Source organism: Triticum dicoccoides, chromosome 5B (assembly GCF_002162155.2).
Source record: "Triticum dicoccoides isolate Atlit2015 ecotype Zavitan chromosome 5B, WEW_v2.0, whole genome shotgun sequence".
Taxonomy (NCBI): domain Eukaryota; kingdom Viridiplantae; phylum Streptophyta; class Magnoliopsida; order Poales; family Poaceae; genus Triticum; species Triticum dicoccoides.
Window position 1 is genome coordinate 450,614,894 of NC_041389.1, and position 72,089 is coordinate 450,686,982.

The 72,089-nt window shown below is 45.6% G+C and overlaps 2 protein-coding genes across 2 annotated transcripts; both read left to right on the forward strand.

Annotated features, from left to right (window-relative positions):
* Nucleotides 1–39,090: 39,090 nt before the first annotated feature.
* On the forward strand, nt 39,091–41,623 carry LOC119310500 (putative F-box protein At3g17480). The gene is made up of 2 exons (XM_037586236.1): nt 39,091–39,267; nt 40,077–41,623. Exon 2 carries the CDS (start codon nt 40,122–40,124, stop codon nt 41,394–41,396), a length of 1,275 nt encoding a protein of 424 aa, XP_037442133.1. The 5' UTR covers nt 39,091–39,267; nt 40,077–40,121; the 3' UTR covers nt 41,397–41,623.
* Nucleotides 41,624–41,689: 66 nt separating this feature from the next.
* Nucleotides 41,690–45,749, forward strand: LOC119309702 (F-box protein CPR1-like). The gene is made up of 7 exons (XM_037585652.1): nt 41,690–41,745; nt 41,846–42,008; nt 42,527–43,870; nt 43,975–44,094; nt 44,243–44,338; nt 44,424–44,483; nt 45,410–45,749. Exons 1-7 carry the CDS (start codon nt 41,690–41,692, stop codon nt 45,479–45,481), a joined length of 1,911 nt encoding a protein of 636 aa, XP_037441549.1. The 3' UTR covers nt 45,482–45,749.
* Nucleotides 45,750–72,089: the final 26,340 nt, after the last annotated feature.

A 72,089-nucleotide genomic window follows, 5' to 3' on the forward strand; every position in this document is an offset into this window, starting at 1 on the left:
TACCTTCATAGTCCAGGAGTCTGGCCAAAGGTTATAGTCCGGTCATCCGGACACCCCCTAATCCAGGACTCCCTCGGTTAGCATGAACCTCACTCTGATGTCTTGGTCATGATCTGGTCCATACCAAGAATAGGTTGTACGGGGTGATTGTTACATGAAGATCTAGGAAAAATAGTAAACAAAAAAAGAACATTGAAGAAATAACACTCGAACAGAGGCCAACAAGGATTAGCCTACTATATCCTGCATTGAGGTTGCAGGCACGTTGCTCCGGCGAGCAACCAGTGTTCATTTACACACGGATTGATGCAATGATGCCACGCATTGGCGCCAAATTCCTCATAAAGACACGATTGTCCCGCTTAGTCCAAATCTCCCAGGCAATGAGGATAACCATGGACCATACCCGAGGCGGCAGCCATGGTGATAGAGGCAATGTTGCAGACAACGATCACACATGACTCCATGGAAAACCTCCAAGACCGTGATTTGGTCGTTCCCTTGGAGTTATGTATGCTTGAAATTTGCTTTCTGGTAGGTGTCTACATGGGACTGTCCGTGTTATCTAAAGTTTTGTTTTTGCAAATGTGCCTGATCACTTATTCATGTGGATCTGTGCATAAATGATACACATGTTGTGTTTGCTTTGATCTTTTAATGTGATATATGCATGATTTTGAATTTCTCTTAACTTCTAGTAGAATTAGTATAACTTAATGGAATCTATGATTTTTAGACTTTGTTAGTTATATTCTTGTGGTTTGCATTGTTATCATCGACATCAATTATAGAATTGTGTCTTCCAACAAACTTGGGCACCATTGGCATTTATTGCATACTTGCCATGATGGCAATGGCCATGGATGGAAATTACTCAGAACCAATAGAGGAAGAGATGAGATTCTGATGAGTAAGTCACTAGGTGGCAATGGTGAAGCATCGGGGGAGAGGAATACTTGTATTACTCACGTAGCAAAGCTACCAGAATTCTAACATAGTCTGACGGCCTCGTCAGGGCCATATCTGAGCCACACGGCAGTGCGTCCAGAGGTTCTACCATAAAATGGCTTACATCTTTCTAAGGCTGGTTGTAATGGGGAGTATCATATACTAGTATCATGCATATGATACTATTGTATGATACTATCTCCCTAATGCATGATATCATATATTAGTATCATGTAGTACTTTATTTATTGTCATGCATAAAACATAGTAGCATAGCATTTATTACGATACAGTATCATGGTATGATACTCAACCCCCTCTTTCTTCATTTAATTGTATGACACCTCTTCAAAATTGCCTAGTTGGCATGCATGACTACCTATGATACTCCCATTACGACCAGCTTGAGTGCGACCAATATGAGTTATACAAGGTTTTCATTGTTCCATGAGATATATCCAAATTCCTTTTCTTCAGCATATTCACAGCTTGTAGGCAATATGTTTCAACGGCAATTGGGGATGACTCCATTGAAGAGCAAGCATCAAACCTTCATTAATCGCTAGAAGTTCAGCCTCGAGGGGGTCACTGCAATTCAGCAAGTACCTGCATGCAGAGAAAACTATGAAGCTCGGCTGCCTCGGAGGACCATGCCGCTCCCCGCAGCGCCAATATCTTCAGAAAATGACCCATTTAGTGTTGAAACTTGATCGTATAGTTGTGTGAAAATATCCGCGAGTTTACCCCAAATGAAAATTAGTCACTGATGTAACTTGCATTGCTTAACCTCATCACTTAGTACTTCCCCTGTTTCAAAATATATATTTTTTTTCAAAAAGGGGGAGATCCCTGACCTCTACATCAGAACGGTGCATACGGTCACATTTATTAACAAACAAATAAATAAGTTTGACAGAGGTCTTGGAGTCTCAAACAAAATAACAAAAAATGCTCACAAAGAGTAGAAGAGTAATAGTAAAGCCACAACAGGCTAGCAAAAGAAAGATAGGAAAACTAATTGCCTATTCTATCACATAACCGCCATCCAAACCGGTTGAGAATAGCCCGCGCTACGATCTCCCATCAGATAGATCCAGTAACCAAACGCTCCCTGGCCTCCGTCAGAGTGAGTAGCGACCACATATGGATCAACACAGTGGCTCAGAAGATAACCTGCAAAAAATGAGTATTTGTTGTTCTGTTAAAAACAAATCATTTCTGCAGTTCCAGACTGCCCATATTAAAGCACATACTCCTACGCGAATGTGTCTCGCTGTTTCGGAAGCTATCCCATCAAGCCACGTCCCAAATAATGTGTTGATATTAGTCGGAGGAGTAATATTAAAGGCTATGTGAACTATCTGCCATAAAACTTTTGCCAACGGGCAGTCAAGAAAGAGGTGTTTGATGAATTCATCCCGATCACAAAAACTACATCTTGTAGATCCAGTCCAGTTGCATTTTGCCAAGTTGTCCTTAGTTAAAATGACTTGTTTGTGTACAAACCACATAAACACTTTAACTCTCAAAGGTACTTTGACATTCCAAACATGTTTCAAACTAGGAATGGAGCTAGAGTTGATAACATCCAGATACATGGATTTAACCATAAACACTCCATTCCTAGTTAGCTTCCAGCACAACTGATCGGGTCGTTGAGAAAGTTGAACGTCCATCAGTCATCTCACAAGATGGAGCCAAGCTTCCGAACGGTTTCCGGCTAGAGTTCTCCTGAAGTGAATATTGAGAGGCGTGGACTGAAGTCCTGTCCCAACGAATGCATCTCTCCGTTGAACAATGCAATAGAGAGAAGTATATTGAAGCACGAGGTGTTTCCCCTAGCCAAGTATCCTCCTAGAATCTCGTAGAGGTACCGTTACCAACAATAAACTTTGTCCTATTGAAAAAACTAATTTAATTCTCATCAGTCCTTTCCAAAAAGGCGAGTCCATCGGCCTCACTATCACCTGGGACAAAGTTTTGGATTGAAGGTACTTATTACGCAAAATCTGTGCCCATGTGGCCTTCGTCTCTACAAATAGCTTATAAAGCCACCTACTGAGATGACATATGTTCTTCACCTCAAGATTCTCGATACCTAGACCCCCTTGGTCTTTCGGTCGACAAATAATATCCCATTTAGCGATTCATATTTTCTCTTCAGATCATCGCTCTGCCAGAAGAAGCGGGAACGATAGAAATCTAGTCTTTTCCAAACTCCAACTGGTACCTCGAAAAATATATTTAAACATGGGTATACTCGTGAGAACCGAATTAATGAGAATTAATTGGCCCTCGTATGACATCAGCTTGCCCTTCCAGCAGCTCAGTTTCTTCTCAAATCGATCCTCAATGCACTTCCATTCTCTGTTTGTTAGCTTGCGATGGTGAATTGGTATACCCAAATACGTGAAAGGTAAGGCCCCCAATTCACACCCGAACAATTTTTTATACGCCTCTTGTTCCTCATTGGCTCTACCAAAACAAAACAATTCGCTTTTGTGGAAGTTAATCTTTAACCTGGTCAATTGTTCGAATAAGCATAACACCAGCTTCATGTTTCTCGCTTTTGCCAAGTCATGCTCCATGAAGATGATAGTATCATCAGCGTATTGTAGGATAGACACACCTCCATAAACTAGATGAGGTACCAGGCCACCTACTAGACCAGCATCCTTAGCCTTTCCTATTAGAATCGTCAACATGTCGACTACTATGTTGAACAGAATAGGTGACATCGGATCTCCTTGTCTCATGCCCTTATGTGTTTGGAAGTAGTGACCTATGTCGTCATTCACTTTAATTCCAACACCCCCTTTTGGCGTGAAAGATTCTACCTGGTGTCTCCAGGTCTGATCAAAACCTTTCATACGCAAGGCCTATTGAAGAAATGGCCATTTGACTTTATCATACGCTTTTTCGAAATCCACTTTGAAAACAACCTCGTCTAGTTTTTTCGTGTGAATTTCATGGATCGTTTCATGAAGGACCACAACCCCTTCTAGGATGTTTCTGTCCGGCGTGAAAGCAGTTTGGGACGGCTGCACCACAGAGTGCGCAATCTGCATGAGTCTATTAGTCCCAACCTTGGTGAAAATTTTGAAACTAACGTTAAGAAGACAGATCGGCCTGAACTGTTCAATTCTCACAGCCTCTGTTTTCTTAGGAAGCAAAATTATTGTTCCAAAATTCAGATGAAACAACTGAAGCTGTCCAGAGAATAAATCATGGAAAATCGGTATCAAATCCCCTTTAATAATATGCCAGCATTTTTTATAAAACTCCATCAGAAATCCATCCGGCCCCGGAGCTTTATTATTCTTCATCTGTGAAATAGATTCAAACACCTCTTTCTCGAAAAATGGGGCAGTCAATAAATCATTCTCATCCATAGCAAGTTGACGAACATCCTCAATCCTCGACTCATCCAAGGACACAAAATTATCCTCCGGAGGCCCAAATTGCTGCTTGTAGTAATTGGTTATGTATAATTTTAGGTTCTCCTGTCCTAAAATCGTCCACTCGTCTTGCTCAAGCTGAAAGATTCTTTTCTTTCTATGCTTTCCATTGGCGATCATATGAAAGAATTGAGTGTTGGCGTCTCCTTAGACAACTTTGCAAACCTTAGCTCGCAATGCCCACTTCAATTCCTCCTCTCGCAGGAGTTCTTTCAATCTCATCTCCGCGTCTACTTTAGCATGAAGTTCTGTGGTTTCTAGAATTGTGGACTCAGCCTTTAAATCTAGGGACTGAATAAGTGTAAGGAGCCTTTCCTTTTCAACCTTATAAATCCCACTGAGATGCTTAGCCCACCCACGTAAGAAACTTCTCAAGTGCCTTATCTGATTCTACCATCTCTCAACAGAAGTCCCCCCTCCCACATCTTTAGCCCATTCCCCTGGATATCATATCCAAGAAACCTTCTCTTTTGAACCATGCTAATTCAAAAGAAAAGGTATTTTTATTCCCCACATGCGTTGCCTCACAAGAGTCAACCAGCAAAGGGGTGTGGTATGAGATTCCGCGCGATTACACTTGGACTGTCACCATAGGAAATTTCTGCTCCCAGTCGACGCTTGATACGTCTCCGTCGTATCTACTTTTCCAAACACTTTTGCCCTTGTTTTGAACTCAAACTTTGTAACGCCCCAAGACCGACGCTTCAAAAGACTTCCATATTTTCATGATCACCGTGTGTTTCTTTTGTGTTTGCTCTTTTATTTTTGCATTGCATCATGTCATCATGCCATCGTGTCATTTAATTTTTAAAAACTCATCTAAATAAAATCGTATGGATCTTCGGTTCATTTAAATCGAGGGAATCCACATGGTGATTTCTCTTTACAACATATAAAAGTCTCTCAATATTGTTAGGGAGCTATATTACATATTCCACTATTTCGGAATCACCCATAAACACACTTGCAAAACAATTTCGTTCCTTTTTTGCTTCAAGTTTGGTCTCCAAACTTTGTCCATAAATTCTTTCATCACTTTCCCGAGCTCCACCAAAATTCTCAACATTTTTTACGACACCAAACCTAGTCCCAATTCAAACCCATTTGAATGATATTCAAATGAGTTTGAATTTAAACTTCCATCCATGCCCACTTCTATTTTACCTGGATCAATCTCATTTTTAGGAGTTCGGAAAAATTAACCTATATGCGCATATTCTTTCCCTAACCCCCTCTTCATTTTCCTTCTCTCTAATGTTTTTCTGTTATAGAAATTAAAGAGAGAGAGGAGAGAGCCCAGCCCAGCTGCACCTTCTAGTAGCAGCGCAGCTGACCACTTGGACCTCCATCCAGACCGGCCCAAACCTTCCATAAGCCCAGCAGCAGCATGCCACTAGGCCAGGCCGGCCCAGCAAACCCCTTGAGGCCCAGCCCTTTCTAACCCTAGCAAGCATCTGCCTGATCCTCATCTCCCCTTGTTCCCCCTCCGCTGCCACTCACACACGCTCACACGCATCTAGCCAGGGAGAGGAGCTCCCAGCGCCTGATCGATCCCCTCTCCCCCCTTTGTCCTCCTCCTGCACCGCCACACACCCAGAGAGAGAGGAGCGGACCCCGCGCCCGACCTCCTCCTCGACACCGGCGAACCCAGGCTGCCGCCGTGCCTTCTTGCCTCCTCCGCGCCCCTCCATCGTTCGCCTCTGGCAGCCACGACCTCGCCTTCAACCTCCGACACCAAGAACAGCTGCCTCCCATCGCCGACCCGCCTCATCCTTCCTTCTTCGTCCTGATCGGCAACAGGAGCACCGCCAAGTCTCGTCGTCCGCTCCTTCCCGCTGCTCGCCGGAGAAACCCCTCCTCACTGCGCTGTTGTGCTCCGAAGGTCAGGGCCACCATGGACGAGCCCCCGCGACCACGCCCCTGCCTTCCCCATGCCCTGCTGCCTCCTAGAGTGCCGCACCATCACCGTTCATCTTCAACCGTGGGAGCGCAGTCCTCCTCCAACCTCGTCCAGATCCGGATGGCCTCCGCCGCCCTTGCCCGTTCCTGGTCGGATCTAACTCCGGTGGCTCATCCCCATCGGAGTTGACCTCCTCTGCAAGCCACCTTCCAAGCTTCAGGAGTAGTGCCACTGCTGCCTTGCTTCTGCATCGTTCGTCAAGTCCCGCTGGAGGCCACACGCGAGCCCGCGTTGACTTCCCCTACTCCACCACCATCAGCGCCCGGCAGCACCTCCTCTGTTCGTGACTCATGCTGCTGCCGCTCGCCTTGCCGCTGCCATGGCCCCTCACTTGTAGCCCCTCGCCAAGCATGCTACTTGATGCTGCCCCTTTTGTCGTTGCCAAGGCCACTGAATCCAGGGACACAAGACCGCCTCGGTGGATTCCTTTCGACAAGTACCACGACGACCATGGAGACCGCCAAGTTCCACTACCGATGAACGTTTTGGAATCGCCAAGTCAGATTACAACGCGAAGACCATGTACAACTACTGACACCCGTGGATTTCACCAAGTACCTCTACCGACGACCTGAACATCTATGTAACGTGTACAACTACCGTCGCCGTGTACCACTACTTCCACTACCGCCGACATGTACGACTACGAAACGAGAACGACTACTTCCACGAACCGCGAGTACCACTACTTCCTTCGACGCTTTGAAGGTATAACCCCGAGACAACGCCCGTGAATGAATGCATGTGTGTTGTACGAGATGCTCATGTTTGCACCGTGTCTGAGAGAGGTCTTTGCACGTTCCTCGATTGCCATGCCACCGTCCCGTGGGAACCCGGTAACCGAGATCACCCCACCATCTTTTGCATGTTCCGCACATCCGCACACTTGCTCTTTTACACCGGTATCTCAATGAGTTATCGGATCATCGGAATGTTGCCGTGGCACCATTTTCGTTGTCGTTGCCGTGGCACCCCATTCGTTCCACCACGGTGACAAATGCTTCATAACATGCTCATATCAACATTTTCATAAAAATTGCATATAACTTGTATATGTCATCTGCATCATGATAACAACATTTAAATGTTTAAATTTGTGTTTGCATTAAATTGCTAAATGACATGTGGGGATTTACCGGAATTGTTGTTTCTTGTTTCCGGCCTCACTTAAACTTTCCTAGATAGGTAGTTTAATTATGTTTCACCTCTTTCCATGTTTATAACAACATTTAATATTGTTGTGTACCTAAACAAGAGCGAACTAAATAACTCTAATGTGGTGTTTCGTCAATATGCAACTCGTTGCATATTGAGCTCCACTTAATTTGTAGTGTTGTTTGTTGCACTTTGCCATGCCATGCCTCATTAAACCGGACATGCATCATACTTGATTGTGCATCATGCCATGTTTATGTGATGTTTGTTTACCATGTTGTTTGCTTCTTCCCGGTTTGCTTCTCTCGGTAGCTTTGTTTTTGTTCTAGAGTTGTGAGGATTCTTTCGACTACGTCCGTTTGTCTTCTTCACGGACTCGTTCTTCTTCCTTGCGGGATTTCAGGCAAGATGACCATTACCCTCGATATCACTTCTATCTTTGCTTGCAAGTTGCTTCGTTCTATCACTGTGCTGCATTACCTATCACTTGTTTACCATGCCTCCCAAGTTGCCATGTCAGCCTCTAACCTTCTCACCCTTCCTAGCAAACCGTTGTTTGGCTATGTTACCGCTTTGCTCAGCCTCTCTTATAGTGTTGTTAGTTGCAGGTGAAGTTGAAGATTGCTCCATGTTGGACAGGATTATGTTGGGATATCACAATATCTCTTATTTAATTAATGCATCTATATACTTGGTAAAGGGTGGAAGGCTCGGCCTTATGCCTGGTGTTTAGTTCCACTCTTGCCGCCCTAGTTTCTGTCATACCGGTGTTATGTTCCTTGATTTTGTGTTCCTTACGCGGTTGGGTGATTTATGGGACCCCCTTGACAGTTCGCCTTGAATAAAACTCCTCCAGCAAGTCCCAACCTTGGTTTTAACATTTGCCACCTGAGCCTTTTTCCCTTGGGTTCTGCAGACTCAAGGGTCATCTTTATTTTACCCCCCGGGCCAGTGCTCGTCGTGAGTGTTGGTCCAACCTGTCAGCCGCCAGTGGTCACCAGGGGCAACTCTGGACTGGCCTACTGGAAGTTTGCACAATCCGGTGTGTCCTGAGAACGAGATATGTGCAGCTCCTATCGGTATTTGTCGGCACATCCGGGCGGCTTTACTGGTCTTGTTTTACCATTGTCGAAATGTCTTGTAACCGGGATTCTGAGTCTGATCGGGTCTTCTTGGGAGAAGGAATATCCTTCATTGACCGTGAGAGCTTGTGATGGGCTAAGTTGGGACACCCCTACAGGGTATAAACTTTCGAAAGCCGTGCCCGCGGTTATGTGGCAGATGGGAATTTGTTAATGTCCGGTTCTAGATAACTTGACACTTGACTTGATTAAAACGCATCAACCACGTGTGTAGCCGTGATGGTTTCTTTTCGGTGGAGTCCAGGAAGTGAACACGGTCTTGGTGTTATGATTGTGCGTAAGTAGTTTCAGGATCACTTCTTGATCACTTATAGCTTCTTGACCGTTCCGTTTGCTTCTCTTCTTGCTCTTTGTTGCGTATGTTAGCCACCATATTTGCTTAGTGCTTGCTGCAACTCCACCTCATTACCACTTCCTACCCATAAGCTTAAACAGTCTTGATCTCGTGGGTTTTGAGATTGTTGAGTCCTCGTGACTCACCAGATACTATCACAACAGTTGCAGGTGCCGATGATACCAGTGCAGGTGATACAACCGAGCTCAGATGGGAGCTCTATGAAGATCTTGCTTGTTGCTATGTTTCGTTTCATGGTGATCAGTAGTGGAGCCCAGTTGGGACGATCAGGGATTTAGCAGTTGGGTTATCTTCTTTTCTTTTGGCTTTGTCCGTAGTCGAACTATGTGTGTACTTTGATTGATGTATGATTTATTTAAGTACTTGTGTGAAGTGGCGATTGTAAGCCAACTCTTTATCCCATTCTTGTTCATTACATGGGATTGTGTGAAGATGACCCTTCTTGCGACAAAACCACCATGCGGTTATGCCTCTAAGTCGTGCTTCGACATGTGGGAGATATAGCCGCATCATGGGTGTTACAAGTTGGTAATCAGAGCCATCCCCGACTTAGGAGCCCCCTTCTTGATCGAATCGTTGGCGTTATTGAGTCTAGAACAAAAATGTTTTGAGTCTTAGGATTATATATATCGAAGAGTAGGATTCTTTTTACTCCTCAGCCCCTTCGTCACTCTAGTGAGGTCTCCTGACGTAGATGTTTTGACTTTCCTCTCCTCAAATTTCACTAATAAAATTTTTTAGGATCACGCGGGTATCTTGGGATCGTTCCGATATTCTTATGACGAGAACATTGTTCTTGGTGCCTCCTGACATTTAGGGGTTGTGGCAGTGTCCCGGGGAGTTGAGCTGCGAGGTGTTGTCGTCATAATTTTATCGTTGCAGTTCTGGAATACCTGAGTTTTGCCGACATCGAAAATCTCTTTTATGCCATTGTTGGTGAGATAACCTCGACGCTACCCAGTACTGGGGCGGGAGTTCGGGAGTATTGCCATAGCTCGTATAATGGATGCTTTTTGAAGGTTGAGGTACACGATTTCTGGAGTTTTCTTGGTTATGTGTTGACGGATGGATACAGCTTGGATGTAGGTATTGTTAGTTTTGGGTGAGATATATATTGCTTCCCCTGTATCCCCAACACCAGATTGCATAACCAGAAAGTTTCGGGAGTTTTATAGGTGGGAATTCAAGTAGCTCTAGTTTTTTTCTTTCCGACAGATGCATGATATGAGATTGGGGTTCAACATCTAGTGGTCCGCCTATCCATGGTCGTTTTTACAGTGGTCTCGTTGTGTCTTAAAGAATCCTTGGCTATGCCGATTCGTGGACGCTTCGTATGTCATGTGCACTGCCTTGTACATGATGGTGCTGTACGTTCGAGCTCGTGTGGGCCCCACCATGAAAACTTCGGACAGAATCTCTATCATATGTTTGTTCCGGCTTATTCTGCAAGCCAAATCCTTTGTTTTGTTTTATTTGTGGTATTCAAGTTGCTTCGAAGTCAAATGTTGAATCCATACCTTTCCTAAACGATGTTCTCATATTGCTATGTGAATACTAATCCTTCTTGATCATCGAGGTCGTCATGTTAATTCTTTTCCTAACCGGTGTGCTTCTCTTCAAGTAGATCCGATCATTTTCAACATCCGCAAGATCATTTCTAAGTTTTCTCAATGGTGTTTGTTTCATCCGCCCCAAGTTGCCTTTGTTTTCCCGCCCTCCCACCCTTTTTCTTCAAGGACCTAGATTTCTTAATCATGTATCCTTTTATTTGTGAGAAGTCTCTTCATTCGTTTCTTTCAATGTTTTTATCCGGTGATTCTCGAGAAGATACTAACAGAGCTACAAGTTCATCATTCTTCATTCTCGTATTCTTTTCTGGTGGATTAATTTCAAGTTTCGATGTTGATCATATCTCTTACTTTTGGTTCACATATCTTCCCATGTGAATTTCTTATCCAAGGCTCTCTTATTTATTCACCTTGCCCAGTTCATATGAGTGTTGAAGATATCTTGAAAGATTCGTGTTTCCATTCTCAATCCGTTCAAGTTATTTTGAGGTTGTTATCTCATTCAAGCCATTTAATTCGACCAGTACAATCTCTCTTTCAAGTAATCTTTTCCAACAGTGTTTCCTTTTTAGTGGGCCCTTAACCCACATGTCTTTTCCCACAATCTTACCTAACTCTTCTAATTTTCCCGGAGCCATTCCCAAATTCTTTTCGAAGTTTGACGTAAGAATGAATCTCATCAGTCAGATGTTTTCCAAGATCGATTTCAAATTATTTTCAGTCTTTGCTCAACCTCTTTGTTTTTCATTCTCCCGAAGTATCTCAACAATTCATGGTGGTTCTCATCATCATTCTCAACATTTGAAGACCGAAGAAGGATTTCTCCTAAATCTTGGTCCGTTCTCTTGAAGATTCATAGTTCAAGCTTGCTGCCATCCTCTCATAATTGTTTTTTTTATTATGAGAGTTCTTTTCACCCATCAAGAGCAATTCAGGAGTCTCTTCAGTTTGATTCTCTGGAGCCCATCTTCTCAGAATTATTCATTCCAGCTTTCAGTTCTCGTTCTCCAAATCTTACCGGTGCATCGTTCAAATATCCTCTAATCAGTTCATGATCTCTTCCTTCTTGTGTATCTAAATCCCCTCAAGTATCGTCATTCGTTTTCTAATTCTTCCCGGTGATTTGTGCCTTTGTTACTTTCATTTTCAATTCTTACAGTGGTTCATTCAAGATTTCTCTTCCTTTGTTATCATATCAATTCATTTGTTGTTTCCAAATCCCACCGGTGGTTCCATCAATACCTTCTCAAGTTTGCTCTATCTCTATACTTAATCCCTCAAGAAGAATAAGTAGTATGCCAAATTCGTTGCTTGTCATCAATTTAAATTGGTGAAGGATACACATAACGTAATTCTTATTATTGTTTCATCCAAGTGATCTAGTTTCTTCTTTCCAGAGTTGTTCATCATGTCACATTTCTCGGTTCGAGATGCTTCATCTTTTCTTTTCCGGAGTTCCAAGTTTTCTCGGTTATATCGTCGCGAAGCTCCATCTAAATCATTGCAAGGATTCACCTTGTGTTTTCAACTTCTCTTTCTTTCTATCATCCTTTTATTACCGGAGTTCTTCATGGAGGCTCAACATGGTGGTTCATCAAGGATTCTTTTCATTCTTCAATTATACTTCAAGATTTCTCTCGAAGTTAAGATCCGCCAAGCTTTACTCTAAAATAAACATGGTGTTCAGCACATATCTTATTTTGAGGAGTTCAAGTATTCTTCTTCTTAGATTTCAAAGTGCTATTCTTTCTACCTTATCTTTTGAGATGGTGTTATGTCACTCTTGACAATTTCCTTCATGTTTCATGATTCATATGTTTTCAAGAATGAGGTATTTTAAATCCATTAATCTCTTCATTGGAGTTATCTTGTGTCATATTTCACCTAAAACCTTCCCTAAGGAATGTTGCTATTTGTGGTGCTTATCAATGATCCAAGTTTTCTCCTATCCTCTCGGCGAAAGCAGTTTTCATCTCTTCGTTGATCTCAAGCAAGCAATTGTTTCAGTTAGTGGCCGGTTGTCACCTCATAATTTTGAGATGTTTTCCATAAGCCCACTACAAGCTTATTTGTTTCGTTGTTGGTTTTTCCCAACAACCCCGTTGTAACCTTCTTGGAAGGGTGCTTTCCAAGCTCATTTGTGGCAAAAGTTGCCTTTTACTTCTCCATTCTATTATTCCAATGATGTATCTTCTATTCTTTCTTCCAGAGGCATTGAGATGTTGCTCTTTTCACTCCTCTTCTCGTATTGAGGATCGTGTTCTTTTCGTGCTTATCCATTTAACTGGAGTGTTGTGTTCTCATTCAAGTTCTTTTCGTCTTATCAAGTCTTGCATCTCTTTTCAACCGGAGTGCTGCCCGAATTCTTCCTCTCTCATCTTGTTTTAACCGGAGTGGTTTCGAATTCCTTCTTGTCCATTGTACTCGTAATTCATAGCTTTGCAACTGTGATGCCCCCGATTCAATCGTACACTAATCATACACGCAAACATGTACGATCAAGATCAGGGACTCACGGGAAGATATCACAACACAACTCTACAAATAAAATAAGTCATACAAGCATCATAATACAAGCCAGGGGCCTCGAGGGCTCGAATACAAGTGCTCGATCATAGACAAGTCAGCGGAAGCAACAATATCTGAGTACAAACCTCAGTTAAACAAGTTTCCATAAGATGGCTAGCACAAACTGGGATACAGATCGAAAGAGGCGCATGCCTCCTGCCTGGGATCCTCCTAAACTACTCCTGGTCGTCGCCATCGGCCTGCACGTAGTAGTAGGCACCTCCAGTGTAGTAGGAGTCATCGTCGACGGTGGCGTCTAGCTCTTGGGCTCCAGCATCTGGTTGTGATAACCAGGTAGAAAGGAAAGGGGGGAAAAGGGGGAGAAAAGCAACCATGAGTACTCATCCAAAGTACTCGCAAGCAAGGATCTACACTACATATGCATGGGTATATGTGTAAATAGGCAATATCGGTGGACTGAACTGGAGAATGCCAAAATAAGAGGGGGATAGCTAATCCTGTCGAAGGCTACGCTTTTGGTAGCCTTCGTCTTGCAGCATGTAGAAGAGAGTAGATTGAAGTCCTCCAAGTAGCATCGCATAGCATAATCCTAGCCGGTAATCCTCCCCTCGTCGCCCTGTGGAAAAGCGATCACCGGGTTGTCTGTGGAACTTGTCTGGGTGTGTTTTATTAAGTATCTGGTTCTATTTGTCATAAGGTCAAGGTACAACTCCGGGTCGTCCTTTTACCGTGGTACACGGCTATTCGAATAGATAAACTTCCCTGCAGGGGTGCACCATATAACCCAACACGCTCGATCCCATTTGGCCGGACACACCTTCCTGGGTCATGCCCGGCCTCGGAAGATCAACACATTGCAGCCCCACCTAGGCACAACAGAGAGGTCAGCACACCGGTCTAAATCCTATGCCCACACGGGTCTGGGCCCATCGCCCATTGCACACCTGCATGTTGCGTACGCGGCCGGAAGCAGAACTAGCCCCCTTAATACAAGAGTAGGCTTACGTTCCAATCCGGCGCGCCCGCTCAGTCGCTGACGTCACGGAGGCTTCGGCTGATATCACGACGTTGAGTGCCCATATCTTTCCCGCGTAGTTGGTTAGTGCATATAGGCCAGTGGCCAGACTCAAATCAAATACCAAGATCTCGTTAAGCGTGTTATTATGAAGCAACCGCGAACGCCGACCAGGGCCAGGACCACCTCTCTCCTAGGTGGTCTCAACCTGCCCTGTCGCTCTGCCACATAGTAACAGTCGGGGGCCGTCGGGAACCCAGGCCCACCTCTACCGGGATGGAGCCACCTGTCCTTCCAGCCCCCACATCGGAATCACTTGCGGGTACTCAATGAGCTGACCCGACTTTAGTCACCATATGTATAGTATATATGTGTATAGTATATACCCGTGATCACCTCCCGAGTGATCACGGCCCAATAGTATAGCAAGGCAGACTAACAAGAATGTAGGGCAATGATGATAACTAGCATCCTATACTAAGCATTTAGGATTGCAGGTAAGGTATCAATGACCGTAGCAACAATGACAGGCTATGCAACAGAATAGGAGTAACCGAACAGTAACATGCTACACTACTCTAATGCAAGCAGTATAGAGAAGAATAGGCGATATCTGGTGATCAGGGGGGGCTTGCCTGGTTGCTCTGGCAAGTAGGAAGGGTCGTAAACTCCATAGTCAAACTGGGCAGCAGCAGCGTCGGTCTCGGTGTCTACCGAGAGAAGAGGGGGAAGAAACAATGAATACAATGCAAAAAGATGCATATTGATGCATGACATGACAAGTAACGATGCTAGGTGTGCCCAATCGCGGTAGTGGTGATACCGACGAAGGGGAAAAACATCAGAAAGTATTCCCGGTGTTTCGCGTTTTCTGACAGATGAACCGGAGGGGGGGGGAAGTTGGGTGTTCGCTATGCTTGGGAGGTGTGGCGGACGAATGGGCTACGTATCCGGATTCGTCTCGTCATTCTAAGCAACTTTCATGTAGAAAGTATTTTCATCCGAGTTACGGATTAAAAGATATGATTTTCTAAAGACTTAAATCTTTTTCTAATTTTTAATTATTTATCTAAAGCCAACATTATCCAGAACATTGTTTGATGACGCAAGCATGACATCAGAGTGATGTCAGCAGGTCAACTGGTCGGTTGACCAGTCAACCCAGACAGGTGGTTCCAGTGGGACCCACATGTCATTGTCAGGGGCATTAACAGAGTTTTAAAACTAACTAAATGGTTTAATTAGCAGGTGGGGCCCAGTAGTCAGTGAGAGATTAGGTTTTAATTAATTAATTTAATTAATTAGCAGTTTATCTATTTGTTTTTATTCGTTTTATGGGATGGGGCCCGCATGTCAGTGGCAGTAGCTGCCACGTCAGCGTAGTTGACTTCGGTCAATGTGGCCAGTTGGGCCCCCCAGGCCCACAAGTAGTGACCCAGGGGTGGGCCCCGGTGTGCCAACTCAGCGGAGGCATTCTGCGTCGTTTCGCGGTGGCACAGGACCAAATGGTTGCCGGAAACACGGCCGGCGTCGAGCTTTGGCGGCAGCGCGCTCGGGACGTCGATGGAAAGTAGGCTAGGAGGCACAGGGAGGCTCGGGCGCGGGCTCATTGGGCTCCTACGAGCACCAGGAGTTTGATGTCGCGCTCAGGCGAGCACGGCAGAGGCCATGGCCACGGCGGCGAAGCGACCTACGGCGGTGAGCTCTCGGGCGCGACACCGAGTTAGCTACAGCGCGTGCGGGAGATAACAGGGAGGAGCAGGAGGCGGGAGGGCTCACCGTGCGGCTCACACGTAGGCCTGTGACGGATTAGTAGTAGCAGAGGCTGGCGCCGGAGATGAAGAAGAAAGCGGCAGCCGTAGATGTGGGCGAAGGAGATCCGGTGATTCGGGGCTCCCCAGCTCTATCTGAGGCCTCCAGTGGACGAGGAGGACGAAGGAGGATTGCTACTGCATCACGGTGAGTCGAGGCGATGGCGGTGGCCATGGTGATGACAGGGAACGGCGGCGAGCGCGTCAGTCTCCTCTCCAAAACGAAGCAGAGGGAGAGGGGAGGGGTTGATCTGGGGGAGGAGAGGCGCAAGAACCGAGGCGAGAGTGGGGGAGAGTGGGAGGCGGGATCGAGGAGGCGGGGGGCGTGGCAGCCTTATCCTCTCCAGTCGCCGGCGAGGGGGTGCGGTGGGAACGCGCCCTGTTTCGACCCTGGTTGGGGAAACAGGGAAGGGGAGGGAGCGACCGAGCGAGGTGGGCCAGGCCGGCTCGATGGGCCGGCCGGTTGTGAGCTGGGCCGTCTGGTCCAAGAGAGGGGGGTTCTTTTCCTTTTGTCTTATTTTCACTTTTTCTTTTTTATTTATTTTCATTTCTATTTTATTTCATTTTAAAATATTTAGGCATTTTCTAAAAATGTGTTCACTTCACCATAATTACCTATGCATTATTTGGCACCCACCGAACATTTTTGTTTTGATATTTGAACATTTTTATTGTTTGCTTGATTTGGATTTGAATTCAAATCGGTTTCGAACTAACGCGAGATTAGCAACAGTAATCGAGGTGACGTGGCATCATTAGCAGAGTGTTACTGTAGCTTAATTATCCGGGCGTCACAATTCTACGCCACTACAAGAAATCTCGTCCCGAGATTTAAGAGGTGGAAAACGGGGGAAAGGTCTGGTTACAAAATTCTATCGAATCTTCTCGGTCTTGGTTGCTCTTCTCGAAGTGGTCGATCCATTATATTGATGTCTTCATTTTTCTACTTCAAGTCATCAAGATGAAGTCGGCATGCTTTCTTTGGGGGTTCCATCATACTTACAAAAGAATAAGGGGGGTATTCCGGGAGAACGAACCTCTACAAGGTTGACTATCTATTCGATAACATCGGGGAAGGTGGCAGAACGTAACTCTCGAATTGAAACTTAAGAAAATATCGAGAGCAAAGTAATCAGGTTTCATGGGAAGTTTCGAGCGAGCAGGCAACCGTTCGATGCCTGAAACAGGGCGTGAAAGGGGCTCAAAGCAATCGGGAATAAGTATTGTGTCCGGTAACAGATTTGATGATCCCTCGGAAGATGGCTCATGAATTACATACGAGGCCACACGCAAGGAACAACCTTGGGAACAAGGTGGTGCAGGAGGGTCAGGTTTCGATCCTGTGGAACTGTGGGTATGGGCCCACCATGTGGTTCAAAAGTAGGAAGGACGCCGACATATTGCACGGTCATGGTAGCAAGGCATGGCAGAGGATAGCCTGTCAGTTATGTTGGCAACAACGTTGGTACCAAGGGCGAGGGATGAAGAGATACATTTTCCTGCTCGTTGAACGAGGCGGAACAATAGGCAAAGTTCTCATCCATCTGGGGTTACCAGGATGTCGTCAGCAATAGTAACAGGGTCACGCTGACAGAGTTGTAAACCGAGGTGTTTACCTAAGCAGGAGAATATTACTGCTTAGATCATATAGATCACAAGAAACGTTAACCCAACAAATGGAAAGAAAAATATGATTACTTGATTAAACATAACAATGGAAAGGAAAATGTGTTTAAACACATATTTCAAACGTATAACCTTCGGAAGGACGAGCAGAGCATGATATCCATGACAGGATATAATGTAGTAAACTCTTTAGGTAGGGGAGAGAATTTTCATGACATTACCCATACAGCGGTGTTTGGATAATCGAGCAGGAAACATTTAGCATTGGACTTCAAATGTTTTTGTTGAAAATCGGAGTACCATGGACATGCTTCGAGATAGCACTGACATGGTTTGCAAGCAAAGGTCAGACTTTGTATTCACAAAGGATCCATCAGGAACATCTTATAGAATAAGCCTTACAATTTCCTTATGGAAGAATGGCTAACCTTACTGAAAAGAGGGGGTATTATAACAATGGGTTCCCTAGCCAGGTGTGCTAGGCATGACATGACCTTACTGGGTCATATAAAGACCAATGTTAAAACTCCTGGAAATATGTTCAAACCATCATATCTGACCCGGGAATTGGATCTGATTGGTGTCAGGATACCTCAAACTCATGATGCCTGAGAAGGAAGGGTGCAACTCAATTTGACGTGATGGAGTTGCAAGATTCTCGGGAAATAAACTATGGAAGCAAGTTCTGAATCATGAGTTCATCATTAAACCAAGGAGAGGGTGAGGTGGCTGATGAACTCAACGACAATTCATTGGGATTTCCAAAAGATGGATTTCCACAATTAGGTGAACAAGGAGATAACATTTTTTAGATCAAATGATATAATGAGGTATGCTCGAGGAAAACATACACAATTAAACATTGGTTGAAAGGTGCGCCCGAAATATGGGTTGGGTTGCACGACCAATGTCAGAATGGTGATTCAATAATCAATAGTCCAAGAATGAACAGCCGACCATTAACTTCAAAGCAATGGGGTTGCTAGAAGGGCAGAATTCAAACAACACCATTCACTTGTTGGTACACCGGTTGGAATCAACACGAGGACCAAGAAATAATGGTGATGGTGGGAAGCATCACTGTATCACAAATTCTTAAGAGGTGGTGTAATTCTCACAACATTGATGACATAAGAGATGGTAATGTTCTGAGTAAACAAGAACAATTGTTGGATGGCAGGGAACTCAAGGTACAACACCAAACACGAACAAGTTGTGTTTGTGGGAAGGCAATAAAGTGGTTGATGATAATAAAATTCATCAAGGGAAAGGATGGTATTTCTCATCATGAATTCAATTAATATCCTAGAAGAGCTCAAAATGTTGATGATGATCACGACACAATTGTCGAGAGATTTCATGAAGGTGTAATTGATCGGCGATCACATCAAGTCAAAGGAATGATGAAGCGAAAGGTTATTGGAGCCACGGGTACGTCACAAACTCCAAACCAAGTTTGCGGTTCAAGGCAAAATGACATGATGAGGAAAATCGACGTAAGCTCAGCTCATCGTCAAAAATTGTGCTCCGAGAAGAAGGACCGGGTAGCACAGTTAAAATTAACACGAATAGATATAGCAGAGCAGGCTAGGAATGACATGATCGGGTACAAACTCGTGCTTAAAGAAGATTACTGAAGAGTTGTTGAACCTTAGTGCGGACTAGGTTCAGTTATCGGTGTCTTTTGAGTGTTTAATAACCCAGAGCCCGTGAAAAATTGGAATCCGTGAGAATTTAGTACTTGATGAAGGACTCATAAGAGGTTATGCAGTTCCATGATAATCTCGAGATACCAGGGGGTAATACTCGATGACAGATCAAAGTAGAGGTTGGACTGGGGTATTGCTCTGTAGAAGACAAGTGCTTAAACTTGCACGAGAAATGGTATTTAAAAGAGAACATGGTCGGAACCATGATTGAAAAATGCCAGATCCCAGATATAAGATGAACTTATACCAAGGGAATAATTAATTTTAAAAGAAGCTTCGATGAGAAGATCTACATCGTGTCTATGGGCATGAACACAAAGTTCAAAGTCGACTCCCACTTCTCCAATGCATAACCTTTCATTTACTTCTCGCGTTCGATGAAGTTGTAGTGTTGAAATTTTATCTTGGTAAAATACCAGAAGAGTATGACTCGTGAAAACTTTCGAGTTTGCACATATTAAGGAAGGCATAGGTTCAAGCCGTCAGGGCTTCTTAGAACATGTACCACGAACTTCAGGAGTAAATAACACAAGCTCAAAATTAGAGCATGGTTGACAAAGCAAAGGATACAATTTACCAAAGGCATTATATATCCTAGGAAAGGCTCAAGGGTATTGAATATGAAGGACATTGTCGGATAAAATCCAATAAAGGATCTAGGGTGAGTATCGGCACACAACCCGAGGAAGAAGCAAGGCAAAGACATTGGATTATAGAAACAATTGAATAACTTAGAGCTCAATTGCTAAGGAATTATGATTTATAAAGCGAAGGATCAGAAGCAGATGCTCTGATCAAGGATGGATAAGTTCAATAGACTTAGGGGCACAATCGACGACAATTTAATTAGCGAGAACCAGTTCATGATTAAAACAACGTCTGAGCCGGAAGGATGGATTCTAGGATCTGTTTGAGGATTGTGAGCATTCGCAACAAATTGAATCAACAGACTCAAAATGATAATGACAATGGATGTCAACAAGATTACTAGACTTATGGGATTAACCATAATGCAAGCAATCAAGAATTTCAAGAGCAATAGGATGCTCAAGATTTTCGGAAGATCGAATGGTATTTCGAGGATTGGTGACATACATGAATCAACTGGGGATGAGTGGATACTCGGTAAGTGCGAGAAATTATCCGTAGGGGTATTCATGTAGCAAAGAACTGCAAGGCAATAGGCACAAAGTATTCTTGGAACATTAGAGAGAATTTCAGGGTATCTTGTAATAACAATATCAACTGGGAATAAAAGTAAGAACGACAGGTGTAAGTATTTATCCATAGGGATGTTTCGGTGGTAGGGAATTGCAAAAGCGACAAGCACAAGGTCTCGAGAGAATATCGAAGAGTATCTTCAAATTCTTCTGGTTCACGGAGCAATCACCTGTAGTGAGGGGTTCTCCGGGAGGAAGTAGTAACGAGATCATAAAGTTAGATTTTAGTAAATTCATTAAACCTGAATAAGAGAGAGATCAGAGTCCCAGAGTATAGATGAGGAATAAAAGATCCTAATACCACCCAATGGCAACATGGGCCCATAAGCCACACATCCATGTTAGTAAAAGTTTAGCCATGACTAGACTCAACTTCGGCCAAGGAGTAGGAAAGAGGGATTCCTATAGGCAGTCGGCTCTGATACCAACTTGTGACGCCCCCGATTCAATCGTACACTAATCATACATGCAAACGTGTATGATCAAGATCAGGGACTCACGGGAAGATATCACAACACAACTCTACAAATAAAATAAGTCATACAAGCATCATAATACAAGCCAGGGGCCTCGAGGGCTCGAATACAAGTGCTCGATCATAGATGAGTTAGCGGAAGCAACAATATCTGAGTACAGACATAAGTTAAACAAGTTGCCATAAGATGGCTAGCACAAACTGGGATACAGATCGAAAGAGGCGCAGGCCTCCTGCCTGGGATCCTCCTAAACTACTCCTGGTCGTCGCCTTCGGCCTGCACGTAGTAGTAGGCACCTCCAGTGTAGTAGGAGTCATCGTCGACGGTGGCGTGTGCCTCTTGGGCTCCAGCATCTGGTTGCGACAACCAGGTATAAAGGAAAGGGGGGAAAAGGGGGAGAAAAGCAACCGTGAGTACTCATCCAAAGTACTCGCAAGCGAGGATCTACACTACATATGCATGGGTATATGTGTAAAGAGGCAATATCGATGGACTGAACTGCAGAATGCTAGAATAAGAGGGGGATAGCTAATCCTGTCGAAGACTACGCTTCTGGCAGCCTCCTTCTTGCAGCATGTAGAAGAGAGTAGATTGAAGTCCTCCAAGTAGCATCGCATAGCATAATCCTACCCGGCGATCCTCCCCTCGTCGCCCTGTGGAAAAGTGATCACCGGGTTGTCTGTGGAACTTGTCTGGATGTGTTTTATTAAGTATCCGGTTCTAGTTGTCATAAGGTCAAGGTACAACTCCGGGTCGTCCTTTTACCGAGGGACATGGCTATTCGAATAGATAAACTTCCCTGCAGGGGTGCACCACATAACCCAACACGCTCGATCCCATTTGGTCGGACACACTTTCCTGGGTCATGCTCGGCCTCGGAAGATCAACACGTCGCACCCCCGCCTAGGCACAACAGAGAGGTCAGCACGCCGGTCTAAATCCTATGCGCGCAGGGGTTTGGGCCCATCGCCCATTGCACACCTACACGTTGCGTACGCGACCGGAAGCATAACTAGCCCCCTTAGTACAAGAGTAGGCTTACGTTCCAATTCGGTGCACGCCGCTCAGTCGCTGATGTCACGAAGGCTTCGGCTGATACCACGACGTCGAGTGCCCATATCTTTCTCGCGTAGTTGGTTAGTGCGTATAGGCCAGTGGCCAGACTCAGATTAAATACCAAGATCTCGTTAAGCGTGTTATTATGAAGCAACCGCGAACGCCGACCAGGGCCAGGACCACCTCTCGCCTAGGTGGTCTCAGCCTGCCCTGTCGCTCCGCCACATAGTAACAGTCGGGGGCCGTCGGGAACCTAGACCCACCTCTACCGGGATGGAGCCACCTGTCCTTCCAGCCCCCACATCGGAATCACTTGCAGGTACTCAACGAGCTGACCCGACTTTAGTCACCATCTGTATAGTATATATGTGTATAGTATATACCCGTGATCACCTCCCGAGTGATCACGGCCCAATAGTATAGCAAGGCAGACTGACAAGAATGTAGGGCCAATGATGATAACTAGCATCCTATACCAAGCATTTAGGATTGCAGGTAAGGTATCAATGATTGTAGCAACAATGACAGGCTATGCAACAGAATAGGAGTAACCGAACAGTAATATGCTACACTACTCTAATGCAAGCAGTATAGAGAAGAATAGGCGATATCTGGTGATCAAGGAGGGGGCTTGCCTGGTTGCTCTAGCAAGTAGGAGGGGTCGTCAACTCCGTAGTCGAACTGGGCAGCAGCAACATCGGTCTCGGTGTCTACCGAAGAGAAGAGGGGGAAGAAACAAAGAATACAATGCAAACAGATGCATATCGATGCATGACATGACAAGTAACGATGCTAGGTGTGCCCAATCGCGGTAGTGGTGATACCGACGAAGGGGGAAATCATCCAGGAAAGTATTCGCGGTGTTTCGCATTTTTGGACAGATGAACCGGAGGGGGGAAGTTGCATGTTCGCTATGCTAGGTAGGTGTGGCGGACGAACGGGCTGCGTATCCAGATTCGTCTCGTCGTTCTGAGCAACTTTCATGTAGAAAGTATTTTCATCCGAGTTACAGATTAAAAGATATGATTTTCTAAAGACTTAAATCTTTTTCTGATTTTTAATTATTTATCTAAAGCCAACATTATCCAGAACAGTGTTTTATGATGCAAGCATGACATCAGAGTGATGTCAGTAGGTCAACTGGTCAAGTGGGTCCAGTGGGACCCACATGTCATTGTCACAGGCATTAACAGAGTTTTAAAACTAACTAAATGGTTTAATTAGCAGGTGGGGCCCAGTAGTCAGTGAGAGATTAGGTTTTAATTAATTAATTTAATTAATTAGCAGTTTATCTATTTGTTTTTATTCGTTTTATGGGATGGGGCCCGCATGTCAGTGGCAGTAGCTGCCACGTCAGCGTAGTTGACTTCGGTCAACGTGGCCAGTTGGGCCCCCAGGCCCACAAGCAGTGACCCAGGGGTGGGCCCCGGTGTGCCAACTCAGCGGAGCCGCTGGAGTAGCTCCGGCGAGCTCGCGCGCAGCGGCTGAATGCCGGCGAGCATCGGGATTCGCCTATGGCACATCATTTGAGCTGCGGTCGGGCGCGTTCGAACGGTGAGGCTGGGCCATGTCCATCTGTGGTGGTGGCGCGGGCCGTAACGGCCGGAATCTTCGCCGGCGGCTAGTGGAGGCGGTGGTGGCGTTCGGGACATCATCGGGATCGTGCTAGGAAGCACCAAACCGCACGCAACAACTTGCGTTCGAACCGAAGAGGCATTCCGCGTCGTTTCGAGGTGGCACTGGACCAAATGGTCACCGGAAACACGGCCGGCAATGAGCTTTGGCGGCAGCGCGCTCGGGACGTCAATGGAAAGTAAGCTAGGAGGCACGGGGAGGCTCGAGCGCGGGCTCATTGGGCTCCTACGAGCACTAGGAGTTCGATGTTGCGCTCAGGCGAGCACAACAGAGGCCATGGCCACGGCGGCGAAGCGACCTGTGGCGGTGAGCTCTCGGGCGCAACACCGAGCTAGCTATAGCGCGTGCGGGAGATAACGGAGAGGAGCAGGAGGCGGGAGGGCTGACCGTGCGGATCACACGTAGGCCTGTGATGGATTAGTAGCAGCACAGGTTGGCGCCGGAGATGAAGAAGAACGCGGCAGCCATAGATGTGGGTGAAGGGGATCTGGTGATTCAGGGCTCCCCAGCTCCAGCTGAGGCCTCCAGTGGATGAGGAGGACGAAGGAGGATTGCTACGGCATCACGGTGAGTCGAGGCGATGGCGGTGGCCGTGGTGATGACAGGGAAAGACGGCGAGCGCGTCGGTCTCCTCTCCAAAACAAAGCAGAGGGAGAGGGGAGGGGTTGATCTAGGGGAGGAGAGGCGCAAGAACCGAGGCGAGAGTGGGGACGAGTGGGAGGCGGGATCGAGGAGGCGGGGGGCGTGGCGGCCTTATCCTCTCCCGTCGCCGGCGAGGGGGTGCGGCGGGAACGCGCCCTGTTTCGACCCTGGTCGGGGGAACAGGGAAGGGGAGGGAGCGATCGAGCAAGGTGGGCCAGGCCGGCTGGATGGGCCAGCCGGTTGTGAGCTGGGACGTCTAGTCCAAGAGAGGGGGGTTCTTTTCCTTTTGTCTTATTTTCACTTTTTCTTTTTTATTTATTTTCTTTTCTGTTTTATTTCATTTTAAAATATTTAGGCATTTTCTAAAAATGTGTTCACTTCACCATAATTACCTATGCATTATTTGGCACCCACCAAACATTTTTGTTTTGATATTTGAACATTTTTATTGTTTGCTTGATTTTGGATTTGAATTCAAATCGGTTTCGAACTAATGCGAGATTAGCAACAGTAATCGAGGTGACATGGCATCATTAGCGGAGAGTTACTGTAGCGTAATTATCAGTGCGTCAGAGCAACCTCCAAGGTTCACATGGTGTTCCTTGTTTCTATTTTCTACCGCAGTGCTCTCAATTGTGTTCAACTCCGTTATGTTCTTTCATTCAACTTTTCAACCTCTCAAGGTTCTTTGGTTTCACTCATTTGTCGAAGAAGCAACTTAGTTTTACCTCTTCTCTTCCTCTTCTGTTTCTCTCCGGTGCCATCCTAGATCTCGGGACGAGATCCTCTTGTAGTGATGGAGTGTTGTAACGCCCCAAGACCGACGCTTCAGAAGACTTCCATATTTTCGTGATCACCGTGTATTTCTTTTGTGTTTGCTCTTTTATTTTTGCATTGCATCATGTCATCATGCCATCGTGTCATTTAATTTTTAAAAACTCATCTAAATAAAATCGTATGGATCTTCGGTCCATTTAAATCAAGGGAATGCACATGGTGATTTCTCTTTACAACATATAAAAGTCTCTCAATATTGTTAGGGAGCTATATTAAATATTCCACTATTTCGGAATCACCCATAAACACACTTGCAAAATAATTTTGTTCCTTTTCTGCTTCAAGTTTGGTCTCCAAACTTTGTCCATAAATTCTTTCATCACTTTCCCGAGCTCCACCAAAATTCTGAACATTTTTGACGACACCAAACCTAGTCTCAATTCAAACCCATTTGAATGATATTCAAATGAGTTTGAATTTAAACTTCCATTCATGCCCACTTCTATTTTACCTGGATCAAGCTCATTTTTAGGAGTCCGGAAAAATTAACCTATGCGCATATTCTTTCCCTAACCCCCTCTTCATTTTCCTTCTCTCTAATGTTTTTCTGTTATAGAAATTAAAGAGAGAGAGGAGAGAGCCCAGCCCAGCTGCACCTTCTAGCAGCAGCGCAGCTGACCACTTGGACCTCCATCCAGACCGGCCCAACCTTCCATAAGCCTAGCAGCAGCATGCCACTAGGCCAGGCCGGCCGACCAAACCCCTTGAGGCCCAACCCTTTCTAGCCCTAGCGAGCATCTGCCCGATCCTCATATCCCCTCGTTCCCCCTCCGCCGCCACTCACACACGCTCGCACGCATCTAGCCAGGGAGAGGAGCTCCTAGCGCCTGATCGATCACCTCTCCCCCCTTTGTCCTCCTCCTGCGCTGCCACACACCTAGAGAGAGAGGAGCGGACCCTGTGCCCGACCTCCTCCTCGACGCCGGCGCCGGCGAGTCTAGGCCGCCGTCGTGCCTTCTTGCCTCCTCCGCGCCCCTCCATCGTTCGCCGCTGGCAGCCACGACCTCGCCTTCAACCTCCGACGCCAAGCACGGATGCCTCCCATCGCCGACCCGCCTCATCCTCCCTTCTTCGTGCTGATCGGCAACAGGAGTACCGCCAAGTCTCGCCGTCCGCTCCTTCCCGCTGCTCGCCGGAGAAACCCCTCCTCGCCGCCCTATTGTGCTCCGGAGGTCAGGACCGCCATGGACAAGCCCCCGCGACCACGCCCCTGCCGTCCCCGCGCCCTGCTGCCTCCTAGAGTGCCACACCGTCGCCGTTCATCTTCAACCGCGGGAGTGCAATCCTCCTCCAACCTCGTCCAGATCCGGATGGCCTCCGCTGCCCTTGCCCGTTCCCGGTCGGATCTGACTCCGGTGGCTCATCGCCATCGGAGTTGACCTCCTCTCCAAGCCACCTGCCAAGTCTCAGGAGCAGTGTCGCTGCTGCCTTTCTTCTGCATCGTTCATCAAGTCCCGCTGGAGGCCACACGCGAGCCCGCATTGACTTCCCCTGCTCCACCACCATCAGCGCCCGGCAGCACCTCCTCTGTCTGTGACTAGTGCTACTGATGCTCGCCTTGCCGCTGCCATGGCCCCTCACTTGTAGCCCCTCGCCAAGCATGCTACGTGATGCTGCCCCTTTTGTCGTTGCCAAGGCCACTGAGTCCAGGGACACAAGACCGCCTCGGTGGATTCCTTTCGACAAGTACCACGACGACCATGGAGACCGCCAAGTTCCACTACCGATGAACATTTTGGAATCGCCAAGTCAGACTACAACGCGAAGACCATGTACAACTACTGACACCCGTGGATTTCACCAAGTACCTCTACCGACGACCTGAACATCTACGTAACATGTACAACTACCGTCGCCGTGTACCACTACTTCCACTACCGCCAACATGTACGACTATGAAACGTGACGACTACTCCACGAACCGCGAGTACCACTAATTCCTTCGACGCTTTGAAGGTATAACCCCGAGACAACGCCCGTGAATGAATGCATATGTGTTGTACGAGATGCTCATGTTTGCACCGTGTCTGAGAGAGGTCTTTGCATGTTCCTCGTTTGCCATGCCTCCGTCCCGTGGGAACCCGGTAATCGAGATCACCCCACCATCTTTTGCATGTTCCGCACATCCGCACACTTGCTCTTTTGCACCGGTATCTCAATGAGTTATCGGATCATAGGAATGTTGCCGTGGCACCATTTTCGTTGTCGTTGCCGTGGCACCCCTTTCGTTCCACCACGGTGACAAATGCTTCATAACATGCTCATGTCAACATTTTCATAAAAATTGCATATAACTTGTATATGTCATCTGCATCATGATAACAACATTTAAATGTTTAAATTTGTGTTTGCATTAAATTGCTAAATGACATGTGGGGATTTACCGGAATTGTTGTTTCTTGTTTCCGTCCTCACTTAAACTTGCCTAGATAGGTAGTTTAATTATGTTTCACCTCTTGCCATGTTTATAACAACATTTAATATTGTTGTGTACCTAAACAAGAGCGAACTAAATAACTCTAATGTGCTGTTTCGTCAATATGCAACTCGTTGCATATTGAGCTCCACTTAATTTGTAGTGTTGTTTGTTGCACTTTGCCATGCCATGCCTCATTAAGCCGGGCGTGCATCATACTTGATTGTGCATCATGCCATGTTTATGTGATGTTTGTTTACCATGTTGTTTGCTTCTTTCCGGTTTGCTTCTCTCGGTAGCTTTTTTTTTGTTCTGGAGTTGTGAGGATTCTTTCGACTACGTCTGTTTGTCTTCTTCATGGACTCGTTCTTCTTCCTTGTGGGATTTCAGGCAAGATGACCATTACCCTCGATATCACTTCTATCTTTGCTTGCTAGTTGCTTCGTTCTATCACTATGTTGCGTTACCTATCACTTGTTTACCATGCCTCCCAAGTTGCCATGTCAGCCTCTAACCTTTTCACCCTTCCTAGCAAACCGTTGTTTGGCTATGTTACCGCTTTGCTCAGCCTCTCTTATTGCGTTGTTAGTTGCAGGTGAAGTTGAAGATTGCTCCATGTTGGACAGGATTATGTTGGGATATCACAATATCTCTTATTTAATTAATGCATCTATATACTTGGTAAAGGGTGGAAGGCTCGGCCTTATGCCTGGTGTTTAGTTCCACTCTTGCCGCCCTAGTTTCCGTCATACCAGTGTTATGTTCCTTGATTTTGTGTTCCTTACGCGGTTGGGTGATTTATGGGACCCCCTTGACAGTTCGCTTTGAATAAAACTCCTCCAGCAAGGCCCAATCTTGGTTTTAACATTTTCCACCTGAGCCTTTTTCCCTTGGGTTCTGCAGACTCAAGGGTCATCTTTATTTTACTCCCCGGGCCAGTGCTCGTCCTGAGTGTTGGTCCAACCTGTCAGCCGCCGGTGGTCACCAGGGGCAACTCTGGACTGGTCTACCAGAAGTTTGGACAATCCGGTGTGCCCTGAGAACGAGATATGTGCAGCTCCTATCGGGATTTGTCGGCACATCCGGGCGGCTTTGCTGGTCTTGTTTTACCATTGTCGAAATGTCTTGTAACCGGGATTCTGAGTCTGATCGGGTCTTCTTGGGAGAAGGAATATCCTTCGTTGACCGTGAGATCTTGTGATGGGCTAAGTTGGGACACCCCTATAGGGTATAAACTTTTGAAAGCCACGCCCACGGTTATGTGGCAGATGGGAATTTGTTAATGTCCGGTTGTAGATAACTTGACACTTGACTTGATTAAAACGCATCAACCGCGTGTGTAGCCGTGATGGTTTCTTTTCGGCGGAGTCCGGGAAGTGAACACGATCTTGGAGTTATGATTGTGCGTAAGTAGTTTCAGGATCACTTCTTGATCACTTCTAGCTTCTCGACCGTTCCGTTTGCTTATCTTCTTGCTCTTATTTACGTATGTTAGCCACCATATTTGCTTAGTGCTTGCTGCAACTCCACCACATTACCACTTCCTACCCATAAGCTTAAATAGTCTTGATCTCGCGGGTTTTGAGATTGCTGAGTCCTCGTGACTCACCAGATACTATCACAACAGTTGCAGGTGCCGATGATACCAGTGCAGGTGATACAACCGAGCTCAGATGGGAGCTCTACGAAGATCTTTCTTGTTGCTATGTTTCGTTTCATGGTGATCAGTAGTGGAGCCCAGTTGGGATGATCGGGGATCTAGCAGTTGGGTTATCTTCTTTTCTTTTGGCTTCGTCTGTAGTCGGACTATGTGTGTACTTTGATTGATGTATGATTTATTTAAGTACTTGTGTGAAGTGGCAATTGTAAGCCAACTCTTTATCCCATTCTTGTTCATTACATGGGATTGTGTGAAGATGACCCTTCTTGCGAAAAAACCACCATGCGGTTATGCCTCTAAGTCGTGCTTCGACACGTGGGAGATATAGCCGCATGTGGGTGTTACAAGTTGGTAATCAGAGCCATCCCCGACTTAGGAGCCCCCTGCTTGATCGAATCATTGGCGTTGTTGAGTCTAGAACAAAAAAATTTTGAGTCTTAGGATTATATATATCGGAGAGTAGGATTCTTTTTACTCCTCAGCCCCTTCGTCGCTCTGGTGAGGTCTCCTGACGTAGATGTTTTGACTTTCCTCTCCTCAAATTTCACTAATAAATTTTTTTAGGATCACGCGGGTATCTTGGGATCGTTCCGATATTCTTATGACGAGAACATTGTTCTTGGTGCCTCCTGACATTTAGGGGTTGTGGCAGTGTCCCGGGGAGTTGAGCTCCGAGGTGTTGTCGTCATAATTTTATCGTTGCAGTTCTGGAATACCTGAGCTTTGCCGACATCGAAAATCTCTTTTATGCAGTTGTTGGTGAGATAACCTCGACACCACCCAGTACTGGGGCGGGAGTTCGGGAGTATTGCCATAGCTCGTATAACGGATGCTTTTCGAAGGTTGAGGTACACGATTTCCGGAGTTTTCTTGGTTATGTGTTGACAGATGGATACAGCTTGGATGTAGCTATTGTTAGTTTTAGGTGAGATATATATTGCTTCCCCTGTATCCCCAACACCAGATTGCATAACCAGAAAGTTTCGGGAGTTTTATAGGTGGGAATTCAAGTAGCTTTAGTTTTTTTTCTTTCCGACAGATGCATGATATGAGATTGGGGTTCGACGTCTAGTGGTCTGCCTATCCACGGTCGTTTTTACAGCGGTCTCGTTGTGTCTTAAAGAATCCTTGGCTATGCCGATTCGGGGACGCTTCGTATGTCATGTGCACTGCCTTGTACATGATGGTGTTGTACGTTCGAGCTCGTGTGGGCCCCACCACGAAAACTTCGGACGGAATCTCTATCATATGTTTGTTCCAGCTTATTCTGCAAGCCAAATCCTTTGTTTTGTTTTATTTGTGGTATTCGAATTTCTTCAAAGTCAAATGTTGAATCCATACCTTTCCTAAACGATGTTCTCATATTGCTATGTGAATACTAATCCTTCTTGATCATCGAGGTTGTCATGTTAATTCTTTTCCTAATCGGTGTGCTTCTCTTCAAGTAGATCCGATCATTTTCAACACCCGCAAGATCATTTCTAAGTTTTCTCAATGGTGTTTGTTTCATCCGCCCCAAGTTGCCTTTGTTTTCCCGCCCTCCCACCCTTTTTCTTCAAGGACCTAGATTTCTTAATCATGTATCCTTTTATTTGTGAGAAGTCTCTTCATTCGTTTCTTTCAATGTTTTTATCCGGTGATTCTCGAGAAGATACTAATGGAGCTTCAAGTTCATCATTCTTCATTCTCGTATTCTTTTTCGGTGGATTAATTTCAAGTTTCGATGTTGATCATATCTCTTCCTTTTGGTTCACATATCTTCCCATGTGAATTTCCTATCCTAGGCTCTCTTATTTATTCACCTAGCCCAGTTCATATGAGTGTTGAAGATATCTTGAAAGATTCGTGTTCCCATTCTCAATCCATTCAAGTTATTTTGAGGTTGTTATCTCATTCAAGCCATTTAATTCGACCTGTACAATCTCTCTTTCAAGTAATCTTTTCCAACGGTGTTTCCTTTTTAGTGGGACCTTAACCCACATGTATTTTCCCAGGATCTTACCTGACTCTTCTAATTTTCCCGGAGCCATTCCCAAATTCTTTTCGAAGTTTGACGTAAGAATGAATCTCATCAGTCAGATGTTTTCCAAGATCGATTTCAAATTATTTTTCAGTGTTTGCTCAACCTCTTTGTTTTTCATTCTCCCAGAGTATCTCAACAATTCATGGTGGTTCTCATCATCATTCTCAACATTTGAAGACCGAAGAAGGATTTCTCCTAAATCTTGGTTCGTTCTCTTGAAGATTCATAGTTCAAGCTTCCTGCCATCCTCTCATAATTGTTTTTTTATTATGAGAGTTCTTTTCACCCATCAAGAGCAATTCAGGAGTCTCTTCAGTTTGATTCTCCGGAGCCCATCTTCTAAGAATTATTCATTCCAGCTTTCAGTTCTCGTTCTCCAAATCTTACCGGTGCATCGTTCAAATATCCTCTAATCAGTTCATGATCTCTTCGTTCTCATGTATCTAAATCCCCTCAAGTATCGTCATTCATTTTCCAATTCTTCCCCGTGATTTGTGCCTTTGTTACTTTCATTTTCAATTCTTACGGTGGTTCGTTCAAGATTTTTCTTCCTTCGTTATCATATCAATTCATTTGTTGTTTCCAAATCCCACCGGTGGTTCCATCAATACCTTCTCAAGTTTGCTCTATCTCTATACTTAATCACTCAAGAAGAATAAGTAGTATGCCAAATTCGTTGCTTGTCATCAATTTAAATTGGTGAAGGATACGCATAACGTAATTCTTATTATTGTTTCATCCAAGTGATCTAGTTTCTTCTTTCCAGAGTTGTTCATCATGTCACATTTCTCGATTCGAGATGCTTCATCTTTTCTTTTCCGGAGTTCCAAGTTTTCTCGGTTATATCATCGCGAAGCTCCATTTAAATCATTGCAAGGATTCACCTTGTGTTTTCAACTTCTCTTTCTTTCTATCATCCTTTTATTACTGGAGTTCTTCATGGAGGCTCAACATGGTGGTTCATCAAGGATTCTTTTCATTCTTCAATTATACTTCAAGATTTCTCTCGAAGTTAAGATCCACCAAGCTTTACTCTAAAATAAACATGGTGTTCAACACATGTCTTATTTTGAGGAGTTCAAGTATTCTTCTTCTTGCATTTCAAAGTGCTATTCTTTCTACCTTATCTTTTGAGATGGTGTTATGTCACTCTTGACAATTTCCTTCATGTTTCATGATTCATATGTTGTCAAGAATGAGGTATTTTAAATCCATTAATCTCTTCGTTGGAGTTATCTTGTGTCATATTGCACCTAAAGCCTTCCCTAAGGAATGTTGCTATTTGTGGTGCTTATCAATGATCCAAGTTTTCTCCTATCATCTCGGCGAAAGCAGTTTTCATCTCTTTGTTAATCTCAAGCAAGCAATTGTTTCAGTTAGTGGCCGGTTGTCACCTCATAATTTGAGATGTTTTCCATAAGCCCACTACAAGCTTATTCGTTTCGTTGTTGGTTTTTCCCAACAACCCCGTTGTAACCTTCTTGGAAGGGTGCTTTCCAAGCTCATTTGTGGCAGAAGTTGGCTTTTTCTTCTCCATTCTGTTATTCCAATGATCTATCTTCTATTCTTTCTTTCGGAGGCATTGTGATGTTGCTCTTTTCACTCCTCTTCTCGTATTGAGGATCGTGTTCTTTTCGTGCTTATCCTTTTAACCGGAGTGTTGTGTTCTCATTCAAGTTCTTTTCGTCTTATCAAGTCTTGCATCTCTTTTCAACCGGAGTGCTGCCCGAATTCTTCCTCTCTCATCTTGTTTTAACCGGACTGGTTTCGAATTCCTTCTTGTCCATTGTACTCGTAATTCATAGCTTTGCAACAGTGACGCCCCCGATTCAATCGTACACTAATCATACACGCAAACGTGTACGATCAAGATCAGGGACTCACGGGAAGATATCACAACACAACTCTACAAATAAAATAAGTCATAGAAGCATCATAATACAAGCCAGGGGCCTCGAGGTCTCGAATACAAGTGCTCGATCATAGATGAGTCAGTGGAAGCAACAATACCTGAGTACAGACATAAGTTAAACAAGTTGCCATAAGATGGCTAGCACAAACTGGGATACAGATCGAAATAGGTGCAGGACTCCTACCTGGGATCCTCCTAAACTACTCCTGGTCGTAGTTATGTGTTATGATCCGTTAACCCCGAACTGACAATAATCAGGATACTTACTGGTGATGACCGTAGTTTCAGGAGTTCATGTATTCACTAAGTGCTAATGCTTTGGTTCGGTTCTCTATTAAAAGCAGGCCTTAATATCCCTTAGTTCCCATTAGGACCCCGCTGCCACGGGAGGGTAGGACAAAAGATGTCATGCAAGTTCTTTTCCATAAGTATGTATGACTATATTCGGAATACATGCCTACATTACATTGATGAACTGGAGCTAGTTCTGTGTCACCCTATGTTATAACTATTACATGAGTAATCACATTCGACATAATTATCCATCACCTATCCAATTCCTACGAGCTTTTCACATATTGTGCTTTGCTTATTTACTTTACCGTTGGCACTGTTACCATTACTACAAAACTGCTACTGTTACTTTTACTATCATTACCGTTACTTCCATACTACTTTGCTACTAAATACTTTGTTGCAGATACTAAGTTATCTAGGTGTGGTTGAATTGACAACTCAACTGCTAATACTTAAGAATATTCTTTGGCTCCCCTTGTGTCGAATCAATAAATTTGGGTTGAATACTCTACCCTCGAAAACGGTTGCGATCCTCTATACTTGCGGGTTATCAACGCTCGTGAGGACTCGATCTAGCTTCTCAAACGTCGGGTTTGGCAAGCTATTAGCCCAAGTAAATTTTCTACCCAAAATCTCTATCTCTCTCAGATCCAAGCTTTCAGTAATGGTATTAAACATAAACCACCACCTGCCGTCAAAGTTATCATTGCTCTTTCCTTCTCTCCTTCTAATAATGTTAAAGTCGCCCCCAACCAAGATTGGAAGCTGCTCAGACCTGCAAATACGGACAAGATCCACCGAAAAGTCTGGTTTGAATTTTGGCTGCGTGGAACCATATATCGCCACCAGTGCCCAACTAAACCCATCGGCCTTCGATCTAACCCAAAACTTGATGGCGAAGTCTCCCATAACCACATTGTGGACTTCCAACACCTCGCATCTAACCCCAAGTAAGACCCCACTTGATCTTCCTCTCGGGGGAAGGCAATGCCAATCAAAATCGACACCTCCTGATAAAGCACTTAGAAACTGGGGGGAGAAATTGCCCCTTCCTGTTTCAGAGAGGGCGATAAAATCCAGCCTATGTTCGATAAAAGCATCTGCTGGAAATCTTATTTTAGCCAAGTCTGTCAGACCTTTGCTATTCCAAAAAATTCCTCTCATAATTCATCATGAATTTTTTTAGTAGTACGGTTCCTAGCACTTCTACGCACCACCGAAGCTGGATAAATCTTTCGCCTCCACTTGCGTTTAGGCTTGTTTTGATCCTCCACCCGGTCCTCATAACCGGGCTCCGTGGACCTAACAACCCAATCCTCGGGGCAATATCCTCTAGGGGTATAGAACCTTCATCCTCCTCTGTGTCTGGGAGGGATGGGGCAAGATCCGCACAGAAAGTATCTAACACCCTGACTCCCAAAGCATCTATGTCGGAATCGTTCATAGGTTTGACCGCTACTAAGTTGCGAATAAGTTCTAAAGCGCGCTCCGCTTCAAGATCCAGGATATCATTAACTGATTTAGAGATTTTACTATCATTACTACCTAGTGAAACTCCTAACTGATTTGCATTATGAATAATCTCATCATTAGAAAAATGCAGAATGGAATTGGAAGTGTCGATCTACATACCAGTAGTGACCTCAATGTCATGAAGCTTGGCCACCCGCATGGCGCACCTCAGTTGCATGTCATCAACATCCGACAGGTCATGGAGGCGGCAACTCATCCATCGCCCCTCAGATATAAGATCCGAAATGCCCCCAAAAGCGATGACCTCCTCCCGAGTGGCCCTGTTTGGGGTAAGGCCTCCAGCCCCATCCCCAATGCACGGCCAGGCTACAACACCCGGCGAAGCACCAAGGTCCGCCACAAGCATCGGCGGGGTCCCCAACAGCCCCGGCGAGCGCAGGGGAAGTGAGTGTTGGGCCACCTACCCATGCTCCCCACCTGACCCAGCCCTCGGACTGGAGGGAGACGCGGCCAGCACGGCCGGCGTCCCATCCAAAAGCTCGCGAGGGGAAGTGAGTGCGGGGGCCGCCTGCCCCCACTCCCCACCCAACCCGGCCCTCTGGCTGGAGGGTGACGCGATCACCCCGGTCGACGTCGGCTGGATCAGCCCCTGCAGCTGAGCAGGTGTCGGCCGGCTCCCGAGGCCCATGGACACCACAGGCTCGGCCACCCTGACCGCCGTAGGAGAGGAAGAAACCGAGGCCACCTGCCCGGGTTCCCCTCCCAAGCCGGTCCCGTCACTGATCGGCAACACAGTCACGTCCGTCGGAGTCCTCACATGTGGCGAAATAGCAGGAGGAGTGGGAGAACAGGGGGCCACCTACCCATGATCCTCCCCCCTCGACCAAAGTCATCACAGTGACAATCACCTCCAGGCGCCCATCCAGAGAGCCATCTGCCTCTGCAATGTCTAGGGGAGGAAGCGTGCCTTCTAGAACATCCTCAGACTCCACCTAATCGCTCCACAACCTAGGAGGAGCAGAAGCTGGCTCAAGAGAACCAAATCTCAGAGTACTCATAGGCACCGTAGCTGAAGGTGCAACCCCATTCCCGGGCGTCTGTGAGGCGGAACCCGGGCCGTTGGAAAACTCACGCCCAACATCCTTCCCTCGCGCTTCCGTATTACCCGATTCATCATTCTTATCATGCATATCCACATCAGTCCATGCTGGAGCCTCAGCGAAAAGATCGGTGTCCTCAAACTCAATCTCAAGGTTATATACCTAGCCCCTATGTGTCCACTGAACCACGTCAGGCACAAACTCGATGTCCAGGACACTCACCAGCAGTCGAGCCACCCCGTTGGCTCGGGTAAAGGCCATGTCCACCCTCTCGGTTTTCCCGACTAGTATCCCCAAGCTAGTAGCGACCCGAGCATCCTGAAGCGGCTTCGATGGAGCCCCCGAGAATCGCAACCAGACCTGAGTGAGAGGCTTGCCCTGTGGCTCTACCTTCTTCCACTCATCAAACTCGAGGATGCACTCTGTGCCAGGTACTCTGCACAACCCAAAACTCAGAAGACGCTCCAAGTCCTCTGTTGTAGGGAAGTCAACCTTATACATATTGGCCTCGAGTCGAGTAAGCTCCCACTGAAAATTACCTCGAGCTAACTCACTAAGCCTCTACAAAATCTGACCTCAGACACATCACCTTTCGTGACTTTGACAATCCCCGTGGTCGTGCTCTGGGGCTCCACTGGGATCTCCCTCGCACTAGGAGACTCAAAAAACATCAACTCGGCACAATAAACTCCATAAATGGTAATACTCAGCATCTGATAACGCAGTATCGGGCACTCCGCCGTGTCATGCGCTGGCTTGAGGCAGGTATCACATAACTCAGTCACACATTCAGCTATAAAGTGGCCCCTCTCACCATAACAATAACACATCATCTTCTCCTTCTTACGAGCCCACTTGGAACTCTATCAGCATCTGTCTTGTCGGCGGCACCGACTACACCCGTCACCAAGGGCTCAGTCTCAGGCACCTCAGCATTAGCCAGCGTCGTCACCGTGTCCATAACCTGACCGGACAATTCCAACGTCTTTCCGGAAGCAGCCACCTCCGAGGATGCCGTCGGCTCAACAACGACATGTGGTGGAGGTTGGAGTAACGGTTCCTACCACTGCGACCTCCACGATGACCTCAGTAGCCACCTCTCTGTCGGTGATCTGGGCCAGGTGCCCCCTCAACAAAGCCTCCCGGGGGCCGTAAAAAGGTCTTTCTGCTGTTCCACCACTCTGCCATGCATAGCCACGCCCACCGCCCACCGACGACGAGCCACGATGTTGGCCATCACCATAAGCATTGAAACCATCATCACCCCATTGTCCCCGAGGTGGTCCATTACCACCGCGGTTAACCGATAAATGAACATGTCCCATGCCTCCATCGCCCACATGCACAGGTTGAGGCGGCGGTGCGTGCGTCTGCACCGTCGCAACCCGTTTTTGCGGCGGTCTTGCAACTAGGTGGGGCGGCGGCGCAGCCCACGGCTACTGCCCATGCGTCTGCGTCTGTTTGCGAGGCGCCACCACGACTGCCCCGGGCGGCGGCGGCCTAGGCCCCTGCGCGTTTCCACGCCCTGCAGCGGTTAGCGCGGGCGCCTGAACGACTGACACCCCGATGCCGGCGGCCTAGGCCCCAGCAAACCACCTCGACCCGCCGCGGTCGGTACGGACCCAACGACCACCCGAGGCTTCGGACCCGGCGGAGCACCACCACCACCACACCCGGCCGGCACAGTCCCGGCGGCCATCGGAGGTTTCGGACCCGACGGAGCACCACCACCCTGCCCAGCCATGGCCGCAAGGGGAGGAATACGAGCCGCACGCCCGGGACCGCACGCAGGGAAGCCCGGAACCGCACAACGTCGTCGAACCCTAGGAGATGGCGAAGACGAGTACTGCGATCGACGATCGATCGAAAACATGCACGTGCCGGTGCTCTCAACAAAGGTGGATTCCGGTTTAGCCTGGGCCTCATACCCAGCTATAACCCCGGCCCACTCTGTTTCGGCAATTGCTGGGCCGAACACCCATTAGCAGACCGGCCCCCAGTCGCCGCATTCACATCGGGCCCAACAGAGCCCAGCAAAAAATTCAAACGCTGGATCCGCGCTTCATGGATCTCAGCCGACCGGCCGGCCGCCGCTGGGTTTTTCTTCTTCTTTCTTTGAACCATCTTCCAAGCTCCCGCCTCGGAAAAATCTAACAAGGTAGGTTTGAGGACCGCGCCAAGGCCAGATCACCGAAGCCACCGTACGACGATGGACGACTCGGCGGACTATCTCGACGTTATCCTTCTCCCTCAGTCCAGCCTAGCCGGATCGTCACGGGGGATCGCCAAGTCGACGAGCAATGCCACCTCGTTCTCGGAGTATCCAACCCTCAACACCTCACAGATCGCGTCCGACGGCGTCGGAGAACTCGCCGGCGGCTCCTCGCCGTCCGAGTCACCGTCCTCGTCATACGTGTCTGCGGCGCCATCCAACAGCGCCCAGAACCGCCCCCAACCCGCCGTTCCCCGGCGGATGAGGCCGCCCGTGGCGTCGCCCGTAGAGTCGCCCCTCCATGTAGTTGCCAAGTGCATGACAGGTGGGTCTCTGCCCCGTCCTCGTCATCTCGCGTGATCCCTGCCCACCAAGAATGGCCCCCCACATATGGAATATAAGATGATTTAGATATTTCAATATGGACTACACACGGAGTGAAATGAGTGAATCCATACTCTACATACATTGCGAATCAGGAAAAGCTAAAATATCTTATAATTCGAAACAGAGTACCATCTAAGTTGCACCAACTTGAATAATGCCGAACCAATTGCTAAAACATAAATCTTCCACATCAAATACTGCAAGTGTGCATGTTGCCCCCACGATGTATATGCTTATTGGAAGTTTCAAAAGATATTTCAGATCTTCTAACGAATAGATTATTGCTCACACAGAGTGTAGACGTCTGTACTTTTGTAGGGAGCCATGCTGTTGTATGTGTCCGGTACTGTCCACCATTTGAATACTGGGCCTTTGCTGCTTGCTGGGCCTATGTCCTTGATATTTTTCTGATTTTGGATTCTACCGGTGGTTGAAGAAGCCGTCACGCAATCAGAGAGCGGATAGCGGTAACTGCGGAGACCTGGAGTGCGATGCTTGCGTCCACGGCGGCTAGTTACTGCCAGAGAGGAGGTCGATAAGTAGCACTCCCGGAGGATAACGGTGGGATTAAGCTTGTGGCCGCGGGCTTCTTCTTCTTCTTCTTCTTCTTCTTCTTCGCCTGGGGGCTTTGTTGATGATTCCGCTGTAAGTTTTCTTCAGATTCCAGCAATCTTTTTACCTGGTGTCGGATTCGGCCGCGGTGTCTTGTGTGGCTAGCTAAGTGGTTTTGAAGTTGGGGATGAACTGGAACCTGGAACTGGAAGCAACTTGGACTAGAACCCTGTAGAATGAGTGAGTGATGGGTTAGTATGCGTAGGCGTGTTAGTGGCTTTGTTGGATGCGCCCTGAAGGCTTTCTGCTGCTCCAGTTCATGGTCCTTCGTTGCTGCTGCATCTACTAGAAAAAGTTGGCCGTGCCTTCGTTTCAACCCCAGGCTGCGCGGCGGAACACTTCAAACTTCATTTGCAGCTTTGCAGGGCTATTCTAACCAATTCAAGTTGAAAATCAGAGCTAGTAGTACATGCTAGACCAGTGACTGAAAATAGTAGAATGCCTTCTTTTCCGAGGGTATACGACCAAAGCAAAGCCGATTCTCTTGGAAGGAATTCTGTTCTGGAAGCACAAATATACTGAAAACTTAGTCAGCATAATCAAATAGTACTATTTGTTTGGCAGAATGAAAATCCAACGCCTTAAGATGTTCAATAGTATTTTATATAGGCGGGGATGGTGTGTTAACTAATAGTACAAGCAATCATCTGTCTTTAACGAATACATAAGATGGACGGTTTTCCCCTCTTGGATCTGATAAGCCGTTCCCATTGAAAAATGGGCTATTTCTGTCAAAAGTCCGAAGTGATCGCATGATCCTAGAACTGAATCAATCTTCATCGATTATAGATATACTAGCACCTTCCGTTTCTGAAAGCTTCCAATTTTATGGCATATTACAGGACTTGTCAGGCACAACTTTCACAGGGGGAAAAAGGTGCTTGGAAATGGCCAGTGACACAAACGATGCAGAGCAAGAGCAGGCAACCGAAAATCAGTTGGCAAGCATCAGCCGCCTCACACCAGACGTCCTGCACGAGATACTTCTCCGGCTTCCGGTCAGCACTCTGCAGAGACTCTGCCGGACGTGTCACCAATGGCGCGGGGTGATCAGCGACCCCTGCTTCATCATGGACCATGCCAATCGTGCACCCGAGCACCTCCTCCTTTTCCTGCCGAGGCTGGACGCCTCGGCGAGCCTCAAGACCGCCATGCCTGGCCGTGTGAAGCTCTTCGACGAGAAATGGTCCGTGTCAACGTGGGCGGCGTCTTCCATGGATACGGACGACCACCTCTTCGCGTCATGCAACGGCCTGCTCTGCTTCTACCGGAAGTACACGCTGAAGATCGTCAACCCCGCGACCGGCCAGCGCCTGCACCTCTCGAAGCCCGACGGGAGATCGCTCCGTGACCTGTACTACCTCTATAGTTTCGGGTTCCACCCGGCGACGGGGGAGTACAAGCTCGTCTACTTCCTCCGCGAGCCCCGGCACGGCCGGTCGTCGGGGCAGCCGTTCCGCTTCGACGCCATCCAGGTGCACACCCTCGGCGAGGACGGGTGGCGGGACGTCAGGGCGCCGAGGGAGAGCTGCCTGGTGAACCTCGGGGTCGTCAACGTGGACGGCGCGATGTACTGGATATCGGAGGAGGAAGGGGCGTGCTGCGGCGCGGCGGTCATGGCGTTCGATCTCAAGGACGAGACCTTTGTGACGTTGAGGCCTCCGCCGTTGAGAGCGTGCGGCGTGGCGACGGACGGGCCCTGCGGCGCCCCCGCGCTGTCCTACTACGTGACGGAGGTGGAGAAGAAGGTTTGTCTGGTGACAGCCCCTTTCAGCAGCAGCGCTCCCCGGTGGCGCCGCTACAACGCCGAGGTCTCCGGGAGGATGGACGTCTGGACGCTCGAGAGCCGGGGCGAGGACAGGTGGTCGCTCAAGTACAGCGTCGACCTGTCGCCGTCGGCGCCGCGGTGCGTCCCGCAGCCGTGCTTCGTCCGCGGGGGGAAGGTCCTGCTGCACGGCCGCGACGGCGACGCGTTCTGCCGGGACCTGCGGGGCGACGAGGACGGCGGGGAGGAGGTGAGGCTGCTGAATTTCAGGCCTTACAGGTACTACGAGACGCAGGCGTACCTGTACAAGGAGACGCTCGTCCCGTTGGACGTGTACGCCGGGGCGGCCATTGTTCGCGCGCCGCACTGGCCTCTCCCTCCGCCAGGTTCCTCCTGACATGACAGTACTGGCTTTGCAGTGTTGGAGCGCCTTGTGTTCTGAATTTCTGATTACGGCTCTGCGTTTGCCTTCGGTGGTCATGGTCCAGTATAGGTGTAGGCAGCAGATGAATGAATTACTTCTGAAACATGAATGAATTATGGTGTAATTCTCGATGGAGATTTAAGCAACTGGTTATTGTAACATATTCAGAAGTAATAAGTATTTTGTGCACTAAGCTTTTCTACTTCACTCGTGTAGTGAATAGTGCAAATTCTACCCATGATATATCAAGTGGGAACCAATGGAAAATGGCAAAGCCTTCGTCCAGAAAACAGGACAGCCTTGAAGTTTTAGATCCACCAAAGTTCTTTTTATTTTTTTAAAGAAAAAAGTTGGGCTAATTGGGCCGAACCTGGCCTGCGCAGCATAAAACACCTCGTTCCTCTTCCGCCACGCTAAAAAAGAAAGAACTTGTTCCTCTTGGGCGAAACCCCGGAGCCGCCAGAAGGGGTCGAAGAGCTGACGAGGGGGGAAGCGGCGGGAAATCGTTTCACCGTCAAGCGGAGAGCCCTCCCATCCCAATCCAATGGCGGCGACGGCGGAGCTCGTCTGATCCGAATCGCGCTCGTGAGTCCTCGATGCCCCCTTTCGCTCGCGGAATGCTTTCTCCCCCAATATCCTTCTTGTCCGCGCTTCTCCATCTGTAACGGCGGCTAGGGTTTGTAGCTACTTGACGTGGTTGAGGGGCTGACTACTTGCTGTAATGGCGCCCGAGGGCGTCTAGGGTTTGTAGCTACTTGCTGAAGTTGAGGGATTGAGGCGCCGGAGGGACGGCGCGCACGAGTGTTCGTTGGATTTGACAGTAGCCTGCATTTTTGGTACATGAGAGATTTGTTTTTGACCGTGGGTTCACTTTTTGGGTAACTAGAGATTGTTACTTTTTTTTAGCCTGGAGTAGTCAAAATTTCGGAGCAGAAATTTGGAGATGCTATCAATATCTTCCTGCACATTGGTTGGTAAATTACCTTGAAAGCGAGACAAAAAATAAAATAAAATGCATAAATGTTAACTTCTTTCTTTGCCCATGGAATTACTTAAATGTCAGTTTCTATGTAGCTATCATTAATTGTAATGTGTGTTCGCAGAAGGGTTTGGTATTTCAGCTGCTTCGGCATTGGGTGCTCACTGTGGTCACTGAAGAAACCAAATCAATGAAGCAAATAAATGAGAAATGCATCATAAACCACCTCCCAGGGGACCTCGTTGAGCGGGTGTTTTTGAGACTTCCAGTGAGCACTCTGTTGACGTGCGTCGGAGTCTGCAAGCACTGGCACAACATCATCCGGGATCCACAGTTTGTTGCATTGCACCTCCAGTGTGCGCCAAGTTATGCCCTTCTGTTCTTCCCGTCAGGTTTCGTTTCAGGCAAGCACTACCCTAGTGATGCTGTCCTAATTGATGAAGCCTGGTCGCCATCGACATATATAGTGCCAGTGATTGGGCCTGGTGATTTTCTTTTTGGTTCATGCAATGGCCTTCTTGGCTTATACACAAAGACATCAACGATCAAGATAGCTAACCTTGCAACTGGTGAATGTCTACATCTTGGGAAACCTGTGAAGAATCTGAAAGGTGATAATTTCTGTTTCTATAGCTTTGGATTTCATCCCGTGACAAAAAAATACAAGATTACACACTTCCTTGGTGATTGCATTAATGGTCGCCCCCATAATAAAGACAGGTTCAACATCATTCAAGTTTACACGCTTGGTGATGAGAAATGGAAAGATATCCGAACTCCAGAAGCTCTTAGCTTGATCAGTGTGAGAAACTCTGGAGTTGTCAATGTTGATGGAAAAATGTATTGGTTAACTGAAGACATGTCAGCTAGCTGGCAGCATGCAGTTATGTCCTTTGATATCAGGGAAGAAAGTTTTGCAATGATACAACTGCCAGCAGCACGCGAAGATCATGATTACTATGGTTCTCGTAAGTTCTTGATCAGAGATATAGATGGGAAAATATGTATAGTGACTGCTCAAACTAGTCGTTATGATGCCAGAACTCTTGTCGGTGAGCTGCAGATCTGGGCACTTGACAACATGGTAGAGCAAAGGTGGAGCCAGAAGTACAACATTAAGTACCCACCAGATTATATTCTGGGTCCACGTTTTGTTCACAGGGATAGGATCCTCACACAACGCGGCCGCAATAACGTATGTTCGTACGAGTTGCTTGGTGAGAACTTCGAGATTGATTCAAGTAAGATGGTGAAGCTGTTAGATTTCAGTCCCTGCAGGCACAACTTGCAATCTCACAACTGTGTGAAGTCACTTGTACGTTTAGATGTATACAAGAATGCTAAAATTGTGTGTAGGCCAAAACAGCGGGAAGGCTGGGAATTGAACAAGTGGGAGGCGTGGGAGCGTGGGCTCTCTGAGAATGAAAAATTGTGCAGTGTCATTCACCAAGTTGAGCTTAATGGAATTGTATGTCGACTGCATTCAAATTGAGTTTAGCAGACATTCATTATTCTGGAAATTTTAACAATAGCTGAGTTGCAGAAATTTAACGGAAATTCATTATTTGGCAGGCATGTGCACAACAAAATGGCATATGGTTCAATGAGATACTGCAACATATATTGGATGATGCGATTCGACGGGAAACAGGCATGAAAATTAATCAAATATTTCCAAACTTTCCAGACCAGGTAATTCTTTACCTAAATGGACGTCAGCATACCTTTATTTTCACATTTAAATTTTAATAGGCATTAATCATTTGAAAAGCAGAAGGCATATGAATGTTTGAGTGCACCATTATCGTTGTTGTAACACATGCCTTGCATGAGACTCCAGCAGACAAGACCCCTCCGGCATCTTAATTGTGTGGCACAGAAGCTGGATCAGGACAATTTAATTGCTCGTATTAATAATAGTAAGACTATTATAAAGGTATAGTGTTTTAAATTTACAAGCCAGATCATTGACGACTTTTCGTTGAAACATGTCAAATGAATAAAGTTAAACTTGTCTACAGGCTATGATGCAGACAACAAATAGTATCTTTGACATGATTGATAGTGCTGTAGATGACCAGGTAAAAGTTTACATTTGATCTAATTTTTTCATGTTTTACCTTTCTGCTATAGCTCGCTAGTTCTTGTCTCCAATATCTGTTTTAATCTCTTCCGGAATAAAAGAAATAGTTTCTTATGAAATATATAAGAAAAGTAATTGGATTATCTCATGTCATACAAATGAATGACCCCCCTTGTAATAATGCAATTATTTTCCATCCCATATTTCAATTTATGCATACACCTGTACTTTAGTTCTTTTTGCTAAGTGTGCAAGTTGTCTAGTTGTCGTGTTCATTGATTTGTTAGGTAGGTAGCCCGTACCCCACAATCAACAAATTTTGCATCAGTAAGAAATATTTTTTTCATCAAGGTTTGTGTAAGTGCCCTAAATTTGGGAACTGGGTTGGTTGCAAAACACTTTACGTGTTGATTCCTTTCTTAACTTGTATTTTCAGACTTACAGACATAGATATAGGTTCTGCCAAGTTTTATTGTCTTTTAATGGCATGGTATTGCTTTCAGTCCCATTCTTATACATTTGCTGGCAGACTTAGTGAATAATGGTTAATTGAGCATAGCTGTGCAGCTGTGTTTGGAACTAAAAGTTACTTTGGTTGCTGTCAAGTAATGTAAGAGGTACTTAAAGTTGTTCTACATCGTACAGCTTTATATAGCAGACAAATTAACATACAAGACTTGAGGAACATTCAGAGTAGGAAGCATGGATTGATTGGTAAATGTTAAATTTTCCATTTCCCGTTTTCCCGTTTGAGCTTCAAGTTCAAAATTTGGCGACATGATTATTATGCTGTCTGTGCACCTTTTCTTTTTAAAGGAACTGAAAACATGCTGTTATCTTTTCCTGTAATGGGAATTCTAGACTTTTTCCTGATGTGTGATGAAAGTACCATTGTCTTGTGTTTGAACCTTACTCATGTTTCAGATTGGTGCTTCGAGTTCAAATGCTGGCATTTCTTCTCAGAATCACAGCGAGGGCGATGACGCGAAGACTTGATACTTGAGAGCTTATCGTCATTCTTCTCAGCCTACTAAGGCTGTTATTCAACTCTTGCTTCTTTTTACCGTCGAGGGACTTGTTAGCTCTTTCGCCTGTAGAGCAGTTATTTCTGCAGTACCACCGTTATGTTTTCTCCATTTCAATTTATTGCACTTGGACCTGATTAAAAATATTGGTCTGTTTGAGACACTGAAGAATTTGCGTACTGAAAGACCTTTGATCAGAAGATCCAAACCAGGTTCCTGACACTGGGTTGCTGGCAGCCCTGTATTCTGAATCTCTGTTACAATTCTGCGTTTGACTTTTGGGGTCATGGCCCAATACAGTACCAAGGTATATTACGTATCTTACGTATCTTTAGAACATGATCATGCCGGAAATATGAATTGTGGCATAATTCCGGTCAGAGTTCTAAGCAAGTGGCTAAATATGTAAATATCCATTACTGTTTTGTGCAGTTAGCGTTGTTTGTTAATTTGTGAACTGCAACGCCTCCAATTTCCACGCCCTGAACACAGCGACCATGATCTTGATCCCGAAACACAAGGGCGCAACGCAGCTCACTGACTTCAGGCCTGTTAGCCTGATCCACAGCGTCGCCAAATTGATGGCAAGGAGGCTGCAACATATCATGAATGATTTGATCTCCCCCTGCCAAAGCGCATTCACAAAAAAAAAAGATCCATCCTCGACAACTTTATGCATGTCCAGGCCATGATCAAAACCCTGAAATCAAAGCGAGAAAGACGCCGGCCATCCTCCTGAAGATGGGTCGATATTGCCAAGGCATTTGACAGTGTTTCCTGGGAGTTCTTGCTTGATCTGATGCGCGGAAGAGGGTTTGGAATCCGATGGATAAATTGGGTCGCCGGTCTCCTGGCCACTTGATCCACCAAACAAGATTTGCATTAGTCGTCAACTCGTCATCGCAGAGGGCTTCGACAGGGCGACCCGGCCCCTATCGCCCCTACTCTTTCTTGGTCCTCGTCATGGACTCCCTGACGGCCCTCTTGGAAGCGGACTGCCGCAGCCAAGTGTTTCAGCAAATCGGTCGAATCACCATGCCTTCCCGAGTTTCAATATACGCCGATGACGTTGTGCTCTTCATCAGCCCATCCCGGACTGAGATGCATGCCGATGCCGTTGTCACTCTTCTGGAGTTGTTCCACTCCATCTCGGGGCTGCGGACCAACTGGAGCAAGATTGCAGCGACTCCGATCAAATGCTGCCACAACCACGAGACGGCCCTGTTGGCTTAGAGGAAACAGCATGCCCAACAAAATGAAAACCTTACCAATCACCTGTTGGAAATATTAACACTTTTCCGATTAGACTAATCCACGAGTAAACAGTAAGCATGGCAAATACGGTATGCATCTCATACCGATTCCTAGGCATACTAGCACGTACAGAACATAGAAGCAAACCATCTATGAGCAGCACATATACGGCTAGCAGAAGCACGAGTAAATGAGGGATGAACAGATGATACCCTCCGGTTGGCCAGGCCAACGCGGCAGCGGCAACAACAGCCTCGGTTTCGTCCTTGGCCTTCTTCTTGGCGGCGGCGGCGTCAGCCATGGTGTTGATGCAGGGGGAAGTAGTGGAAGCAGAGGCTGACGGAGCTGGGGACAGATCGGGAGCAGTCGCGACGAGACGCTCCCCAAAAACCTTATTGCTGTTCTCTCGGGCAGGATCTCGAACGGCAGGGTTCCAGAGGCACCTGCTCTCCCGACCAATCGTGCACGCGGTCGTCGGGATGGGATCACCGGAAGCAGCACAGAGCAAGGAACAGTAGATGACGGCTAGGTTACGCGAGAGGGAGTGATTGAACCGAACTAGGTCACTCCACTGGGCAGAGCCTTCTTATATAGGCCGTCGGGTAGAAGTCGTGGGCTGGGGCGGAAGCCCACGACCGAGTCGACGCACTCCCCGACAAGGGAGTTGACGAATGCCGGCAACGCAAGCGCGTCGTGACGAGGCGAGGCGGGCGGCGGCGGAGGAGGAGCGCGCGTGTACCACTCCTCTTCCCAAGCTCCCAATGGCAAGTGGTAAAGCAGCCCTTATAAAGGGGTCTCAAGTCTCCTCAACTAGCAAGGTGGGACTAAACTTCCCACCACCTGCCATCTCACACACGGGCCTCAAGATTAACCAGGGATTAGTGTCTTATATGGGCCTAAGCCCATCCATAATCCATCAACCCCCCACCAGATCTTGAGGCACATAAGTTTGTCAACTGTTCCAAACAATGTTTGATGTATCAGAAATTTCAGTGGAGACTGTTAAGTTGAACTTCCACCTAGAGCAACAGGATTAGACTTCTTCACAACTGAACAATGGACTATGCCTTGAATTGTCAGTTTGGCGTGCAGAAGTTTCGCCTATTGTCAGCTGATACGTGGCTGCCGAAGGCTAAACCCCACGGGTGGAGCTTATTAGTCATACTCCGTACCTTCTCATGAGCTTCCTAGAGATCACCCAATCTCATAGACTGTGACCAGCAGTCGAACTCACATAGGTGTGTTCCTCCAAAGAATGCTCTGTAGGTTAGCATCTTGCTTACACAAGCCTTGGAACACATTAAGACAAAAGTCAGCCTGCCTTACAGAATTGAGAGTAGTACTGCATCTCCAACGGAGTGGGTTTATTAAGGATACTCTCCTCAGTTAACCGCTGGATTGTTTTCCCAGGTCCTAATTCACGGGATCTCCGATCACATAGGTTGGGTTACCCCCATGGTAACTTACGTGGGTCTCATACCCATCTCCCTTGATGCATTTTCTATCACAATCCGTGATAGCTCTTTAGTAAAAGGGTCTGCCAGATTCTTAGCTGTCTGGATATAATCCAACGCTATTACTCTGGAGTTTCTTGATTTTCTGACATATTTCAATCTTCTTCTTATGTGCTTTGTGGATTTCATGTTATCCTTTGAACTCTTAGCCTTGGCAATCACGGTTTGATTGTCACAGTTCATAAGGACAGCCGGCACTGGTTTATCAACCACCGGCAAGTCCATCAAAAGCTCTCGAAGCCATTCTGCTTCGATGCATGATGTGTCTAATGCTGTGAGTTCTGCTTCCATAGTCGATCTGGTTAAGATCGTCTGCTTGCAAGACTTCCAGGAAACAGTACCACCACCAAGTGTGAAGACATGTCCACTTGTGGCTTTCATCTCATCAGCATCAGATATCCAATTTGAATCACTATAACCCTCAAGTACCGTCGGGTACCCAAAATAGTGAATCCCATAGTTCGTAGTACCTTGCAAGTAACGCATCACTCGCTCAACAGCATGCCAATGCACATCTCCCGGATTGGAAACAAACTGGCTCAGTTTGCACACAGCAAATGAGATGTCAGGACGAGTAGCACATGCTAGGTACATGAGTGAACCAACCACTTGAGAATATCTCAATTGATCTATAGCCGTGCCTTCGAACTTTCGAATCTGCACGCTAGGATCATATGGTGTTGCAGAAGGTTTGCAGTCCAAATATCCAAAACGGCTCAAAATCTGCTCAACAGAGTGGGATTGCAAAAGTGTAATTCCACCCTCAGGGTTTCTCAGTAGCTTGATGTTCAAGATAACATCAGCCGCACCCATGTCTTTCATCTCAATGTTATGAGATAGAAAAGCCTTGACCTCCTCAATGACTTTGAGGTGGGTCCCAAATATCAGTATGTCATCGACATACAGACAGAGTATAACTCCTTCACCCCCACCATAGCGATAGTATAAACATTTGTCAGAACAACAAAGCCAGCAGATGTCACAGTAGTGTTGAACTTCTCATGCCATTGCTTAGGCGCTTGTTTCAGGCCATACAAGGATTTCACTAGCTTGCACACCTATCTTTCCTGCCCATTTACTACAAAGCCATCTGGATGTTGCATGTAAATTTCCTCGTCTAGCTCTCCGTTAAGGAAAGCCGTCCTAATGTCCATCTGATGAACGAGGAGACCATGCGAGGCAGCCAAAGCGAGTAACACTCGAATGGTTGTCAATCTAGCCACGTGTGAGTAAGTGTCGAAGAAATCCTCTTCTTCTTTCTGGGTATAACCCTTGGCCACAAGCCTAGCCTTGTACTTCTCAATAGTACCATCGGGCCTAAGCTTCTTCTTAAACACCCACTTACATCCCAATGGTTTACAACCATAAGGATGATCAGTGATCTTTCATGTCCCGTTAGCCAAGATGGAATCCATCTCGCTACGAACCGCATCCTTCCAGTAGTCAGCATCCGGAGATGCATAAGCTTCTGAAATGGAACTGGGAGTGTCATCATCCACGAGGTACATGAGGAAATCATCACCAAAGGACTTTGCAGTCCTTTGTATCTTGCTCCTAACAGGAGCTTCCTCATCATCCTTCGTGGAACTCTCATCACTTTTATGTTCATAATATTCCATCGGAATGGCAGGTTCAGGAGTCTCGTCAGATTCTAGTCTAGAAGTGCTTTGCATATCTCTCATGGGGAAAATGTCCTAAAAGAATGTAGCATCCCTAGACTTCATGATCGTACCGACCTTCACGTCGTGTACGTCAGATTTCACCACTAGAAATCTATAGCCAACACTATGCTTGGCATAGCCAAGAAAAACGGAATCCACAATCTTTGGTCCCAACTTGCGCTTTTTGGTTATCGGCACGTTGACTTTCGCCAAGCAGCCCCAAGTACGTAAGTAAGAGAGTGTAGTTCTTTTCTTTTCCCATTGCTCATAGGGAGTAGTTTCATTATCCTTTGTGGGAACTTTATTCAGGACATGACATGATGTCAATACAGCCTCCCCCCACCATGCCTTGGATAAACCCGATGTATCTAACATGGGTTAACCAAATCAGTTAGAGTACAGTTTTTCTGTTCGGCAACCTGTTTGACTGGGGTGAGTAGGGAGGCGTCCTCTTATGAATAATACCATGTTCCGCACAGAACAAATCAAACTCATTAGAAAAGTTCTCTCCACCATGATCATACCGGACCCATTTTATTTTATTCTCAAGTTGGTTCTCAACTTCGGCCTTATAGACTTTAAAGTAGTGTAGAGCCTCATCCTTAGTATTTAACAAATACACATAGCAGAATCTAGTGGAATCATCAATCAGAGTTATGAAGTATTTCTTTCCACCTTTAGTCAACACACCATTCATCTCACAGAGATCTGAATGTATGAGCTCTAACGGTTCCAGGTGTCTCTCCTTCGCAAGCTTGTGAGGCTTACGAGGTTGCTTAGCTTGCACACACGCATGGCACTTAGAGCCTTTGGATGAAGTGAAACTCGATATTAAGTCCATTTTAGCTAGCCGCATAATACAACCGAAATTTATGTGACAAATAGGTGAATGCCAAACTTCACATTCATTCACATTAGAATGAATTTGGTTCACGACTTTATTACAGAAATCACTAGGGAAAGGCGAAACAAACCACCACAATCATATCATTTTCCAACAAATAGCCCATGCTGAGATACGACTACTTTGTTGGACTCAAATACTAACTTAAACCCTTCTTTACACAGAAGGGATCCACTAACGAGATTCTTCTTGATGGCGGGGACATGCTGCATGTTCTTTAGTTGCACGATCTTTCCCGAAGTAAATTTCAGATCGACCGTGCCAACACCATGAACAGAAGCATGCGAGCCATTCCCCATCAGGACGGAACAATCTCGTGCGACCTGGTAAGAAGAAAACAAAGACAAATAAGCACACACATGAATATTGGCCCCAGTGTTAACCCACCAATCGGTGGATTGACAAACTGAAAGTATGGTAAACAGATTACCATACCCAGATGCTGCATCATTGTTGCTCAGAGTGACATTGACAGACTTGGAGTCCTGTCCTGACTTCTTGTACTTGTTTGGGAACTTGTTTGCCCAGTGTTCCTCTGAATCACAAGTAAAGCAGCCATCTCTACTTTTGTCTTTCTTCTTACCCTTCTTCTTAAAGGTAGTATTATGCTGGACAGAGTTCTTTCCCTTGAACTTGTGGAAGTTCTTCTGCACCGCATTGGCACTAGAAGAACCCTCTGCCCCTTTCACGTGTGAGTCCTTTGCTCTCGAGTTCTTCTCAACACTGAGATGACTGATGACATCCTCGACAGAGAATTCACGTCTCAAGTGCTTGAGAGAAGTAGCAAAGTTCCTCCATCCAGGAGGGAGTTTTGCAATAATGCAACCCGCGACAAATTTGTCCGGTAACTCACACTTCAGGAGCTCTAGCTCCTTAGCGATGCACTGTATCTCATGAGCATGTTCCAATATAGAACGGTTATCAACCATCATGTAATCATGGAACTGCTCCATGGCATACAGTTCGCTCCTAGCATCGGTTGCGCCGAACTTAACTTCGAGCGCATCCCACAAGTTTTTGGCAACACGCGGATGGAGATATGTGTCAACCAACTTGTCTTCGATGACAGTAAGAACGGATCCCACAAAGATGGTGGTTTCCTCCCTAAACGCCTTTTCCTGTTTAGGAACAATCGTTTCTGTGGGAGACACAACACCAACCTAGAACACGTTCATTGCTGTGAGCCACAAGGTGGTCCTTGTCTGCCAACGCTTAAAATGTGTCCCAGTAAACTTTTCCGGTTTCAGTGTCGCAGGAAAGCCTTGAATCGAAAAGTGCCTAAAATAAGGTTTTTGGATTGTTGGAAATATTAGCACTTTTCTGATTAGACTAATCCACAAGGAACAGTAGATGATGGCTAGGTTAAATAAGCTTTGTCTTGGCTCATTCCGCAACCCGCGGCGCGCACGCGTCGTGGCGAGGCGGCGGAGGAGGAGGAGCGCGCGTGTACCACTCCTCTTCCCAAGCTCCCAATGGCAAGCGGTAGAGCAGCCCTTATAAAGGGGTCTCAACTCTCCTCAACTAGCAAGGTGGGACTAAACTTCCCACCACCTGCCATCTCACACATAGGCCTCAAGATTAACCAGGGATTAGTGCCTTATATGGGCCTAAGCCCATCCATAATCCATCATCACCTACCTCGGCTTGCTGTTGTTTGATTCAAGGATAAGAAGAGAAGATCTACAACCAATCCTTGACGCACTGGCCAAGAGACTCCGTGGCTGGACATATAAGCTCATTGTACTACCAGGAAGAATCCCATTTGCTCTCTCTGCCACACCGACCCTGAGACGGCGTTACATCTCATCGCTGGCTACCCCTTCTCCCAACAAGTTTGGGCAAAAACGACCTTCTACTTGGGGAGGCCTTTCTCTGACCTAGACATGTCCATGGCAGGCAGCCTAAGCTCTCGGTTCCGACGATCGATCTCCAGAGCCACCGGGAAGGCTGCCTGCCTGCTTGTTTCTTGGTACCTCTGGAAGGAACGGAACGACAAGACCTTCAACGCTAAATTCAGCTATGTTGCACACGTTCATGGGAGAATCATTGACGAGGCAAGAACCTGGCTACAGGCGGGACTGGCTGCAATGAGCGATTTCTTTGAACCACCCTGATTACTAGTGCGAAACTACTACACAGCCGACACTACCTGCACTATTCATGGATGATAGGCAGTCTGATGGATGTAGGCTATTTGGTTTGTGCCCTTCTTAGCCCTGCCAAATCGTTGGCGATGTTGGCTAGCCAAAAAGTTGGCGAACGATTCCCTTGCCCGCGATTTTGCCAACTAATTGGCGCAAAAGAAGGAGGGAAGGCTGAGGCGGGGCTGGCATGCCAATTATTTGGATCCGATCCAAACGCCACCACCAGCTAGTCAATGACCAATTTTTTGGTCGGGCAAGTCACGGCTCTAAACCAAACAGCCCCGTAGACCTGGCCATGGGCAGCCCGGCCCAAAATTCCTGGGCCGGGCTGAGCCCGAGCGTGCCATCGGGCCGGGCTCGGGCCTGCAAAAAACGTGATTTTAGCCATAGCCGATGTCAATTTTACCCATGAGTACGGGTACTTGCGGATACCGTACCCGCATGGGCAGGGTATGGTCACAATTTTATACCTTGGATAGTACCCATACCCTACCCGTTAAGTCATGGGTAGGGTATGGGTATGACCTTGTACCTGCGGGTATACCCATACCCTACCCATTTATACTCACATGTGGACCTTACTTGGGGATGTTTGTTATTTGTTTGTTGCCAGGTGTTATTTGGTGAAATGTGTCATGAGATTGTGATCCTATGTTGAAGTTGTCACCAATTGTCAATTTGAATTGAGATAATTTTCATGCACTCATCTATCTGTTATTGAGTTGTGATAAATGTTTTTTCCCAAGAAACTATAAATGTTTTTAGTCAAATATTCTGTTATTGATTGGTGGGATCTTGAGCCATCATTACTCTTCTTGTCGGCTTTGAGATCGGCCGCAAGTTGTGTCCCCTTTGGTTTTCCGTTCAGTATGATCCAACAATGGCTAAATGCAAATGGCTTCTTCTCCATTTCGTGATACATAGTGACCGCCAGTACCATCCAGCAAAAAAAATATACGAGCATGAGAATGCAAAAAAAAGCAAGCATACGCAAATGATGACAAGATGAAGTAGCTTATGTTAGTTTCCACTCCCATCTTACTTTGAGAGCAGTCGGTCATTTGTGGGTAGTAGCCGACGTACTTGTTCACTTCCTCTTGAATGACCCCCCATCGATGTTGGAGAGATGCCACATTGCGGTTGGTGACGATAGGATGCGGCTCCACATATTCATTTTGTTCATGATATTCCTTCCAAATCTTCTCCCAATACTTATCCCCCCTTTGCTTGGTGCCACATATTGGATCCATTGTTGTGGCCAACCAAGATTTGAACAACAAGATAGCCTCATGTAAGTGCATCTAGTGCCACCCCTAGTTGGTTTTGGAGTATTGACGACAAACTTGGTTGAGGGACTAATGTGTTTGTGAGAATTGCAGGATAACATAGGTAGTAGTCCCATATTGATTCAGTTTACCTACCAGAGATGACCCCTAAAAATGTGTGAAGACATTGAAGACAATGGTGGTATGTGAAGATATTCACATTGAAGACTATGACATGAGAAGACATCGCATGAAGACTATGGAGTGCGAAGACATAGTTGTTTCATAGTTTCCTTTTCTTGTTTGTTGAGTCATAGGAACCACCGTACTGTTAAGTGGGGTCCAAGTGAACAAAGTCAGAGTGACTGATGTGATGCTCAACCAAATCATATGTCTTCGAGCAAAGACAATGAGACAAATCTTATCCAGAGCTGGATGAGTCAGCTTTGCTTGTAGCCCAAGTCAAGCTGTCGCGTGTGTTTGAAATCTGACCATTGGACACATGTTAGTTCCTTAGTGACCTAGGGTCATTTTGGACAAATCAGGTCGGGTTGCCTCCTGGCTATAAATAGCCCACCCCCTACACCATAAATTGGTGGCTGCTCAGAGTTACGTTTGAGAGCAACCCACCTCCGAAGCATTTGAGAGAGAAACCCTTGCGAGGACAAAGCCCAAAACACCCAGAGCCAAAGAGTGTTAGGCATCACTGAAGTCTTTCTGTCTGCATGATTTGAAGACTTGTTACACTTGAGGACTGTGAATCCTCCAGCCGGTTAGGCGTCGCGCTCTGAGCATCCAAGAGTCATTGTGGATTGCCGGTGAACGAAGTCTGTGAAGGTTTGGAAGTCTACCTTGAAGACTTACCAGAGTGATTGGGCGAGGACTAAGTGTCCTTAGCTCAAGGGGAATAAGGTGAAGACGCGGTCTTCTGAGTTGAATCTCAGCCTCCCTAACCAGACGTACAATTGTTACAGCAACTGGAACTGGTCCAACAAATCCTTGTCCTCTCCGAGCAACTGGTTCTATCATTTACCTCTCATTACTTACAGTTTGTCTTCATGAAGTCATTGCCTCCCTACATGATTTGATTGTCTTCACTGTGTGAACATTGTTGTTGTTTGGCTTCGTACTATCTTCCATCCCGATCCTTACTACCTAGTTGCTGATAGTCTTCATGCTTTCACTTCATTGCTTATTTGACTATGGCTTGCCTAGTGTAGTCTACCTTCCGCTGCATATCAATAGGTTCATTGCTATTGTTTGTCTTCAAAGCCCCTGTGTTTTGAAGACTTTCATAAAAATCTCCTATTCACCCCGCCTCTAGTCGATAACTAGCACTTTCAATTGGTATCAGAGCAAGGTGCTCCCTTGTTCTGTGTGATTCGGTTTAACCACCTAGAGTTTAGCTATGTCGACTACAGGGATAATCAAGGTCTCCGCTGTGTGCCCTGTCTTCGATGCACTGATTACCCCTACTGGAAGAATAAGATGCGTATGCATCTCGAAGCCATTGACATCGACCTCCAGTATGTCGTCAAGAACGGCGTTCCCAAGGTCGGTGAAGGTGTCATTTCTACTGATGCCAAGAGGTTCATTCAGCTGGACTCGACTGCCAAGAACATCATCTATGGTCATCTGACCAAAGGACAGTATAGTCGTGTGAGTGCTCTAGAAACCGCGAAGCTAGTCTGGGACTGGCTCTCCAAGGTCAGCGAAGGCGTCTCAATCCAGAGAGACTCAAGGATCAGTGTTCTACGCCAATCTCTTCAACCACTTCAAGAGAAATGACAATGAGAATGTCCAGCTGACATTTGATCGCCTCACTGATATCACAAATGAGCTTCATGCACTCGGCGCCACTGAGATCACCAAGCACGAAATCATCAAGACACTTCTGAGTTCGCTTGACAGCTCATTTGACACCCTGGCCCTGATGATTCAAGAATGCCATGACTTCAAGACTCTCGATCCGCCTGACATACTTGAGAGGCTCAACACACATGAGTTCCAGCTATCTGAGAAAAGAGATATCTATGGTCCCAATTATGGCCGAACTCACGCTTTGAAGGCAAAGGCTGTTTCCTCATCTGAAGAAGAATCTGACTGCAGTTCTGGGGATCCTGAAGACATTGGAAAGGAGCTTGCTATGCTTGTGAAGAAGTTCCAGAAGTTCACTAAGAAGAAAGACTTCAGATAGTCTTCAAGATCCAGCTCTAGAAAAGATGAAGCTTCCTCTCGTGATCACCAGAAGAGAACATGCCATAAGTGCAAGAAACCTGGTCACTACATCTCTGAGTGTCCACAGTGGGACAATGAGACCAAGAAGAAGAAGAAGAAGAGCAAGGAATATGATTCTGGTGACAAGAAGAAGAAATCCTCAAAGTCTTCTTCCAAGTCTTCGTCAAAGTCTTCATCACACAAGAAGAGCTCATCCAGCAAGGCTCGTGCGTTTGTTGTCAAGGAGATGTATTCATAGGAGGATTCTGCATCTGAGGAGGCAGAGGTGGAGTCTGAAGAGGAATCTGATTCCGGTGTGGCAAGCCTGGCTCTAGCTTCAGCATATGTCGCCAAGTCCATCTTCAACACTGAAGACAATGGCCTCTTCACCAACATTGATGCTAAGGGTGAGGATGACTCTTCTCCCACCTACTGCTTTATGGCACGTGGTGCCAAGGTAAACTCACGCGATGCTTACTTTCAAACATCAAGTGAAGATGACTCTGAATGTGAATCTAAACCTAGCTACAAAACACTAGCTAAAATTGCAACTGAACAACAGAATGCTATGGAACATATTCAAAAGTTGCTAGACAAAAGTGATGACCTGTTGAACACGGAAATGACCCGAACTCAGTTCTTAATTGAAGACATTAAAAAATCTTCATGTTAAGTACGAGGAACTTGAAGGTCGTCATGAAACGCTCTCAACTACTCATGAAAAGCTCTCCTATGATTATCTTCAAAGGAAGCAAGAGCTTGAGAAATTGGGATCGTCTCATGAAGATCTTTAAAAGGTGAACGAGTCATTCCGCGCTCAACAGATCAGTTTCGCTTAGGAAGGATTTGAACCACCATGTCTAAAATGTCTTGAGCATGATAATGTTGTCTCTATTGCTGAATGTTCTACTGCTGCTACTGTTGCAATATCTTCAACTGCCAATGTGGTAACTAACCCCTCTGCCGAGGATACCACTACTATTGTTGATGAGAATGTCAGGTTGAAGACATTGCTTGAGACAGGAATGTACAAAAGTCTCAAAGGGCATTAGATACTATGTGATGTCCTCAAGAAACAGATTCTGAACCGAAACCCTAGGAAAGAGGGTGTTGGGTTCGAGAGGAAAATGAATGTTGATGGTTCTTACTAGAAGCCTGAGTAGTACCCCAAAACCACATGGGTTGCTGCAAAGGGACCTTCAGTGGATCCATCTACCTTATCTGGCTTCACTTGTGCTAACCCGATTATCATTGATGAATCCTTCGTTGCAAACTATAAACTATTTAAGAATCAAAATGGTGAAGTGTTTGCCACGTATATCGGTACTAACTGCAGGAATGGACCGCCTTTTAAGAAGATCTGGGTACCTAAGAGTTGTCTTGAGAATCTTCCCTTGAATGTCATCATGACACCACCTAGGAAGAAGACAAATCTCAGACCAAAGGCTTCATATGGTCCAAAGGCTTCATACGGACAGAGGACTCACCAGAGTCACCCTAACGCCAATGTTTTGCAGGGAAACCATACTCAGACTTGTGAATATGAGTGTGTTTCATCAAACCGCTATGTTCATAAGACCAAGAATTTTTCTGCTTATTCTTATGAGTATTATTCACCTCTTGCAAGACTATTTGCTAGGGCTCCAAAGCCGAAGTTCTTAGATGATGCACTTAGACTCATTGCTTCTAAGCCAAGCCTGAAGATGTGGGTGGTTAAGAAAAATTAACTCTCTTTTGCAGGGAATGGTCTCCAACCGAAAATCAAAGGCGTCTGGTGCTTATGTTGGGGACCTTAAACATCTTGTGGGACGCAAGATAAAATGCCCAAATGGTCGTACTATGTATTTCGTCCCAGGATTCCTTGACAATCATCCTATTTATCCTAACCAAGATCTGAACTTTCATAATCTGCTTGCTTGTCAAATGTTTATGCTTCACAATACCCTTGGTGAAGCCTATCCCCCAAACTGTACTATAGGGTATGTGATAACTCACAAGTATAGGGGATCAATTGTAGCCTCTTTCGATAAGTAAGAGTGTCGAACCCAACAAGGAGCTAAAGGTAGAACAAATATTCCTCAAGTTCTATCGACCACCGATACAACTCTATGCACGCTTGACGTTCGCTTTACCTAGAACAAGTATGAAACTAGAAGGACTTTGTAGGTGTGATAGGATAGGTTTGCAAGATAATAAAAAACACGTAAATAAAAAGTAGGGGTTGTTTAGATGAAGACACAACTAAGTTAGTTTTAGTAGAGAGCTTTTTGTCACGAGAAAGTTATTTGTCCCTAGGCAATCGATAACTAGACCGGTAATCACTATTGCAATTTTATTTGAGGGAGAGGCATAAGCTAACATACTTTCTCTTCTTGGATCATATGCACTTATGACTGGAACTTTAGCAAGCATCCACAACTACTAAAGATCATTAAGGTAAAACCCAACCATAGCATTAAAGCATCAAGTCCTCTTTATCCCATACGCAACAACCCCCTTACTCGGGTTTATGCTTATGTCACTCAAGCAACCCACTATAAGCGAATCATGAACGTATTGCAACACCCTACAGCGGGAATCCCTCACGCTTGCGCGACACGGAGAGCACCATAGGACAACACCAATAATAAAACATGCAACTCAAACCAATCATGATCATCAATTAACCCATACGACAAAACGGATCTACTCAAACATCATAGGATAGCCATACATCATTGGGAAATAATATATAGCGTTGAGCACCATGTTTAAGTAGAGATTACAGCGGGTAAAAGAGGGGTTACACCGTGATACGTCCATTTGGCATCATGCTTTTATATCGATATTTATTGCATTATGGGCTATTATTACACGTTATGTCACAATACTTATGGATATTCTCTCTTATTTTACAAGGTTTAAATGAAGAGGGAGAATGCCGGCAGTTGGGATTTTGGGCTGGAAAAGGAGCAAATATTGGAGACCTATTCTGCACAACTCCAAAAGTCCTGAAACTCCACGAAAGTCATTTTGGGAATTAATAAAAAATATTCAGCAGAAGAAATACCTGAGGGGGCCACCCACCACCCACGAGGGTGGGGGCGCGCCCTACCCCCATGGGCGTGCCTCCCTGCCTCTTGGGCCACTTGGCAGCCCTCCGGTGCCCATCTTCTGCTATATGAAGTCTTTTACCCTGGAAAAAATCATAAGCAAGCTTACGGGACGAAACTCCGCCGCCACGAGGCGGAACCTTAGCGGAACCAATCTAGGGCTCCGGCGGAGCTGTTCTGCCGGGGAAACTTCCCTCCGGGAGGGGGAAATCATCATCGTCATCACCATCGATCCTCTCATCGGGAGGGGGTCAATCTCCATCAACATCTTCACCAACACCATCTCCTCTCAAACCCTAGTTCATCTCTTGTATCAAATCTTTGTACCCAAACCTCAGATTGGTACATGTGGGTTGTTAGTAGTGTTGATTACTCCTTGTAGTTGATGCTAGTTGGTTTATTTGGTGGAAGATCAGATGTTCAGATCCTTAATGCATATTAATACTCCTCTGATTATGAACATGAATATGCTTTGTGAGTAGTTACGTTTGTTCCTGAGGACATGGGTGAAGTCTTGCTATTAGTAGTCATGTGAATTTGGTATTCATTCGATATTTTGATGAGATGTATGTTGTCTCTCCTCTAGTGGTGTTATGTGAACGTCGAATACATGACACTTCACCATTATTTCGGCCTAGAGGAAGGCATTGGGAAGTAATAAGTAGATGATGGGTTGCTAGAGTGACAGAAGCTTAAACCCTAGTTTATGAGTTGCTTCGTAAGGGGCTGATTTGGATCCATATGTTTCATGCTATGGTTAGGTTTACCTTAATACTTCTTTTGTAGTTGCGGATGCTTGCAATAGGGGTTAATCATAAGTGGGGTGCTTGTCCAAGAAAGGGCAGTACCCAAGCACGGGTCCACCCACATATCAAATTATCAAAGTAACGAACGCGAATCATATGGGCGTGATGAAAACTAGCTTGACGATAATTACCATGTGTCCTCGGGAGCGCTTTTCTCATTATAAGAACTTGTCCAAGCTTTTACTTTCCTACAAAAAGGATTGGTCCACCTTGCTGCACTTTATTTACTTTCATTTCTTGTTACCTGTTACAAATTATCTTATCACAAAACTATCTGTTACCTACAATTTTAGTGCTTGCAGTGAATACCTTACTGAAAACCGCTTGTCATTTCCTTCTGCTCCTCGTTGGGTTCGACACTCTTACTTATCGAAAGGACTACGGTAGATCCCCTACACTTGTGGGTCATCACACTGCTGCTTAGAGGGGGAGGAGTTGGCGATGAGGGCGGTGAAGTTGTTGGTGTAGGTCGCGGTGATGATGATGGCCCCGGTGGCGTTCCAGCGCCACCAGAAGCAAGGGGGAGAGAGCCCCCCTTCTTCTTCTTCTTCCTTAACCTTCTCCCTAGATGGGAGAAGGGTTTCCCCTCTGGTCCATGGCCTCCATGGCTTGGGAGGGGCGATATCCCCTCCGAGATTGGATCTGTCTCTCTGTCTCTCTCTGTTTCTGCGTTCCTGATTTTGGCCTTTCATCGTTTCTTATATTCCCGGAGATCCGTAACTCCGATTGGGCTGAAATTTTAACATGATCTCTATCCGGATATTAGCTTTCTTGCGGCGAAAGAAGGGCACCAACCACCTTACGGGGTGGCCACGTGGGTCCAGGGCGTGCCTGCCCCCTGGGGCGCGCCCCCCTACCTCGTGGCCTCCTCGGGCATCGTCTCGTGTTGATTCTTCTTCCCAAAATTCATAAATATTCCAAAAAAAATCTCCCTAAATTTTTATCCCGTTTGGACTCCGTTTGATATGGGTTTTCTGCAAAACAAAAAACATGCAACAAACAGGAACTGGCACTGGGCACTGGATCAATATGTTAGTCCCAAAAATAGTATAAAAAGTTGCCAAAAGTATATGAAAGTTGTAGAATATTGGCATGGAACAATCAAAAATTATAGATACGACGGAGACGTATCAGCATCCCCAAGCTTAATTCCTGCTCGTCCTCGAGTAGGTAATTGATAAAAAAGATAATTTTTGATGTGGAATTCTACCTAGAATAATCTTGATCATATATCTAATCATGGCATGAATATTAAGACACGAGTGATTCAAAGCAATAGTCTATCATTTGACATTAAGACAATAATACTTCAAGCATACTAATAAAGCAATCATGTCTTTTCAAAATAACATGGCCAAAGAAAGTTATCCCTACAAAATCATATGGTCTGGCTATGCTCCATCTTCACCACACAAAGTATTCAAATCATGCACAACCCCGATGACAAGCCAAGCAATTGTTTCATACTTTTGACGTTCTCAAACCTTTTCAACTTTCACGCAATACATGAGCGTGAGCCATGGACATAGCACTATAGGTGGAATAGAATATGATGGTGGAGGTTGTGTGGAGAAGACAAAAAGGGAGAAAGTCTCACATCGACGTGGCTAATCAACAGGCTATGGAGATGCCCATTAATTGATGTCAATGCGAGGAGTAGGGATTGCCATGCAACGGATGCACTAGAGCTATTAGTGTATGAAAGCTCAAACTGAAACTAAGTGGGTGTACATCCAACTTGCTTGCTCATGAAGACCTCGGGCATTTGAGGAAGCCCATCATCGGAATATACAAGCCAAGTTCTATAATGAAAATTCCCACCAGTATATGAAAGTGATAACTCAAGAGGCTCTCTATATGAAGAACATGGTGCTACTCTGAAGCACAAGTGTGCTAAAAGGATAGTAACATTGCCCCTTCTCTCTTTTTCTCTCATTTTTTTATTATCTCTTTTTTTGGTGGGCTTCTTTGGCCCTTTTTTTTATTTAGGCTTCTTTGGCCTCTTTTTTTCATAAAGTCCGGAGTCTCATCCCGACTTGTGGGGGAATCATACTCTCCATCATCCTTTCCTCACTGGGGCAATGCTCTCATAATGATGATCATCACACTTTTATTTACTTACAACTCAATATTACAACTCGATACTAGAACAAAAATATGACTCTATATGAATGCCTCCGACGGTGTACCGGGATGTGCAATGATCTAGCATAGCAAAGACATCAAAAAATGGACAAACCATGAAAACATCATGCTAGCTGTCTTACGATCATGCAAAGCAATATGACAATAAATGCTCAAGTCATGTATATGATGATGATGGAAGTTGCATGGCAATATATCTCGGAATGGCTATGGAAGCGCCATAATAGGTAGGTATGGTGTCTGTTTTGAGGAAGATATAAGGAGGCTTATGTGTGATAGAGCGTATCGTATCACGGGGTTTGGATGCACTAGCGAAGTTTGCACCAACTATCGAGGTGAGAAAGGGCAATGCACGGTACCAAAGAGGCTAGCAATGGTGGAAGGGTGAGAGTGCGTATAATCCATGGAATCAACATTAGTCATAAAGAACTCACATACTTATTGCAAAAGTCTATTAGTCATCGAAACAAAGTACTACGCGCATGCTCCTAGGGGGATAGATTGGTAGGAAAAGACCATCGCTCGTCCCCGACCGCCACTCATAAGGAAGACAATCAATAAATAAATCATGCTCCGACTTCATCACATAACGGTTCACCATACATGCATGCTACGAGAATCACAAACTTCAACACAAGTATTTCTACAATCCACAACTACCCACTAGCATGACTCTAATATCACCATCTTTATATCGCAAAACTATTGCAAGGAATCAAACATATCATATTGATGACCCACAAGTGTAGGGGATCTATAGTAGTCCTTTCGATAAGTAAGAGTGTCGAACCCAACAAGGAGTAGAAGGAAATGACAAGTGGTTTTCAGTAAGGTATTCTTCGCAAGCACTGAAATTGCAGGTAACAGATAGTTTTGTGATAAGATAATTTGTAACGGGTAACAAGCAATGAAAGTAAATAAGGTGCAGCAAGGTGGCATAATCCTTTTTGTAGCAAAGGACAAACCTGGGCAAGTTCTTATAATGAGAAAAGCGCTCCCGAGGATATATGGGAATTATCGTCAAGCTAGTTTTCATCACGCTCATATGATTTGCATCCGTTACTTTGATAATTTGATATGTGGGTGGACCCGTGCTTGGGTACTGCCCTTTCTTGGACAAGCATCCCACTTATTATTAACCCCTATTTCAAGCATCCGTAACTACAAAAGAAGTATTAAGGTAAACCTAACCACAACATGAAACATATGGATCCAAATCAGCCCCTTACGAAGCAACGCATAAACTAGGGTTTAAGCTTCTGTCTCTCTAGCAACCCATCATCTACTTATTACTTCCCAATGCCTTCCTCTAGGCCCAAATAATGGTGAAGTGTCATGTAGTCGACGTTCATATAACACCACTAGAGGAGAGACAACATACATCTCATCAAAATATCGAACGAATACCAAATTCACATGACTACTAATAGCAAGACTTCACCCATGTCCTCAAGAACAAACATAACAACTCACAAAGAATATTCATGTTCATAATCAGAGGGGTATTAATATGCATTAAGGATCTGAACATATGATCTTCCACAAAATAAACCAACTAGCATCAACTACAAGGAGTAATCAACACTAGTAGCAACCCACATGTACCAATCTGAGGTTTTGGTACAAAGATTGGATACAAGAGATGAACTAGGGTTTGAGAGGAGATGGTGCTGGTGAATATGTTGATGGATATTGACCCCCTCCCGATGAGAGGATCGTTGGTGATGACGGTGGTGATGATTTCCCTCTCCCAGAGGGAAGTTTCCCCGGCAGAACAGCTCCGTCGGAGCCCTAGATTGGTTCCGGCAAGGTTCCGCCTCGTGGCGGCGGAGTTTCGTCCCGTGAGCTTGGTTATGATTTTTTCCAGGGTAAAAGACTTCATATAGCAGAAGATGGGCACCTGAGGGCTGCCAGGTGGCCCACAAGGTAGGGGGCACGCCTAGGGGGTAGGGCGCACCCCCACCCTCGTGGGTGGTGGGTGGCCCCCCTCAGGTATTTCTTCTGCTCAATATTTTTTATTAATTCCCAAAATGACTTTCGTGGAGCTTCAGGACTTTTGGAGCTGTGCAGATTAGGTCTCCAATATTTGCTCCTTTTCTAGCCCAGAATCCCAGCTTTCGACATTCTCCCTCTTTATATAAACCTTGTAAAATAAGAGAGAATAGCCATAAGTATTGTGACATAACGTGTAATAACAGTCCATAATGCAATAAATATCGATATAAAATCATGATGCAAAATGGACGTATCTGTTGGGGAACGTTGCAGAAAATTAAAATTTTTCCTACGGTTTCACCAAGATCCATCTATGAGTTCATCTAAGCAACGAGTCATGGGAGAGAGATTGCATCTACATACCACTTGTAGATCGCGTGCGGAAGCGTTCAAGGGAACGTGGATGATGGAGTCGTACTCGCCCTGATCCAAATCACCGATGACCAAGTGCTGAACGGACAACACCTCCGCGTTCAACACACGTACGGAGCGGACGACGTCTCCTCCTTCTTGATCCATCAAGGGGAAAGGAGAGGTTGAGGAAGAAGGCTCCAGCAGCAGCACGACGGCGTGATGATGGTGGAGAGGCAGTACTCCGACAGGGCTTCGCCAAGCGCTCAACGGAGGAGGAGAGGTGTTGGGAGGGGAGGGGCTGCGCCTTGGATCAGGTGTTCAGCCCTCCCCTCGCCCCTCTATTTATAGGGGAAGGGGGAAGGGGGCTGTCCCCCTCTAGATGAGATCTAGAGGGGGGGGCGGCCAGGGAGGGGGGCTTGCCCCCCAAGCAAGGGGGGCGCCCCCACTAGGGTTCCCCCCCAACCCTAGGTGCATGGGCCCAAGGGGGGGGCGCCCAGCCCTCCAGGGTCTGGTTCCCTACCCCTTGCGGCCCATGAGGCCCTCCGAGAGGGGTGGCCCTTCCCGGTGGACCCCCGGAACCCCTCCGGTGGCCCCGGTACAATACCGATATGCACCCGAAACTTTTCGGTGTCCGTATGACAACTTCCCATATATAAATCTTCACCTTTGGACCATTTCGGAACTCCTCGTGATGTCCGGGATCTCATCCGGGACTCCGAACAACATTCGGTAATCACATACAAGTCTTCCTAATAACCCTAGCATCACCGAACCTTAAGTGTGTAGACCCTACGGGTTCGGGAGACATGCAGACATGACCAAGATGGCTCTCCGGTCAATAACCAACAGTGGGATCTGGATACCTATGTTGGCTCCCACATGCTCCTCGATGATCTCATTGGATGAACCACGATGTCGAGGATTCAATCAACCCCGTATACAATTCCCTTTGTCAATCGGTACGTTACATGCCCGAGACTCGATCGTCGGTATCCCAATACCTCGTTCAGTCTCGTTACCGGCAAGTCACTTTACTCGTACCGTAATGCATGATCCCGTGACCAAACACTTGGTCACTTTGAGATCATTATGATGATGCATTATCGAGTGGGCCCAGAGATACCTCTCCGTCAAACGGAGTGACAAATGCCAGTCTCGATCCGTGCCAACTCAACGGACACTTTCGGAGATACCTGTAGTGTACCTTTATAGTCACCCAGTTACGTTGTGACGTTTGGTACACCCAAAGCACTCCTACGGTATCCGGGAGTTACACGATCTCATGGTCTAAGGAAGAGATACTTGACATTGGAAAAGCTCTAGCAAAATGAACTACACGATCTTGTGCTATGCTTAGGATTGGGTCTTGTCTATCACATCATTCTCCTAATGATGTGATCCCGTTGTCAATGACATCTAATGTCCATAGTCAGGAAACCATGACTATCTGCTGACCAACGAGCTAGTCAACTAGAGGCTTACTAGGGACGTATTTGGTCTAAGTATTCACACATGTATTATGATTTCCGGATAATACAATTATAGCATGAACAAAAGGCAATTATCATGAACAAGGAAATATAATAATAATCCTTTTATTATTGCCTCTAGGGCATATTTCCAACAGTATCAACTCCCCCAAGCTTAGACCTCGTTTGTCCTCAAGCGGAAGCCGATATCGAAAAATATGTCCACATGTTTAGAGATAGAGGTGTCGATAAAAATACAATACGGACATGAGGGAATCATGATCATTCTTATGCTCAAGTAACAATCTATTCACAATGTCATGTATGATTCAGAAACTTAATTCAGAACTAACAAACTATAATCTCAGTCATTGAAGCAATTGCAATTTATCATAACATCAGAAAGAGTCAATAATAGAGCCTTTCAGCAAGTCCACATACTCAACTATCATTTAGTCTTTCACAATTGCTAACACTCGTGCAATACTTATGGTTATGGAGTTTTAATCGGACACATATAAAGATAGGGGCTTATAGTGTTGCCTCCCAACCTTTTACCTGAAGGGTAATGTCAACAATAATAGTTCATGCTAACTTACATCCAATTGGATATATATATCAGGATCTTTCCAACACGAGGTGCTTGCCAAAGGATAAAATGTAAAAGGGAAAGGTGAAGATCACCTTGACTCTTGCATAAGGTATAAGACATAAAGTAAAAGATAGGCCCTTCACAAAGGGAAGCAGAGGTTGTCATGTGCTTTTATGGTTGGATGCACGAAATCTTAATGCAAAAGAACATCACTTTATATTGCCACTTGTGATATGAACCTTTATTATGCAGCCCGTCGCTTTTATTACTTCCATATCACAAGATCGTATAAAGCTTATTTTCTACACACTAGTAAGTCATACATATTTAGAGAGCAATTTTTATTGCATGCAACATGACAACTTACTTGAAGGATCTTACTCAATCCATAGGTAGATATGGTGGACTCTCATGGCAAAACCGAGTTTAAGGATGTTTGGAAGCACAAGTAGTATCTCTACTTGGTGCAAGGAATTTGGCTAGCATGAGGGGGAAAGGAAAGCTCAACATGTTTGAATGATCCATGACAATATACTTTAACTAAGATGTGAGAAAACATAACCCATTACGTTGTCTCCCTTGTCCAACATCAACTCTTTAGCATGTCATACTTTAATGAGTGCTCACAATCATAAAAGATATCCAAGATAGTATATTTATATGTGAGAACCTCTCTTTCTTTATTACTTCCTATTAATTGGAACGATGACCAAAACTATGTTTGCCAACTCTCAACAACTTTTAATCATCATACTCTTTATATGTGAAGTCATTACTATCCATAAGATCAATATGATCTCTTTTATTTATTTTATTCTTTTATGCACTTAAGATCATAGCAAGATAGCAAAGCCCTTGACTCAACACTAATCTTTATTATATAGCTCACGGACTCGATTAAATAGAGGGATCACAAAGCAAAACTCAAAAGTAATGCATACGAAAACTTTATTCTACTAGATCAAGATATTACCAAAAGGATCGAACTAAGAAAAACTATAAAGATAGGAGTGTGATGGTGATATGATACCGGGGCAACTCCCCCAAGCTCGGCAGTTGCCAAGGGGAGTGCCCATACCCATGTGATTATGTCTCCCTTGCTGGTGATGATGGAGTTGTTGGTGATGTAGGCTTCTTCCTCAATTTGCGCTTGAGGATGGAATTTTGTTCCCTTAGATCATCAATCTCCTGCTCAAGGCTTAATATCCTTTTGCATAGTTCCTGTTTGTTTTCCTGCAAGAGACGAAAAGGAATAAACTCGATCTTTGGTTTCTTTGCTTTGTCAGGGAGGCTTGACTTTTTAAACTCCACATGCATGTCCCCAGGTTGAGGTAATGGGGCTTCATCTTCATCTGAGCTCATATTGAAAGCACAAGTGCTCCCTAGGTGGTTTTGGTAATTAATGTCAACATATCTCTTGTTGGACTAACACTTTTATCTAGCATATTTCAGACAAGTTCAACAATGAAGTGGCATGGACTAAAGGATGTGGAACTCCTTCAAGATGCTAAGGACAAAGGATTGGCTAAAGCTTGAAGCTCAAGACTCTTCATTTTATATTTCAGTGATCCAAGATCAGATTGAGTCTATAGGAAAAGCCAATACTATCAAGGAGGGACGAGGTGTTGCTCAATGAGCCTCTTGCTTCATGTGCTTAGTGATATGCTCCAAAACCCTCAACTACTTTCTCACATCCTCATATGACCTAAACCTAAATCCAAAATTGGTCACACCGATTCTTTCCATCTGGCGCCGCCGAGTTCAGATGTCATAGCCACTGCCAAAAACCGTAGGCAAATCGGTCTCACTGATAGGGATCTCGGTCTCACCGAGATGGGATTGTAATCTCTCTGTGTATGTCCATTATCAAAATCGGTCTTACCGAGTTTGAGCAATTGGTACTACCGAGATTACAATGCAAACTCTCTGGTTAACTTATTACCAAAATCGGTCCCACCGAGTTTGAGTAATCGGTCCCACCGAGTTTTCCTGACCAACTCTCTGGTTAGCTAATTACCAAAATCGGTCTCACCGAGTTTGTGTAATCGGTCTCACCGAGATTACGTTATGCCTTAACCCTAACCATATCGGTCCTACCGAGTTGCATTTCGGTCCCACCGAAAATCCTAACGGTCACTAGGTTTACTAAATCGGTCTGACCGAGTTTGTTGATTCGGTCCCGCCGAGATTGGTAAATTGTGTGTAACTGTTAGATTTTGTGTGGAGGCTATATATACCCCTCCACCTCCTCTTCATTCATGGAGAGAGCCATCAGAACAAACCTACACTTCCAACTTACCAGTTCTGAGAGAGAACCACCTACTCATGTGTTGAGGCCAAGATATTCCATTCCTACCATATGAATCTTGATCTCTAGCCTTTCCCAAGTTGCTTTCCACTCAAATCTTCTTTCCACCAGATCCAAATCATATGAGAGAGAGTTGAGTGTTGGGGAGACTATCATTTGGAGCACAAGAGCAAGGAGTTCATCATCAACGCACCATTTGTTACTTCTTGGAGAGTGGTGTCTCCTAGATTGGCTAGGTGTCACTTGGGAGCCTCTGACAAAGATTGTTGAGTTGAACCAAGGAGTTTGTAAGGGCAAGGAGATCGCCTACTTCGTGAAGATCTACCGCTAGTGAGGCAAGTCCTTCGTGGGCGACGACCATGGTGGGATAGACAAGGTTGCTTCTTCGTGGACCCTTCTTGGGTGGAGCCCTCCGTGGACTCATGCAACCGTTACCCTTCATGGGTTGAAGTCTCCATCAACGTGGATGTGCGATAGCACCACCTATTGGAACCACGCCAAAAACATCCGTGCCTCCAATTGTGTTTGAATCCTCCAAAACCCTTCCCTTTACATTCTTGCAAGTTGCATGCTTTACTTTCCGCTGCTCATATACTCTTTGCATGCTTGCTTGCTATATGTTGTGAATGTTAAACTTGTGCCTAAACTCCACTTAAACTTAAAGAAGTTAAAAACTGCAACTTTGGTACTTAGTGTCTAATCACCCCCCCTCTAGACACCTCTTCTCAAGGTCCTACAAGTGGTATCAGAGCATTGGTCTCCATTGGTTTAATCACCATTGGAGGAAGATTGATGAGTCTACTTTGGGGAGTCTTAGACATAGAGTGCCTATTCTTGATGGAGAGTATTTTCATGAGTGGAAAAATGAGATGCTTGTAATTTTCAATCAATATCATTTGAACAAGTACATTGCTAGTCCTTGTGCACCTTATGTTGATCCTATGCATCCTACTCTTGATGAGTCAATTGACATGATTAGGAATGTTAGAACTGTTAATCTTATCACTAGAGGCTTGCCTAGAAACTTAATTATAAACTTGCCTACTCTTGTGTGTGCCTACACTATATGGAAATTTCTTGAGGAACGCTTTCAAAATTATTCCTTGAAAAGTCTAGATGAAATTCTTCATAAGTCTATTGCTTTGAGTAAGATGAATACTAGTGATCCTATGTTTGGTTATCGTCTATCTGAACTTACAAATCTTATGCGTGCCAAAGGAAATGTAGGAATTATTAGCGATATCATTTCCGAAGCTACTAGAATTCATAGAGGAGATTATTGTCAAACTCATACTAATGAATCACTCTCACTAGGAATTGATCCACCACATGACGAAGTTGAACATGGATACTATGATGAGGATGATGATGATGACTTTGATCTTGATGATGCAATGAGGCATTTTGGTCTTATGGCAAATCTTCGGGGATATATGGCAGGAGGAAAGGAATGGGTTCTTGACAGTGGATGTACAGATCACATGACCGGAGATAAAGACATGTTTCATGAGCTTGCTAAAAATGATAGTCCTTGAAAATATGTCACTTTCGGTGACAACTCAAAGGGTAAGGTGGTTGGCCTCGGTAAGGTGGCCATCTCACATGATAGCTTCATACAAAATGTTATGCTCGTTGAATCTCTTGGCTACAACTTACTTTCAGTATCTAGACTTGCTGATTTCGGTTTCAATGTCCTATTTACTGAAGTAGATTGCCAAGTGTTTCGTCGAGACAATCATAAAATGGTCTTTACCGGTATACGCAGAGGTGATCTATACATTGTTGATTTCACTAAAAAGGCTCAACCTAAAACTTGCTTCATTGCTAAATCCTCAAAAGGATGGTTATGGCATAGACGACTAGGTCACGTTGGCATGAGAAACCTTGACACGCTTATTAAAGGGAATCATATCCTTGGTGTTAACGATGTCATATTTGATAAGGATAGACTTTGTAGTGCTTGTCAAGCAGGTAAACAGGTTGGAGGAAGGCATCCCGTGAAGAACATCATGACCACAAGGAGGCCACTCGAGCTACTTCACATGGATCTTTTTGGTCCTAACTCTTACAAGAGTCTCGGTGGAAATTCTTTTGGTCTAGTTATAGTTGATGATTTTTCAAGATTTACATGGGTGTTCTTTCTCGATGATAAATCACAGGTCCAAAAGATCTTCAAAAACTTCGCTAGGAAGGCCCAAAATCAATTTGAAGTGAAGATCAAGAAGGTTCGCAGCGACAACGGAACGGAGTTCAAGAACACAAATGTGGACACCTTTCTTGACGAAGAAGGATTTCACACGAGTTCTCAGCTACGTACACACCTCAACAAAATGGAGTTGTTTAGAGGAAGAACCGGACGCTCATCAAAATGGCGAGAACGATGCTTGATGAGTACAAGACACCGAAGAACTTTTGGGCAGAAGCGATTGAGACAGCTTGTCATGCAACAAATCGCTTGTATCTTCACAAGCTACTCGGCAAGACAGCATACGAGCTCCTCACCGGTAACAAAACCCAAGTTGGATACTTTCGAGTATTCGACTCAAAGTGCTACATTCTTGATAAGCATCGTCGCTCTAAATTTGCTCCTAAGTCTCATGAAGGTTTCTACTAGGTTATGGCTCAAACTCTCACACTTACCGTGTCTACAACAATTTCACCCGAAAGGTTGAAGAGACGGTAGATGTGAAGTTTGATGAATCTAACGGCTCGCAAGTAGAGCAATTGCCAATTGATGTAGGAGACAAAGATCCTTCGGAAGCAATCCAAGACTTGTCTATTGGCAAGGTTCGTCCAATGGAGGTGAAGGAGAGTACCTCGTCCGTCCAAGTGGAAGCTTCTACTTCACGACAAGGTGAA

What these genes read in the sequence shown, in the direction of transcription:
- LOC119310500 (XM_037586236.1), top strand. Translation starts at nt 40,122, where the DNA reads ATGGCCAGTGACACAAACGATGCAGAGCAAGAGCAGGCAACCGAAAAT.
- LOC119309702 (XM_037585652.1), top strand. Translation starts at nt 41,690, where the DNA reads ATGGCAAAGCCTTCGTCCAGAAAACAGGACAGCCTTGAAGTTTTAGAT. An exon ending in AAGTTGAGCTTAATGGAATT is followed by an intron (nt 43,871 to 43,974) that starts GTATGTCGACTG and finishes ATTATTTGGCAG; the next exon opens with GCATGTGCACAACAAAATGG. An exon ending in ATAGTGCTGTAGATGACCAG is followed by an intron (nt 44,484 to 45,409) that starts GTAAAAGTTTAC and finishes CTCATGTTTCAG; the next exon opens with ATTGGTGCTTCGAGTTCAAA.